The sequence below is a fragment of the Pangasianodon hypophthalmus genome, chromosome 10 (assembly GCF_027358585.1).
Source record: "Pangasianodon hypophthalmus isolate fPanHyp1 chromosome 10, fPanHyp1.pri, whole genome shotgun sequence".
Taxonomy (NCBI): Eukaryota; Metazoa; Chordata; class Actinopteri; order Siluriformes; family Pangasiidae; genus Pangasianodon; species Pangasianodon hypophthalmus.
In genome coordinates this window covers 20,527,283-20,599,371 of record NC_069719.1, presented here as the reverse complement: position 1 = coordinate 20,599,371, position 72,089 = coordinate 20,527,283, and the positions used below count along the sequence as shown (strand labels likewise).

The window sequence follows — 72,089 nt, the reverse complement described above, 5'->3', positions numbered from 1 at the left end:
ATCAAAGACCTAAAGTCCACCAATGCTTTTCACACCTAAACAAAAGTAGTTCTTATCATACCATCCCTCAACATGTGTATACTGCAGATTTTTCTTGTTAGTATAATGCCTCATAAGACCACATACAAAATGTGGTAGCAATTTGAATTAATCTAATTCAGATACTTGTGAACTGGCCCAAGCTGGAGGTAAATATTCAACACAATAATTGGTCATGTCATGAGCCAAGTGGTCATATACCATATGTAAACTTTACAGCATGATGTCTGGCTTTCATGGATGATTTCATATTTTCAATGCATAGAATTCTATGCCAGTAATCCAAAATCCTAATTGATTACATTCAACTACTGTACATATAACCGAATAATAAAACAGTAGTGTGTGTAGATCACAATGCTGCCAGCCTCTACTGATGTCTTACTACATTACTTGTATTCTATACTACTTTAACTTGTATTCACTGCTTGATTTGAGTTCTCTGGATTTAGACTTTTATCCAAAATAACTTTTGTGAGAATAAAATGAATAAAGAATAAAATGTTCTGTGGCACCAAGAAATAGCCAAAACATTTATACATATTTTAATAATGTGTCTAATATCTGAGTAGTGGAAATATGTTCTTAAAATAAATCTGTAATTAGGGGGTCTGTGGGTTTTTAATACCTTTTTAAACAAATTATTACAAACAAATGATTACATATTTCTAAATAATGTAATAATTCAGAAATGAAGCCTCATTTTTAGGCATATAGGGGGATGCATTTACATCCATTCATTCATTCATCTTCAGTGACAAGTTTATCCTGGTCAGAATAGAACTATAGACTGTCTAGAGAGAACTGGGCACAAGGAGGCAATACACCATGTTTTATTAAAACAGACTGTTCTAAACAAACCAAAAGGACTAGGCAATACTCAACACCAGTTACAAACAAACAGTCAGCAAACAGCTATTAGCTGGGTATGACTAAACAGAAAATCAACAGACGAGGCAAGGATTAAAGCCAGAAACAAACATGCAAATACACTGTGCTTATATCACAGCGCTGCCTAATTCGCAAATTTGATTGGTCAGAAGGTGTTGATTAATTTTCTATACTGTACATTTATATATTTATATACATTTATATTAATGCACTTATACTAATACATTATTGTTTATATAATAACAGCTCATTCACAGGAACTTGTATGGCAGATGCTCCACATAATAAAAAGCAGAATAAAAAATGCTGTTATTTAACAAAAAAGAAATGGATGAGCGCTGATATAGTGAAGTCTTCTGTAAGAAGACTTTTCCTGAACATTTATGAAAGCATGTCTAAGAGTCAGTAAGTCTTCCACCATGGGAGAGTCTGCAGGACAGAGGACTTTATGCTTTGCAGTTTTTCAGTATGAAAAGCTCTCTCTCTCTCTCTCTCTCTCTCTCTCTCTCTCTCTTTCTCTCTCGCTTTTAAATTAATTAATTAATTTCAAGAAAAAAAAGAGAGGCTGGTGAGGGGATGGATTTTTATAGCTGCTATAATGTAAGTGATAACACGAACTAACTTCCACAACACCAAATGTATCTATAAACTGATAAAAATGTAATCTTTGGCAAACTGTTGTGGTATAAGAGGAATTAAAGCGGGTTGGTTTGCTATTATTATAACAGTTTAGATTCATTCCATACTTAATGCACTAATAGTACTTACAGTACACACAGGCAACAACAAACAAAAAGCAACAAAAAACTGGGAGCTCACGCGACATCAGTTACAAGCAGAGATTTATTATTTTTTTCTGACTTTGTTACTACAATTTCACAGGCCGTGCCACTGTGAAGTGTTAAATCCCAAATGCCTTACTGTTCCCTACGTGAACTCACTACTTTTGTACATGGATTTGTAGACCGGATTGTGCACTGCACGCAGCGCACTTCATGTCCAATAGGAAACCGCTCGGGATTGAGCCTAGCGCTCTGATTGGTCCGGCGCGGTGGGTGTTGTTTCCGCATTCCGCCGTGATGGTAAACTGAGTGACAGCGCTGTCGCTAATTCTCCAGTGCAACAGGGAGAGAAATCCTCTGGGGAAACTCGTCCCACAGCTCTGCGTCGAAAACCAAACATGCCTTACATTCTGGTCAGCACACAGATCCGCCTGGTGTGTATATATATTATATACATTATATATATTATATGGGATAAGCTGTTATGTTTGAGTAAGATATGAGTGCTCGACAGGTGTCAGTTTGCAGACAGGTTATAGCATTAACTTGATTATAGCATTAGCTTGATTATAGCATTAGTGTCGCTGTGTATCGTCCTGCTTTGGTAACAGCTTATGTAAAAAAGAAATTACCTACAACAGACAACACTTTACATGACTGAGCAAGTAGACTTGTGTTTAGCACGTGTTGGCATTTTGTTCGCGAACCTGCGTTTCTTGTTGTGTTTTTGTAGAAAGTGAAACCGTGCTTGTGATTTCAGTGCAGCTGCTAGTAAATCAGCTGGACTGTCCACTGTTACTCAGACATGAACTTCCGGTTTGTCCTTTTATACACTGTACAGCTGTGCAGCTCTGTATACTTGTTTTTTGGGGTTTTTTTTTTTTGCTTGTTTGTTTGTTTTAAACATTTTTAACTCTATACACAGTTTGCACTATGAATTTTTTTATTTTTTTTTTTGCACACTACATAGTAATTTTATACACTGTACAGCTGTGCAGCTCTGTATACTTGCTTTTTGGGGTTTTTTTTGTTTGTTTGTTTGTTTGTTTTGTTTTAAACATTTTTAACTCTATACACAAACAGTTTGCACTATGAAATTATTATTTTTTTTTGTTGCACACTGCGTATTAACTCTATACACTGTACAGCTGTGCAGCTCTGTATACTTGCTTTTTGGGGGTTTTTTTTGTTTGTTTGTTTGTTTTGTTTTGTTTTAAACATTTTTAACTCTATACACAAACAGTTTGCACTATGAATTTTTTTTTTTTTGCACACTACGTATTAACTCTATACACTGTACAGCTGTGCAGCTCCGTATACTTGCTTTTTGGGTTTTTTTTGGTTTTTTTTGTTTGTTTTGTTTTGTTTACATTTTTAACTCTATACACAAACAGTTTGCACTGTGAAATTATTATTTTTTTTTTTTTTGCACACTACATAGTAATTTTATACACTGTACAGCTGTGCAGCTCTGTATACATGCTTTTTGGTTTTTTTTTGTTTGTTTGGTTTGGTTTGTTTTGTTTTGTTTACATTTTTAACTCTACACAAACAGTTTGCGCTATAATTTTTTTGCATTCTACATATTAACTCCATACACTATACAGCTGTGCACCTCTGTATATTTGCTTTTTTTAAAAACATTTTTTACTCTACAAAGTCTGCACAATGAATTTTTTTTTGCACACTACATAGTAACTCTATACACTGTACAGCTCTGTATATTTGCTTTTTTTTTTAAACATTATTCTATTTATGTATAGTCACATTACATTCCTCTATAGGCTGCTAATTTTTTTTATCATATAGTCTACTGGATCGTATTATATTCTGTTTTTATTATGTATGTGTATTTATTGTTCTGTTCATTGTTGCACTGTGGGATGTGGAACTAAGGAAAAACATTTCATTACGTTACATCACATGTATGTAATATGTATGTGACAAATAAAGAACCATGAACTTTGAACCTTTTAGGGGAGGAATAGCCTTTGCTCAAAGAAGTGGGTTACAGGATTATATTTTGCTGCATATTGTGTACTTTGTTGTTATGAGGAAATGTCAACAAATTGTAGACACGAGGCCCATAATAATACACCAGTAATATCTAAGCATGTTTTTCTGAACCTTCAGCATTGACTATGTGATCAGAGGGCAGAAATTATTTCACTGTGTGTGTGTGTGTGTGAGAGAGAGAGAGAGAGAGAGAGAGAGAGATAGCTTCTAGAAACAGTCAGATAAAATATAATTATACACATAAAGTCCCCTCTGAAAATACCTGGACTGTAAGGAGCATTACTCGAAAAGCTAATTAAAGGTACAACACATGCATTTCTCCAGGTATAAGATACAGACTAGAGGAACATGCACCCTTGATGGATACAGTCCTGTCCAAAAGTATTGGACCGGCAAGACCAATTCATTGTTTTTGCTATACACTGAAGACGTTTGGGTTTGAGATCAAAAAAAGGTCAGCTTTCATTTCCTGATATTTACATCTGGATGAAATATCTACTAAGAACATGGCACCTTTGGTGTCAGACCACCCAATTTTTAACAGAGCAAAAATATAGGAACAGAAAGTCTTAAAATACATTAAAGTAAATAACACTTTATATTTGGCTGCATATCCCTTGCTTGTAATAATTGCATCAAGCCAGAGACCCACTGACATCACCAAACTGTTGCATTCTTCTAATGTGATGCTTTTCCAGGCTTTTACTGCAGCTTCTTTCAGTTGTTGTTTGTTTTGGGGTGGTTTCTCCCTTCAGTCTCCTCTTCAGGGGGTGAAGTGCATGCTCAGTTGGATTAATTCTGGTGATTGACTTGGCCAGTCTAAAACCTTCCACTTATTTCCCCTGATGAAGTCCTTTGTTGTGTTGGCAGTGTGTTTTGGGTCATTATCTTGCTGCATGATGAAATTCCTCCCAATCACATTGGAGGCATTTCTGAAATTCTGATTTATTGTCTCATATTCATCTTTTGACCTCAAACCCAAATGTCTTCAGTGTATAGCAAAAACAATGAATTGGCCTTGCCGTTAAAAATACTATTGGATGGGACTGCACCCATTAAGGGTGCATGTTTTGTACCTTTAATTAGCTTTTCGCGTAGTGATCCTTACAGTCCAGGTATGTAAAATTATATTTAAAGCTTTGTACCTTTAGTATGTATATTTGGCAAGCAAATGAAAAGGAAGGGTGCAGTTTGTTACCTTTATTTCTGAGAGTAAGCTCTTTATTCTGGTCAGGGTCACTGGACACATTGCAAAGCACCATGCACACACACATTCACACCTAGGTGTATGTTTTGGGAGGTGGGGAACATATAGAAACTCCACACAGACAGTAAGACGAGCTGAGGATCGACCTGAGGACCCTGGAGCTGTGATGCAGCAACACTACCTATTGTACCACCATGCAGAGTTGCTTACCTGTTCAGTTATTCCTGATTCTTGTTTACAGCCTTAGCTGAATTCCGTCGGTGGTAAAAGCAGTAAAACAGATGACCCATAAGTATAGTTAAGTTAGTCTCACCCCTCACACATTCTTCCCAGGATAGGCTCCTGATTTACTGCAACCCTGATCAAGAATAAATCCATCTCATCCAGTTTCATTTTGACTTTGTTGTTGATGCACTTAATGTACTTCAACAGTTGAAATGGTGAACATAGTGATAGTGGACAAACTGTGTGTGCTTTCAGGAGACCGGGCCCACCATGGTAGGTGATGAGTATTCAGATCCTGCCATCATGACCTATCTGGGAGCAAGGAAAACTACCGTGCTGGGCAACAACTTGTAAGTGTTCGGCGTTACTACACCTAGCACAGGAGTGTCAGACTCAGGTCCTGGAGGAACACAGCCCATGAAGGTCTTTGTAATTATCCAATTAGTGTAATGTGCTAAATGAGGTAAAATGTGCAACGCTGTTGCCTCCCAGGACTGGAATCTGACAGGTAAAGAGTAGGTTACCTCTTCAGTTACTCCTTATTTACAACCTTCAGACTACAGCTGCCACTAGCCACAAATTAGGCTGCCATATCTCATTTCTCTTGATTGTAGTAAAGGCAAACCTTGTACACTGGGAAAAACATTCAGTAGCTTAATTGTTTAGACTTGCTTCTTGGTCTTGCTAGTTTCAAAACCACGTCAACTGTGCAACACTTGTAATGCAACAAACTGGACAGCTCAGACCACAGAATGACTTTATCGCTGCCAAATCTTGCATTATGATGTATACACAGGCATGTAGACATGGTGACCCAAACTATGTTGGTCAAAAGCTTATTATTTTCATATGGTGAGCAATCATAAAATGTCTTTCCCAACTTTACTGGTTACTGTTGCACCACAGTAGCCCTCAAATAGAGAAACAAAAGAATTGTTCCCATTTAACCTATCATAGGGATGTAGGTTTATATAAATAAAAACCATAAAAGTTGATGTAACAGTTATTAAATAATTTTCTGCTCTGCAGTTTCAAGCAACATAAAACTATGTAGCAGAGTTTCACTCAAAAAATAATGTACTCAGGAAAAAAAACGTTATAATTGTGTGTAGTAATTATCATTAACACACACACACAGCACAGCACAGCTATTTCATATGGGCACCAAAAATATTCATCCTCTACGAAACATAGTTCCATACTAGAATTTAGGTAGCCAATTTTTATGTTTAATTTAATTTCACAGGCCACCTCAGTACAGATAATCCAACTATTCATATATTATACGCATTATATAATGTGCACAATAATAATCTGGCTATTTATTGGAACCCTAGAGCTTTTTTTATTCCTGAAATTTCCACTGACAGAACACGTTTATTACTTATTTTTATGTAATAGAGGTTTGGATTAAAGCCATTCAGTTTTAAGGGACCAGTCAGTCAGGCTAATAACTATAAGGACTCAATAATAAATATAATAACTTTGAGCTTTGATAATAGTGGGTTGTAATTTCCACCAATGTAACAAAATTTTTATTAAAAAAATCATGGACCCCCCTGGCTATGTTTCACGGAGTCCTGGGGTTCCCAGACCACATTTTAAGAAACATAGACATACAGTAAATCACTTATAGTAATTTTTACATTTTGAAAATATTTCTGTTAAAAAAAACTATTTATTTGAAACTCATGAAAGAAAATATTACAAAGCCACCACTGTGTGTGAAAAAAATCAGTATTTGGAAACATGTGAAGCACAAGATTTTGAAAAACAGAGATTATGTCAGCACATGCTGATGAAACTAGTGATAGAGAAGAATGCCGATTCTATCTCCAAAGTGCTTTTAGAGCAATTAGATGTAGTTTGTTAAACTGATGAGAAAAACGGATAGGCAAAGAGTTTTAACACAAACATGTGATGAAACTAGTGTTACGTGAGGAGCAACAGCTGCCGTGAGAAGGAATCTTCAGGACATGCACATTTCATACATTGCTAGGTGCATCAGCTGAATCTGGTGAATGAACAGGCTGTCTCACTGATACCACCAGCGAGATGCTTTCTCCAATTCAAATGGCATTTTTCTGTAGATCTCCGAAGAGAACAGCTGTGTTGGAAAAGATGCTTGGAAAAGATATGCCTACAACACTCATCCAGTACACAATTTTTTCCAATACATGAATTTTTGCAGCTGTGCTCTCGACACAGTGTATGAAAACAAGGACATTGTGATGAACGCTTCAAGTACCTGTCCATGTATAGAGATCGACTCTACAGGTTTCTCTGCGTTGCTGGTGGACAGTGAAATCTAGATTTGTTTCACAGAATGCCTCTTGTAAATACACTCTTCGCACAGCTTCAGAAGCGGTTCATTGATGCTATAGAAGCACACACAGTCACAACAGGCATTGTGAGTTCCATTGCAAAAATTTGTGATGTTCCATCCATTTTCACTTCTCATAGTGGTGGTTATGGTGAGGCAAGAGTAAGGAGCTGTTCCAATTTGCAGCAAATTGCTTATAAAGTCTGTGACAATGTGATAGCCAACGCAAAGCTGTCCTTTGCAGCTGTTCTTTTTGACAGAGTTTTCTTGAATTCTCAAAAGACTTCCCAAAAGAAGCCATAACAAAGTCAGCCAAAGACATGACATTCCTGATTTTACCAAAGCTACAATCAATAAATTTGCAAATCTAAATTCATTTATAAGTAAAGCAGTTAAATACTACCTCTTTAGATATATCTTTTGAACCTATATGTTGTGTCCTAACCCTAACTGTATATAATATCTCAGTAATATCTGAGTGAACTGCTTCTGTATGTTATGTTTTAGTGTTTTAATGTTGCTATTGATGGCACTGATACATATGCTATATCTGTATTCTTATCTTCTTCTTCTTTTTTTTTTTTTTACTTTTCCTGTAGTCATTTATGTTGATGAATGAATAATGTAATTGTATGTGTTTGAAAAATCTAATAAACAAAGCTTAAAAAACAAAAAAGAAACAGAAATATAAGAGTGCATAGACCTCTATTCCTGGGTAGAATGTAATATCATAGTGAAGCCTCTGGGGGCAGCAGCCATGCTGAGATTACTGTTTTTTAAAGAGTTTTAAAAAACACACACACACACACACACAACACACACACAAAGAACAGATCAATGTATTTCAGTCACAACATACAGTTTCTTGCATAGATAACAGGAAGTTGAATGGAGGCATCAGACTGAATGTGAGAGTAGAAAGACTGACTAGAGAGAAAGATTTAAATCCTCTAATTTCAATTTTCTTATGGTATTATTTAAAATAAAATAATCAAATCTTTCATTTGTAAATTGGTTATTTTTATGATAACACAGAATAATCATCAGAGCTACTACTGAATAAGACACTTAGAAAATTAGCAAATTACGTGCAAAATCAACAACCCAGTGAAGCAGAATAAAAAAGCTGTGCTAATAACAAATGTAACGAACATTAAACTGAGCATTTGATATTGTGTGAAAATTCTTTATTCAAAAAACATACAAAGGATGATTATGATATGAGTAAAAATCTTGATGGTTCAATATTTTATAAGGTAGACAACAATATTGGAATGTTTTATTAAGTGTGCAGTCAGAGTCAAAAGGAAGTAAGCTAAGCTTTATTTGTGAACTAGTTTTGTTACTGCTTTTGTCATTTATTAGCATTCAAATAATTTAACTACAGTAGCTAATTTTACAACTATTTTTGCTGTACAATTCACAGGTTCACATGCATGCTGTATGCTATTGAGTCAAAGGTTGTGACATTAAATGTCAGGACTGCTAGAGAGCCACTCTAAAATGAATAAACATTAATATGTTTGTCTTGCAGTTCAGAATACCATGTGGATGAACCACCACGATTAGTCCTGGACAAGCTTGAGAAGCTCGGCTACAGAGTTGTGGCCATGACGGGAGTTGGTCAGACTCTGGTGTGGTGCCTTCACAAAGAGACTAGTGAGCTTGGTCAACATCCTATAACGTCGTGATATGAAGTATGTGTTTAAAAAAAAAAAAAAAAAAAAAGACCATTTTAATACAACATGAAACCACAAGGTTATATGTCATAAGCGGATTTGAGCAGTGTTGGCATGAGACTAGTGTTGAAAGTGCAATGGCTAGCTTTTCTCATTGTGAAAATATTTTGTAATTAAAACTATAAACAGAGAATTTCTCTCTGTCTAAAGCTAAACCAATCAAACTTGACATTATATAATCAAATCAGAAACAGTGCAAGGCAAGTCTGTCAGTTCAGTAGTGAGTGCTGTTTATTCCTGTTTAGACATGTTTAAATGTATGTACTTCAAATTAACCATATGAAAGGCAAGTAATTTGTAAACATATTTATGTTTCTGTCATTAATGTTGGATGCTTCATTAAATATAATTCTACACATTGGTGAAAAATATCCTTTTTATAGATATGTTTTGTGGTTTGGAGAATCTCAATTTCAATTAGCTAAAATTTTAAATGCATTCCAGAATATAATTTCTCATCTAGACATCATGTCATTGTTCAGTTTATTGCTTTATTTAACTTTGTAACGTATTCTGAGTTGTTTACATTTTTTACTGAACTGTGTAAATCAGTGGTGTCTTGCTTCACCACATCACTGCAGAGTTCAGTATTCCACCTCATTTAACACCTGATTTAACTCATCGGAAAACTATCAAGGCCTTCTGGGCTGAATTTGGTTTGTTAGAAGATGAGAAAACACAAATCTTTGTAAGGTAGTGACCTTCTAGGACCTGTTTGACAACAGTGATGTAAATGTAATATGATATGTGTGCTTCCACAAAGAGAACTAAATAAAAATAAAAGTTTAAAGAAAACTTAATTTGAGCATTTAGTTGGGGTACTAGCTTGATGTATGTATTTTCTTGAGATTGATTAATAGATCTCTTCCTATCCATCAGGGGCACTGAGAATAACCTGAATACGTCCTTGTGTATGTGACCAGATGTGCACTGCCCGAGCGCTGACTGAAGATGCACAGATGACTTATGATATTGCATTTATGATGACTTAGGCTATTGCATCACATTTGACACACACTTGTAATATGTTAGCAGTGGAGCAATCACTCCAATCTACAGAAATTGATACTTGTGTATGGGAGCTGGTTGACACTTCATTCACAGCAGTGGGACACCTAGGCCAGGATTTGGGGAAAGCTCTCTGTCAACCTGGTTTATGCACAGCGTCAAGCGTGGTTAGCACAGTCCACTCTACTAGACGTATACAAATCAACCCTGCAAAATCTTCTGAAAAGGCCTTGGATTGGAGAGCTCTGGGTTCAGAATGACTAAACCACCATGGGTACACGGACCATTTGTGCAGCACTTTTAGGTCAACACCCACAGCAGTCCTGGGCTAAGGCCCCTAGTAGGTATCTCTTTGCCTTGTAAGGCAGACCCTAAACACTACACCATCAGGACTAAATCGTCACATGGCGCATGCCCCTGAAGGATAGAGGCTACCAAACACAGCCTAAACGTTGCACATTGGGCAGGGAGTACATCAGATCAGTGACTGATGACAGTGTTGCAGGGATACAAATTTCAGTTTCACCAACCTTCTTGGGGTTTAGGGCTTCACTGATGTCAGACCCCAACAAAGGTGTTGCTCCAGCCCAAGAGGTTCATTCTCTCATGGACAATATGGGCCCATACTCTAACTTGCCTGAGATGCCATGCTTTTCTAATTAAAGGAGTCCTCTTGGAAACAGTGCCCATAAACAATGTAGTGATCGGCAGCTACATCAACTATCAGGGATGCGCAAAGTTGAACGGCACTCTCCACCTTGCACAGAATCTCCTCAGGTGGTCCCACAAGTTGCCAGTGCTGTAGATGCACTGTCATGATGGCAGATACAGCCAGGAAAATGCTGTCAGCACCTGGAAGTATTAGACAGGGATCTGGGATAGGTTTGGTGAGGCACAAGTGGACTTCTTGCCAGTGCTAAGTCAGCATATTACTGCTTGCCATCCTCCATAGAAAAGCCAGACAGCCTGCTGGGACAGGATGCACTAACCAGTGACTGGCCTCACCATCTACTATACGTTTTTCCGCTTCACTGATTCTTTCCATGTTGCACAGAATTCAGCAACTAGACCACAGAGTCTTGTTTGTGGCCAGAGATGGTTTCCACTATTGCATTAACTATAGTGGTTGGAACACTCTATCATTTTCCTTCTCAAAGAGAACTGCTTTCCCAAACGGACAGAGAGATTAGGAACCCTCAGCCAGTCTTCTATACCTTGGGGGCTTGGCCCTTTGGAATGAATCGCCAACTGAGGACTGTACTCGACAATATGCAACCCTATTTAGATGACGGCCATCTGGTCCTCAGAGACCATCTGTCACAGAGAAAAGACACAAAGATGCTGGCTGGTGGACATCATCATATATAAAGCAGTGGTCCATGAACCAGTTCATTTGGAACCGGTGCTCAGTGACTTGCTGTAGGCTATCGAGACAATGTGGTAACTCCAGATTTGTTGTATGTAACCTATAGTCTGCACCCTTGTACATATGTAACTAGGATATCTTGAGATTATTTTTTCAAATATTTCCATATTTTTCCACAATTATTTTATTAGTTAGTTACAACTGGGGCAGCATGGTGATTCAGCAGGTAACATCACAACGTCACAACTCTAGTTGCAGTATCTGTGTGGAGTTTTACACGTTCTTCCTGTGTTTCCTCATAAATAGCTAAGATAATAAGATTATCAGAGCATTGTCATGAATGTGTTCTGATATTGTGTATGTTATGTGCAATGTTGTGAATGTTTTTTTATTAGTTGCAAATGTCCAAGAGCTACTGTTCATTGTTGAACCTGAGTCATGGAAATGGTGGATAAAGAATTTCGAAAGACATGTCAACAGAAGTAAATCAACATATTTGCTAAAACAGAAATTCTGAATATTAGAATGGCCAAGTCAGAATGCTGACCTCGGTCTCACTGAAAGGCAACTTCAACCAAGACACCACAGAAATCTACTGGTAATCAATCTGTTCTGAAGAGATATTATTTCCAATAAATTACTAAACATAAATCAAGTCAACTGTATTTGTACTGGTAATTGTTCACTAAAGATATAGGAATGTTGTGTGTGTTTATTTAGTATCATGATTTAGATGAAGATTACATTGTAAGAGCCAGGAGCTTTTTGTGGCAATATAAAAAAAAAATGTTTTACAGATGTTTCTTCAATTTCACAACAAAATTGATCAAGTAGTGGATGCTAAGATATTATTGCTTGGCCGACTCCGATTAACTCCGATTGCTTGGCCAAATCTTTGCCTATTCTTATTGATGTATGTGTTATAACACTGCCTTCTTCAAATCAGATGTGAAGGCTGAGAGTTTAATCACACAACTTTTCAAAATATTGTTCTGTAGAATGTGCCTCGTGCTTTGGATTATTGTCTTGTTACAGAAAAAAAAAGCAATTTCATTTTTGACCTGGATTTTTATTTTATTTTATTTATTTTATTTTTTTTTTGGTAGAAAAATTAGAGGTACATTTAAATTTTTTCCACAAAAGCCATGTCAGACCTTTGTAATTAACTGTAACCTATTATGTTGTTTTATTCACTACTTTTCGCAACTGTAATTTTACTGACAATGGCCTCCTAAGTGGAAAGAAACCTGCAGCTAATTGCCTATGTAGAAGCAATCAACTTAGAGTATTCTAACACCACATGCCAAGAGAAAACTAAGGTGAGCATTTGTCTGCACTTGACTGTTTTATGTTGGAATTTTTTCAGTTATGTTCTTCCTTTTTCCAGTCCTGGATGGCTAAAGCTCTACACATTAGCAGGTTCTGCTCTACTAAGCATCAGCTAATCACCAAGCCCTTGTTAGCTCAGTCATATAAAGGAAAAGTGTGTTTTACTCCTCTTTATGCATATTACAAGCCTGAAGCACAATGTGTGGTTTAATTAGAAACTCATTCTCAGTTAACACTTTGCCAAATATTTATTCATAGCTCTCTTCAGTTGGCTCTAAATGTGTACCTCCACCGTGACTTGGCCTGCAATTTGTTCCTCTAACATCAAAATGGCTGGTAATCTTTCCCTGAGGAAGATGCTTGGAAGGTTCCTTGGACTTCCAGGCTTCTTACCCTCTGAGGAGCTGATGACTTGGCAGACAGATCTGAGAAGAGATAAAAAGTGCGAAAGGGGAGGCAGCCGGATGCTGAATTGAGGTGATTACTGTGGAGATGGACACGTGCAGATAGTAGCAGCAGACGCCTTGGGAGTCTTCAGAGTGCAGCACAAGCTGATCTGGCTCATCACTCCAGCAGGATGTGTGTGCGTGTGTGTGGATGGGCCGAGTGTAATTGGGTTTCCTGTGTTGTAATTTGAAAGCTACTTTCCAGGGTTGTGATAGAGCCAAGCAAGTAAACAGAACCATGTGACTGGAATGTTGCATTGAACGACAAAAATAGAATGAAAGCGGTGTGGCTCTGAGATGGGTATTGCATAACAAGAAGATGGATTTGCTGGGATTTTGAAAAAGGTGTGACTCAAAGATGAATGGCAGCAGTAAACAGGCCATGGAATCTTGGATAAAGGTATAATAATACTGCTTGGTTTTGTGATGTTGCTTGGAAAAATTGTAATGGTTGGAAAACAACCCAGTGTCAAAGATTCATGCATTCATTCATCTTCAGTAAACACTATCCTGGTCCAAGTTGTAGTGGACTGGGAGCCTATCCGAGCAACAATGGGCACAAGGCAGGGACATAACCTGAATGGGACCCCAGTCCATCACAAGGCACCATGCACACACATATTCACACCTGCTGGCAATAGCATAGCCAATTAACTTAATGGCATGTTTTTCAGAGGTGGGAGGAAACCAGCAAACCTGGAGGAACACACACACACACACACACACACACACACACACACACATGGAGAACAAATGAAACCAGGCACCATGGAGCCGTGAGATCACAGTGCTACCTGGTGCCCTATGTCAGAGGTTACTTTTTTTAATAAAAGGCACATGCAACATGCTTTACATTGTTTTGATAAGTAGGTACTTTACTAATAGGTATTTTCAAGCAAGTGAAAGTGTTATATAATGTATACAGTCACGCAAAGTAGTGCACAAGTAGTCTTGCAGGACAAAACATGATCTCTAAAGAGAATACAGTTCTGTTGACAGTTGTTCAAAATTTTGGTAGTGAATTGCAGTGAAATCAATGGGGGTGAAAAAAATCTAGAGAAACTGTATTTAAGTAAATGTATGAGTTCTGTCAAAATGTTACTCAATTTGAAGTAGGAATATAGAGGCAAATATCTGCTTGAGTGAAAGTCAGAGAGTATCTACATTTAAATATACTTAAGTATTCAACAGTAAAAAGTAAATATTTTTAACTGATGAAAAGGTCATGCTGGACCCTAGCTAGTTCACTAAGCAATCAGTTATAAGGAAAATATTCCACTAACTCAAACAAATCTAGAATTTGGCTTGCTGGTTATGTTTAATAATCCTTTTTGCATGAATTCTATGGCACATCAAAACCACATTCTTAATTAGCTAGCTAACTTGAACTAATTTACAGAACTTAGTGGTTTTAGTGACGGCTTAGTGACCGATCTTCCAGGTGGTTTGCTTCCTACCTGGAAGATCGGTCATATCAGGTGACATGGAGGGGATCCACATCTGCTCCTCGCAGACTCTCCACTGGTGTTCCACAAGGCTCAGTACTTGGTCCTCTCCTGTTCTCCCTCTATACCCGATCTCTTGGTGCGGTCATATCCTCACATGGGTTTTCATACCACTGCTATGCAGATGACACTCAACTCATCCTCTCCTTCCCTCCCTCAGACTCTCATGTTTCTGCTCGGATATCAGCTTGTCTGGCTGACATCTCATCATGGATGACAACTCACCAGCTGAAACTTAATCCCACCAAAACTGAACTGCTGTTCATCCCATGTGATTCATCCCCATCTCAGGATCTTGCAATTTCCCTAGACAAATCTCTGATCTCGCCTTCTCGCACGCAACCTTGGGGTAACCATGGACAATCAACTGTCCTTCTCCTCTCACATTGCTAATCTAACACGCTCATGTCGATTTCTCCTTTATAACATCAGAAGAATTCGTCCATTTCTTTCCTCACAGGCCACACAGGTGCTTGTTCAGTCCCTTGTCATTTCAAGACTGGACTACTGCAACTCACTCCTGGCAGGTCTGCCTCTGAGCGCCATTCGTCCTCTGGAACTGATCCAGAATGCAGCTGCACGACTGGTTTTCAACCTTCCTAAATTTTCCCACACAACCCCATTGCTGCGCTCCCTCCACTGGCTTCCTGTAGCTGCCCGCATCAGATTTAAAACACTGATGCTCGCCTACAAAGCCAAAAACGGACCAGCGCCCACTTATCTCAAAGCTCTTATCACACCTCGAGCGCCACCACGCTCCCTCCCATCCTCTAGCACTGCTCGACTGGTCCCTCCATCTCTCAGGGTACAAGGAAGGTATGCATCGAGACTCTTCTCTGTTCTGGCACCAAGGTGGTGGAATGAACTTCCCCTAGATGTCCGAACAGCTGAGTCACTGGCAGTCTTCAAACGACGGCTAAAGACTTACCTCTTCATAAAATACTTAAATTAGCACTTTCACATTAAAAAAAAAAAAAAAAAAAAAAAAAAAAAAAAAAAAAAAAAAAAAAAAAAAAAAAAAACCTCCCCAACAGAGTTTTGGACTGATGGTATTCCTAGTTTGTGACCTACCGAGCCAATATCAGAATGTATTTTGATAGACTTCAAAGCACTATTGTAAGTCGCTCTGGATAAGGGCATCTGCCAAATGCCATAAATGTAAATGTAAATGTAAACTTAACTAGCTAGCTTATTGAACAAAGAAATTGCAAAACTTTACTAGCTTATTTACTTTAGCTTAGGTTGAACATAACATTAGACCTCATGGCGAATTCTAAAGGTCGATATTTCATTTTTACTTCAGAGGTAAAGGAGACAAGTACCCCTCACTGCAGATTAAAAGTTCCATGGGAGTGAGACTCCTCCTACCTGGGCGGAGTCAATCCCAAAGTCCAGGGGGTGGAAATGTCTCATCCTGAGTCGGTAACTAAGAAAAATCCGATGGAATTTAAGATTTGTAACAAGTAATTTGAAGGTCAGGATGAAAATGTAAGGAGTGGAAAGTATATTTTGTCTCTTGGAAATTTACTTGAGTAAAAGTACAAGTACTTATTTTCAATAATACTTCAGTAAAGTACACATCTTCCACGGTACCAGTAAGAATACAATTACTGAAGTATTTTCCACCCCTGGAAATCAACCCTACATCTACATCTACAGGCTTTACCTCTAAAACCTTCCTGAATTTCCTGTAGTCTGTGCATTTTTAACACCCAGAGGCATAACAATGTTTCCAATCAGTCAAGTCTTCAAAATGAAGGTTCGAGAGAATTATTTTTGCCTTGCAAAATATGATTTGTTTTTACTGCGTGGTGTCTTATTTGGCAACTTTTCAGCCATCCTGGCTTACATTCATCATACTGTATGCTTGTTGTCTGTCATCACTCTCACTGTGGGCCCTGCCTTCACAAGACATTGGACTGGTTTAGAATTTGTAAGCTGCGTTTGTTGCCCAGTATATTCCCAACCCCCTAGTGTCTGCAGATATGTGTTCTTATTAGATGTCACATCAGGCCCTGTGAGACTAATGCATGAGGAGCTGTTGTTGGTGTTTTATAGTTTCAAAGTAATTCCCTGAATATTGCCTTGTGTCGAAGTTTTAAATGCGAAACATTTTCTTGGTTTATGGACCAGGCTTGTTACTCATTCACTTTCAACAGGCTGAAGATTCTCCACAAGGAGGAGCTCTTACTCAAGTAGCTTTTTTGCTCATCATTGTTGAATATGAGGAAAGTGGAAAGAACCCGCGTCAGCAGGATCCAATGAATGTACATATGTTTGCACTCAGACTTTGCATATAACTGAAGTAAATTTATTAAAAAAAAAAAAAATCCTTCATGAGTGCAGGCTGAATGTAATTCTGCTGTCCATGCTAGAAAAGAAAGAAATTATTCTTATGTGAGCATATAGATAATGTTTGAAGTATCCAACCATACACGTACAAGTAAAAATGTTGCTACCTTTAAATGCACTTAAGTATTAAAAAGTATATGTTCTTAAGTTAAGTCATGTTTTCATGTGAAAATAAATTTTTATTACTTCACTAAAACTGTGAGATGATTTTCATTTCAAAGCAACTATGCCATTTTGCCTGAAAACATCATTCAATCTCTGGAGGTTTGCTGGTCATATGCATGACTAACACTCCATAGTTTTCTTATGAATTAATCAGAAGTAAAATATCCTGTAAATAACCAATATTTACCATTAGCAAGAATTTGGCTTGGCTGCCTAGCTATTTTTTGTTAGCTACTGGAATCTTTGCTAGTCTGACCTGGCATTAGCAAAGAAAATAGTAGAACTTAAATATAGACAGCTAGTGTTAGCAACTTAACAAAACTTACCTCAGCATGCCTTCTAGGGAGGCAAAGGAGATGCCCTGTTTAATAAGTCTTTAGTTAAACCAGCATACTGAAACATTTTACTGAGGTAGGGCCAGGGGCGCTCATGCTCAAGTTCCACACTGCAGTCCTTTGGCTTATCCATCGTCAGACACACACAGCTAGCCATACCATTATTTACATTGTGTAGCATGACAAGGCTACTTCAGATGATGAAGTGGCATGATTATTGATAGGTTTTTCTACCTTATGAACTTGATTGGATGCTAAACTGAGTCCATTTGATTGATTGTACTGTGTACAGTCATTGGCTGGATGAGAGAAGAAGAGACCTTTGTGATTTGTAAGGAGTATTTTGAAGGTCTAAATAAATATGTAAGGAGTAATACAGTAAGTTATTAAATAATTATTGGTATGAGTATTAAATATGTTGAGTATTAAGGCACCAGACCACTGTACATTTTGTCAAGACTTATATTGACCTTTTGTGTACTGGTGCATATTCTATCGTCTGGTGGTACTTATTGAATAGAATTTTTATTTTGTAGCATTTTAATAAGTAGAAACTAAAAACTTCACTAGGATGGAGACAGGAGGAGGAAGAAACCTTTGAGAGGAATCGAGACTCAGCAGGGGGACTCTATCTTCCTATACTGCGAATCATGAATCATTCTTTTATCAGTCAGTGTAAGAATTTCTGAGTACTTCTGAGAGCATGTTCAACAGCAATTAATCAAAGAAGTGGTAATAGGGGCTTGTGGTCCCCAGGAGAAGAAAATAGAAGGTCTACAGATGGCAAAAAAGTATAACTGGGAAGAATAGGATCTATTTAGACAAATGGTGATGTCTTTAAGCCTTTAATGGACACCAGAGATTCTCCATCCAGTTCAGCAGGCCAGCAGTCGGTTCACATTTTCTCTTCATTCCAGTTCCTAGTAGACTTGAAATGGATAATCAACTCTTGATTACCTGCCTTAGGTATGATGGGAGTTGGGGCAGACTGTTGGAGTGACTGGACGGAGAATCTCTGGTGTTTGTTAAAAGCGAACATATTCAAAGACAATATGATGGAATACAGAAGGGCATAACAGACACTTATGATTAATGTAGTTTAAATTTTTTTAATGGATACCAACAATGCAGCAAGGAAATTTTCCTGCTGGAAGGTGTAAGAAAACAAGGCCAGTGCCCAAAAAAGCAACCTTTCATCAAGGACCTTGGCCTTGAGACTCCATGCGTGCCCTTAGTGATTTGGGCCACAGTCTCCAATACACAAAATCTGAAGCGTAATCATCATAACCACCACAGTTATTTCAGAGAGACCAGAACCTCCCGTCACCTTTCATCAACTCCAGCAGCACTGTTCCTACAAAAAAAATCCCTGTATTTACTTCCTCCCATAGTTCCACTGTGTTCAGCACTGGACAAGAACAAGTTCTGAATCCAGAAATTCACCCGAGAGACATGGTCCGCAGTTTCAGGCTGTGTGCCGACTGATTGAAGCCATTCGCGGACTGCGTGCTTCCTTAGAGAAAATCTTTTCCTGCTAAGGCACACCCTCGGCCAAGAAGCCGAGGAACACATTGAGTTACACAACCCTGATTGTCAGCATTTACCAAAAGAAAATACTTTATTGATTTGTGAGGATTCAAATTGCGAGGGAAAAACAAGCACAAAATGGTAACGAAGGTTTATTATATGTTAAAGTAAAGCTGCTGAGTGAGTGCCCTCAGGTCTTTGCTGCTTCTTCCTCCTCATCTTCTCGCTGCATTTGCTCGATGAGCTTCTGTCGCTCCGCCGCCTGCCTCATGCGCATTAACACCAGGCTCTCGTAATCCCGTTCACTGCTCAGAGAGGTCTGCAAAAAAAAACCACAAATACATCAGATAAATCTGCCTGTAATGACTAGCAAAAGTTGTTAGATACAGTATGTGAAATCTGAGGCTTTCAGCACGAAACTTTCTGGCCACTTTATATTTAACCGCTAAACCCTCAAAATGCAATGCTCTACTTCTGTTACTGAATCAAAAGTGTTATAAGCATACAGTGCAACTGCTGTTACAATTATTACACAAGCAGCTAATCACAATTATTTGAGGTGATGGGGACATTAACTGGTTTTTATACAAAAGCAGACTTTTATATATCATCATACGACAACTACCAACCAGTGAGAGTGAAATAGCATGTGCTTTCTCCGAGACATGAAGCCAGCCAACTGCATGGTTTCAAACTGCTGCACATGCTGCACCACACGGCAGCGTAACACACTCGGAGGAATCTAACGCTATCTATCTTCTTCTGCATACGCAAGCCCATAATTGGCTAGTGTCGCTGTGATTGACAGGGGACAGAGAGTATGCCATTCCTTCCCTCGGCTTGTAGCCATGGATGGCAACAGCATTCATTCAATCAATTAGTTGACTGCTATAACCAAATTACTATACCATAATATAATAATTATTATTATCATAATATTATACCATAATTATTAAAAATTATTAATAATCTATAAAAAGAATATGTGCAATAACAGTAAGAATTTGTGCTTATGCATTTGACTATGCTGCGCAGTTTTACTGAAACACAACATTTTTTCAAACATAAAATGTATACCTAAGTAGTATAATTGTTCAGCACAACACTGTTTTCAAAATTATTGGCACCCTTACACTTTGGTGACACCTCCCTTGGTGAGAAGAACAGCAATGATCCATTAATAATGGATCAATTCAGTCCATTATTAATGTTTAAATCCAAAGACTGATTTAAACCATTTCTGTGCTGATTCGAATTTATGTTTAGGATCATTGTCTTCATTATCATCTATGGACCAGTCTTCACCTCCTGGCAGACTGAACCAAGTTTTGGGCTGAAATATTGTAGTTGTTGTTCCTCTTTCGGCTGCTCCTGTTAGGGGTCGCCACAGAGGATCATTGGTCCGCGTACTCGATTTGGCACAGTTTTTACGCCAGATGCCCTTCCTGACGCAACCCTCCCCAATTTTATCTGGACTTGGAACCAGCACTGAGAGCGCACTGTTGCACGCAACCCCAGTGGCTGTGGTCGGTCCCCTGGCCCAGAATTGAACCCGGGCCGCAGCGGTGAGAACACTGTGGCCTAACCACTAGTCCTCCAGGGACCCGGGCTGAAATATTGTAGTATTTATCCAAATTTATGATGCCATCTGTCTTCACAAAAGCCCCTGAATCACCAGCTACAAAACTCAAAGCATCAAAGATCTACCACTATGTTTTACAGTGGTGTACAAACATACAGCTTTTGAATGCACTACTCAAATATGCTGATGTGCTCAGACAAAAGGTTGCAATGATGCTGGATGAAGCTAAATTATTATTATTGTGTATAAAGTTTATTTTTTAAATACACAATTCTGCCCTTTTTATTGAAAGCTACCAGTAATTCAGATGGGCACTGCATAGTATCATGAAAGGGAGACAAAAAAAAAGAGAAAGCACAGAAGTTTTTCAAAATGTGTTTTCAAGTTATTGATGAAGAAAGACCAAAGATGTGGGGTTGTAGTGCATGGGTTTATCTTTCTGTGTGTGTCTGTGCGTGTGTGTATGTTTGGAAAAGGGGAAAAGAGCATGAGAGTAAGTGATACATGTTGTAAGGTAAACCATCTGTAGGACGTGGTTGTGGCCACCAGTATTTACCCAAGTGATGTACAAATGGAGGGAGGAAATAAAGAGGGGGGGGAAAGAAATAATGCTGTGAGTGCAGACAGAAGAGAACTGCCATTAGCATTCCACTTGTGTGAGCTCAAGCCTCATGTCCACCTCCTAACCACCAAACATCACGCAAGCTCAATTAAGTACATAAACAAATGCTGCATCTTCAATTATACCAAACAAAAACAACCCTGCCAGACTGGATTTTTCATCTCCAGTTCTTCAAACCAAAGCTCCACTGCACCCTCTCATGGACAGAGACACGCCTGGACACAGCTGCAGCTTCCTAGTACAGTGTACGTACAGGTAGGTGTGTGTGTGTGTGTGTGTGTGTCTGTGAGTGAATGGGGTTACACCAAGGGCTTGAGATATCTTCATGTGTGTTGACTTGAACAGACCAAGATGAAGAACATGAGAATGCAAACTCCACCAGTTAGAGCATAAAGATGCAAGAGCAGGGACCCAATAACTGAAACACAAGACATTCACATACACTCATTGTACACTCTATCAGGAACACCTGTACACTTGCACATTTATGTTATCCAATCAGCTAATAATGTGGCAGCAGCGCAATGCATAAAATCATGCAGTTACAAGTCTCCGAGGCTAGAGTGGGCACAAGCTAACTGAAACTGGAAAGCTGAAAACTGGAAAAGGACCAGGTGATGTTTTTTCCAATCTTCAACTGTCCAGTTTCGGTGAGCCTGTGCCCACTGTGGACTCCAGTTCTTGGCTGACAGGAGTCGAACCCGATGTGGTATTCTGCTGTTACAAACCATCCGCCTTTGATGTGTTGTGCTTTGTAAGATGCGTTGTGCTTTGTAAGATGCTTTTCTTCTCACCATGGTTGTAAAGAGGGATTATTTGAGTTCCAGTAGCCTTCCTGTCAGCTTGACCTCTCTCTTCAACAAGGCTGTGCATCTACTGGATGTTTTTTTTTTTTTTTGCACCATATGTGTAAATTATAGACTGTAAATTAGAGACTATAAACTCCAGGAGATCAGCAGTTTCTGAAATACTTAACCCAGCCTTCTGGCACCCACAACCATCCCACGGTCACTGAGATCACATTTTTCCCCTGTTCTGATGTTTGATGTGAACATTAAAGGAAGCTCTTGACCTGTATCTGCATGACTTTATGCACTATGCTGCTGCCACATGATTGGTTGATTGGATAAGTGCATTACTGAGCAGGTGTACATGTGTTCCTAATAAAGTGACCGGTGTATATCAAGGTGCCATAAGAACTCTTCAGGAAGAATTTGAGTTAATAGTTGTGAATGGCATGGCTGACCTCATCGGTTCATGTGATCATGGGAGTTGTGAACAGCGGTGATGTCAGTAAACACCCCCTGGGCTTAGGCCTGTGGTACACCAGATGGTTGGCTGAATATGGGATGAGCTGGAAGACTGCTCTTACTCATAATATGAGACTGAGCGCCGTCACAGGTGTGAGGAGTGTGTTTGGCTCCAGGGTGTCTGTGCGTGTATACGTCCTAACAGTACAATGTGTGCATAAACTGAGCAGTCTTGAGTTGCTCCATATGTAGAAGGTTGTTTCATAGGTTTTGCGTCAGAGAAAACACCCACTAAGGGTGAAAACACTCTTCATTTAGTCTCCCGTCTCTGGCTGAGTCACAGGTTAGATTAATGACAAAGCAGGGCATGACGCCTTCTCACACAAAAACACACACAAGCACACACTATTATCTCTGATTCTTATTTCCAGACAGGAGCACAAGTCATACTTGGATTAGGTGTTGCCCTCTATTAGAGAATGGACTAGAACCGATCAATCCAGTCCTCTCCAGCCATAAATTTGTGTATAGTGTGGACATGTTTTATATCTGCTTTTTATTTTTATTTTTTATAAAAACTTGTAAAAGATATGTAAAAGAACCAAAAGGTTCCTTTTGGTTACTGAGGTTAAGGTTAAGGGTGGATTTAGGTGTAGGCATAGCGTTAATTTTAATGGAAGGCCAGTAAGAAAGTGTGTTTGTGTGTGTGTGTGTGTGAGTGAGTGAGTGTGTGTGCGAGAGAGAGAGAGAGAGAGAGGGAGAGAGAGAGAGAGATTATATGCTAAAAGCCCCAGAAACCATGATTTCCTGTGACAGGGCAATGACTCAAGAAAATAAGTCCCAGAACATTCTCAACCCTTTCAACATAGTTCATCATTTTTGCATCAAGGCAAAATGCTCCACAGCGAAGTGAAGGCTTATTTTTGCTCCTCTCAAGTAACTACATAGGAAGAGACATCTTCCCAGACATTGTACTCTTGAAATAATGTCACTTAACATCATGGACCTTTTGAAAGGTGAAATTATAGCCATACATACTGTATATATTGAACACAGCTTATATACAAAAATGGCTATGATGACCAAAACTACTTTTCATATCATAATGTGCTCCCAGACTGTATGTACACCAGTGGTGGCTGGTGGTTTTTACAATAGCGGAAGCACAGTATAGTACATACACAGCACAGTGCATGCACGTGGTCACAGTACTACCAGTCAGCCAATCAACTTTATTGTACACAGAGAGCTGTAAGGAGGTATTTTTCTCCCTGACGTCTGAATTAAACCAATCTTGTTTTAATTCTTTTCCTCATAAGGAAGACAACATTAGCATTGTCTGCCATGGCTCGCCAAAAAGTAGCAACGGTAGCTAAATTTCACTGCGGTAGAGAAACTAGCTAGTTGGACAATGCATTTCTGAAATGAACACAAACAATCAAACACAAATTACAATTCATTTACAACATTTAGAAATGACAAAAATAAAATAACAAGCTATATTAGTTGTATAAAACTGTTAGGTATTAGGCTACACTACAGCATCTCTGGGCACTCTGCAAGTCTGCAACTGACTGACTGGCACCAACACATTTAAGTTTGAGATGTCAGTCATGTTCATTACTGTGTTCAGCGATTGGCAATTGGTTGCAAGCTTGGAGCACAGGACCCAAAACCACACCCAATCAATCTTTGATCCCTTAAAACTAGGTGATACTTATAGGATCACACTGAATCTGTGTACCTATGGAGTTCTATCAGCAGTACGTCTACTAGCTTCTATGGACATTTTCATGCAGGCTGCACTGTCCGCTGAAAACAGTTTGCATTAAAAGAACAAACAGCGTAATACTGCAGTGAGATATTCGATAGAAACAGTGGTAAACACTTCATCGCTGCATTTTAATGGAATTTTAGAGGAGGCCGCACTTCCCATGCAGTGTTAAAGCAATTGCCTGTGATGTACACAAAGCATGAGAAGTGCATCAAAGAATTCCAATTAAAAATGATTGAACTCTTCTTACCTACAATCTCCTCTCCAAAAGACTGAAAAAAATTAAAAAAGAAAAGGTATGTACCATGGGATGCTGCTGTGTCTGAATTCCGGTTGTTGTTGTTCCTCTTTCGGCTGCTCCCGTTAGGGGTCGCCACAGCGGATCATTGGTCCGCGTATTTGATTTGGCACAGTTTTTATGCCGGATGCCCTTCCTGACGCAACCCTCCCCAATTTTATCCAGGCTTGGGACCAGCACTGAGAGCACACTGTTGCACGCAACCGCAGTGGCTCCCTGGCTGGGAATCGAACCTGGACCACAGCGGTGAGAGTGCTGTGGCCTAACCACTAGTCCACTAGCAAAAATATATACTTTTCAGTTTTTTTTACCAAAATTGGGTTTTTCAACATGGAAATGATATTTACTTTATAATCTTGGTTTACGCAACGATCGTGTTGGATAAGGAATCCATTTTATCAAACGCAGCAGTAAAAACTGTCAGTAAACACTCAGTTTTTTTTTTTTTAAGTTCTTCTCATTTTTTTTTTGTGTTGGTGGGGTGTGTCTGACTTGATTAAAGACAGCCAAAGAACTTGATCTTTAAGGGAGATTGATATGTATACAAGAAATGTGTGCCTGAGCCTCTTCAATAGGTCAAACAAACACCAGATCCAAGCTGCCATATGCCTGTGAAGACCACTGTCCCAGCAGAAATGAAGACTTTATAAAAGGAGAAAGGGCGATGGTACATATATACTGTACATATAATATATAGTGGTGCTCATAGTGGCACGAAATGCAACTTCCTAATTTTGTTTGTTTTCTTTGTGTTTGCAGAAGGACAACTTCCTCCACTTTGTTGTAGAACAAAGCCAGAGACCAAAGCAGAGAGGCAGGGATTAACCACCAGCATGTGAACCATCTGGTGATTCAAGAAAGGATCTTGAATGCTGTAACTACAGTGGCTGTAAAAAGTCTACACACCCCTACAGTGGCTGTAAAAAGTCTACACAGGGTTTTGTAAAGTAAAAAAAAGAAATCAAGATAAATCATGTCAGAACTTTTTCCACCCTCAATGTGAAATTACAACATATAAAAATTAAGTGAAAAACCAACCAGAAACATTTTAGGGAAAAATAGGGAAAATAAAAAACTTACAACAACCTGGTTGCATAAGCGTGCACATCCCCATAAATTAATACATTTATAAATGGGGATGTGGCTGTGTTCAGAATGAACCAATCACATTCAATCTCATTTTCAAAAAGTAATTATCATACAGCTGTCATCAATTAAATTATTCTTATTAGCCCCAAATAAAGACCAGCTGTTTCTGTAGGATTTTCTTCACATCATCTTGGTTTCATGTGACTTCTGAAGCCATGGTCTGCAAAGAGCTTTCAAAGCTTGTACAGGGTCTCACTGTCTAAAAGTATCGATCAGGAGAAAGGTACAAAAAAATTCCAAAACATTAGATGTACAATGGAACACCATGAAGGACATCATCAACAAATGGAGAAAATGGAGCGCCACAGTGACATCACCAAGAACAAGATGTCACTCCAAAATTTACAAAAGAACAAGACAAAAACTTACCAGGGAGGCTGCCAAGAGACCTACAGCAACATTAAAGGAGCTGCAGGAATATCTGACAAGTACTGATTACTGTGACAACAATCTCTCATATTCTTCACATGTCTGGGCTATGGGGTAGGGTGGCTAGGTAGATTTTCATTCCAACCTACCAAGCTGATTAAACATTGAGTTAGGTGTTTTGGTAAAAGTTAGACTTTTACAAATAAGATTGGACAGCCCTGGAGTAGAGACCCTCAAGAGATGTAAAGGAATACACATTTTCCACATCTTAAATGTAGTTAATAAATCCTTTATTTTTTTTCATTGGAGGTGCACTGATGACTGATAGTTCCACCTTGCTTAAGGTGGAACTATTTCTTGAGGTGCAGCTGTTGCTTACAGTTGAATACAATATGTTGGCCCAGGTAATATCCTAAATCTCTTCGCTGCATGGTTTGCAATGCTGGAGTTATCAACATTATCAAATAAAAGCTTACAGACTACAGAGTAAAAACCTACTCAGCATCCATGATAAATTAAGTCCTAGCACATTCATAACACACGTGGAAATCACAATGGGCATGCACAGGTTGATGGTGTGACATCAATGTTTTCAAAAATATATCTTTTTCCTGTCTACACAAAAACAGTGAAAACAGAGTTTGTTAAATTTCTCCACCTCGGAGGGCTTTTTGAAAGCCTTCCTTTTCAATGGCCCAGCATTTTGCCGTTTTTATGTGAAAAAAAAAAATGTTTGGGACGGATTTGACAAGAGGAGAAAAAAAATCCTTAAACCTCCAGAGAGCCAAAAAGTCAAACAGGGATGTAAGGAAGCACGGTCTACAATTATAACAGTTGAAGGAAAAGGTGATGGACTTAGATTATTTCTTGCTGAACAGCTAAGGAATTTTATTTGGTCTCTATTTATGTAGCTTTTGAGAGAATGACACATAGCTAACTTACTGTTGTGAAATTTGTAGCTATGATTACCCGGTTTGTCATTTTGCCATGCTAGCTACCTGGCTATTTGGTTAATATTGTGTGTGTCTCTGTATTTTTGTGCTTCAAACTTAAGTCATTTGCTCAACAGTGAGACAAACAAAGTACATCAGCTTTGGTGTGTGCATTTCATATATCTATTTTTTCACATGTCTTTAATCCTCTGCTCTGTGATTTACCTAGCAAGCTAACAAAAACCAACTAGCTCACTAACCAGGTGTATAAATTCAAATTATATATTTCTTCTTTCTCCTCCTTTATAACATGCTGCAGGTACAGTGCCTTCTCATATGGCTAACTACACTACCTGCTGTTGAGTTACTATTCTCTAAAATTTGCCTAACTTTTTCACATAGTACAAGATAACTAAGGTTCACACATGGTCTTGAATAGAAGAATGCTAATCTATTTCCAGCATTGTGTGCAACAATTCTATGGTGAGGCAATCCCAGACCAAACCTCAATCATGGGGCCATTATGGATAACCATTGTGTAATACAAAAGAATGTAGCTGAAAACTTCAATTTCTAGTGAAACAATGAATGTGGTGTTTGCCATCAAGGTAGGAGGCATGTGGTGCTCAGCACTATTGTCCAAATCTGTCACAAAAAGTGCACACAGCCACTTAGCTCATCAATGTGATTAACAAATCCTGCTTGGAATGCAGATTCCCAAGCAATGTTTACTTCTGTCTCCCAAATCTCCAAGCAAGCTCAAGATTAGAAACGTCATCTAATAATGAGAAACAATTCTTTGCCAAGAGCCACAAGTAGGTAAATACTTTCGCTCAGTCAGATTTTGTAGCATGAACTTGCACTCAAGAGTTTTAAGCATTCACAGATTTTTACTCATTTTATTTTAGACTGTCAAGTTAAAATCCAGATTGAGCTGTCTACTTTCAGGACTATATGGAAGTTTATATATTCTGCTTTATATCACACTGACATGCCTGGCAATGACGTGTATATAGAAACTGTGTTAAATACACTTCAATCTTTGTGGGGCCAGGTGTTATTTCTCAGTTTTACTTCCCAATTACAGAATGTGCAAAGGCTCATATATCCGACATTCAGATGGACAAATATGCCATTAGACTAGACAATAATCCATGATATTACAGATGGCAAAAGAAATCCAAGATCCCTTCAAGCAAAATCATGAACAAAACAAAGGGAATGCAGAGAAGGCAGACATACATAGACAAAGCAGTAATTGTTTTGCTTGTGTTTATGGACTAAACCATTAGAACCAAATCCTCAAGAAACACACAAATGAACATACACAAAAAAGCCAGTTTAAAACTCAAAGCCTGCCCAAAGTTGGATCTGGAAATACTTTTCCCAAGCAACTAGGATTACGCATCCCAGGGTTTGAGAAAAAGCTGTACCAAACACTAGAGAAACCAACGATGGCCTGAACTTGGCTAAAATCTCACTCAACAATTCATCCTCCTCATAAGTAAAGGCCAGAATAATCAAGCCTGACTCCAAGAGACATACCAAGCAGAAAAAGAAAGCAGTTCTAACTCTACTTATCATGAAACACCAAGCTTGGTGTGTTACCAAGACGTCAGATAGCACAAAACTTCATCAATGTCTTGATTATCCTTTTGCGTGAAACCCAAAGGGAAGGTAATGAAAGTGTGGACGGGTGCAGAAAGTGGAATGAGAGCTGTTAAAATGTGCAGTTGCGCTTGTGTTGTAGTGAGAGCCGATGTTGTTTTGGTTATATGAGTGACTGCATCTGTGAAGAAAGACTTGATTCTTTTGATGGAGACAAGGGAAGAGTAAATGTTTACTGCACAAGTATGAAAGCACTTGTAGAAAGAAAGACAATCACTAAGACATTTCAGCTTTCACACACCAGAAGGCGCCGGTCAAGAAAACTTGGAGCATGTCCTGGAACAGCATGTGTCCAACATAAGGACTACTTCCTGTCAAGTTCAAGTCTTGATATGAACCACTTTGGTCTTCTCAACAATGCAGTATCTGTCCCAGGCACAGGTCATCCCAGAGTCATTAAACTGAGGGGAAGCATAAGCAGTGTTTGTCAAGGGACTGATATGGCTGGCTCAATATTAATGATGGAACATGTTCTCCTAATAATAAGAACCATTGCTTATTTTCACTGGTTAAAGGAATTAAAAGAAAAACCTAAAACTAGAATAAAGTACTCTCCCTAGAGTGGAAAAAATAATGCAAATGGTTCCAGACCAATGTGCTACATGATACAAATAAGCAATTAACATTATATCATGCACGCATAATGCTGAGCAGAGATCTAAGTGAGTTTGAAAGCGGGTTCATTATTGGGGCACAGATGACAGGAGCTTCAATCAAAGTCTGCTGAACTAGCAGTGATGTTTGTGCATTTGTGCACAAACATGTAAGGGAAAACAGAAGTGCAGCTGTTCTTCAGGTGATTGTGAATGACGGGTTAGACAGAGACAGCTTTGATTCACCACCACCATCAAAACACCAACTGACGAGATATCTTCTGAAAGAAGGGTGTTCATCCCTCCAGTACAGTTCCAGAAACTGTGCCAAGACACACCTAGCTGTTCTGGCAGCTCTTGTTTAGGCCAACACCTTACTAAGATACTTTATGTTGGTTTGTCCTTGAATTTGTTACCTGACACTGTTTGTGACACACCACTATTTATAGTGCAACCTAGGCTCTGAAAGTAGAATATATACAGTATATATATACATTTTGAGATTTGGACTCAATCACTGAATCACACTAACCCCTGACGAGTTTCTGAATCATGACTGACTTGCATCAAACAGGGCAGATAGGCATCAATTTTAATCAGCGCTGTGAGATTAGAGCCCACATGTGCTGTACAGTGGCGGTCACTAATTTTTTTGTTGTGGGTACTACGGGCTGTTTAGTTGTTAAGTTTGAAACGAGGCCGCGGGCAGTGTTTGGTCTGCGAGCCTTGAGTTTGACAAGTGCTCTAACTGATAAACGCTAAATAATGTCCTAGAAATCTGTACATTCCTAAAACAACAAATTAAAAGCGAGGACCACAGTGTTAGTTTTCATTCCACTATTGCTGTAATATGAGTCATTTATCCACTGCAAGGTAACGTACAGACAGAAGATACAGTGATGTGAATATACAATACGTGGGCGTGGGAGCTTAAACAGGTTCTTCTTTGGAAAAGCTGCTTGTGCAACTGCAGCCAGCCTATACATGTCCCGGACTATGAATGCCTTTATTCCAAACTTGTGTGCATACCTTTTCGGTCATCCACAAACTACTGAAAGCAAACACAATAATGGTTTTAGGAAAGCACACACAATACTGGAAATCAGCAGAGATGCACAATGACAGAGATATTACTAATCAATTAACTCTTCTTGCCTCTTCACTCAGCTCAGCCAAATGGAGTGAGTGAAACAGCCCAAGGTTTACAAGTGTATGAACAGGAACAGGGTAAATTAGCAAAAAGGGAAGGGAAGAACGGAGCACTAAGTTAACTGCGAGAAGGGAACAACTTATAGCTTTAGATGTGTTGTACTTCAAGGTGATGTCAGCAGAGATGAAAAATATTCTAACATTGTGTGTCTGAAAAAATCACTCCACCTGTTCAGACGGGCACGCCTTCTATTCAGACCTCACCTGCGTAAGTGTAACACAATACTACCAACCGTCAGACCTGACATTGGACCTTAGCACTCACAAGCTAGAAAGGACTATGAACTGTGGAGAGTCTCTGCTGGCCTGAATTTCCAGCCAGAAATATAAACCTGCTTTAATGAAAAGATTTAGATCAAGGTAAGGAAATATGTTTTTACTCTTAATGCACTCAGGGGCTGCTATTTTACTTGCATCGGTGAGCTTGAACTAAGTGGTCTACATAAAAAACTGAGCTGTGTTAATGTATTTGATGGGTTAATGTGTTTATCTGTCTTATGATGCTGTCAAAACAGGAAACAATGACACCTGACCTGGATACAATGGGTAGAATAGGCATTTGTCAAAATCAGTTCATAGACAATAGACTATATAACAGAGAATTCATAACTCTCTTTAAAATACATTTTAAAAATCACTGATATAGGCTAGCCATAATAGTAACAGGATTTGTTCTCTGTTTCCCAGAACTTTAGAGCTGAAAAAGCCATCATTTAATCCAAAATGCCTCATGTATGTGCCTCATCCTGGTAAACTGACAATCACGTGTGAGTAGGTGTTGGGGAAAGAACCCAGCTCATGAAAACCTTTCAAAGTGAGGGTCAGTCTGAGTTATTTACTGTAAACATTGACTAGGGCTGACTGAGGCTCATGTGGCTAATTTAAAAAAAAAAAAAAAAAAAAAAACCCTGAAGCTCTCAACTTGCATAATATAAACCAGTATTTCGCAAAACTGAATAATGAGAGGCTACAGGAAAGAAGTGGAAGAGCGGGAACAGGAGGTGTATTTTCACAGGGGTTGTGAGGTGTCTTGGCAAAGTTTTGTTGGTTCAGGCCCACATTAATTTTGACTTGGCAGATGAAATCTCTAAAGCTTCCTTAAAATGGGCCACTCCTCTCCCTCCCTCATTCTTACATGGTTAAAAAGGAATGCTGTTATGTCCACGTTCCCTCATCTCCTGCTGCTACTAAAGTGATGATAAAACCTTTATTGGCCAAGAAAACTTGTTTTCTCTAGTACTATACACATTTATGCAGTGAGTGTTTTAAGTCACGAGAACGGATCTAAAGTGTGTGAATCTGCAGGAGGTCTTTAGCACATAAAATCTCAAGTCCACAGGACTGTCAACTGGCCAACGAGTGCAAAGTATTTGCCTGTGACTTAATTGAAAAGAGTCTTACTTCTCTTAGCTTCCTGAAGAAAAAAAGCTAGCTTTCAGAACATTTTAGCAGCAATTTCTGTATAAGAGAATTGATTCATATTGATCTGAAGGCCAGACAAGTAGCATCTGTTACAGATGAAGATGCATAATTGGTCTAAACATTCACACTCTCATTAAAATTCTTAGAATTGGTTAGAAAGAGTGATGATTACGAGTAAATGGTGCAGATTTTCACAAATAATGGATAATGCATGCATGTGCTTATCACTGACTGCTTTATATTTCCTTATTCTAGTACTGGATAAATGTGTGTTCACATGTTTAGAACAATGCCTACTGAAATATCAAATCTTAAGACCTTGTTAAAGGCAAAGCTCTATACCGGATCTTGAAGAACAGCAAATATATGTATATATGAGAATAATTGGCTATCATGCCAAAGTTCACTGACATGATTATGTTGAATTTGTCTTTGTTTTAAATATTTTTTTCTTTTAGAATAAAGTGTTCCATGATGTGCCATTCATAAAGAACCCTTACATCCATTTACATCGACTTTCAAAAAGGAACCCATATATTTTACGTTTGACCAAATTCAGTGGGATGCCCCTAAGGACAACATTACAAGGTAAGCCTCCTTCAGGGAGGTGGCCAAGGAGATCATCAAAGCGGAAAGATCTCTCCGTCAACATGATCAGTCTTCCACTGGCAGATTTCCGACACCTCACCCACGTTGACTCGGATGCAAACAGGGACAGCTTTGGAGACCTCTCTTTCCTGAAGCAGGGCCACAGGTTGTTGCTGCAAAGCTCTCAGAGTGAGCAGAACCTGCTCCAGGCCTGTCTGGCCCCTCCAAAGCCTCCTCGCCTCAACCTGAATGAAACAGAGTTGGGCCAGGACAGTGATGATTGGGAGCTCCAATACCAGCCTTCAGCTGAAAGACGCAAAAAATGTAACTCTCTACCACTTCTAGACACTGAGGATGTGGAGGAAGAAGTTTACGAACTGCATCAAGAAGAAGTCTCTATCAGTAAAAGCCCTGGCTGGGGGAGCCTCAGCTCAGGTAGGGATTCAACACAGACTGGTCCTGAGGAATTCCAGCCAGATGAAATTGACACAACTTTCACTTTTAATCTAGACCTGGGGCCCTCTATATTGGATGACGTACTGCAGGTTATGGACAAACTCCAACAGTAAAGGAAAAACTGTGCCATGTGATGCCTTCTATATTAATGGAAAACCAATGTATGGACTTCCTGACTTCACTGGAAGAATACGAGATACTGAGTGGTGAGGACATCTCTAATTTGGACAATAATAAACAAAGCTTGTGGTTGACTTTGACTTTGTGGTTTAAATAGAATTTGACCAGTGTCAGGATAATCAAGATTATTAACATATGTTAAATATATTAAACAGAGGACCGATAACATAATATTTAAGATTTAATATTAATATTTCAGTTCCTCTTGCACTGAAACTTATAAATTGTATTGTGTGTTGTGAAAATACACTGATATTTAATGGTTTTAAAACTTTCAAACTTTCAGGAGGCTGACACAATATTTCAAATACACATGTTCTAGAATACTGCGACTCATAAAGCAACTTATCACGTATATATTTTAATTATTATTATATATAATTATTATATTACAATTCAATTATAACAAAAAAATTACATTCAAACTATAATTTTAAGAATGCTGAATGTATTGTTTTTATTAATTAGGATGTTTATTGATGTGTTATGAAAAAAATTCTTTTGTTAAATCTTTTGTTATTTAATGTTTCAGTATTTTAGAGGAGTAGTCCCAGTAATCCCACCAAAGTCAATAGCACAGACTGCACATAAAATCTCTTGTCAATGGGAAAGAATTAAAGCTGTATCACCTAAACACAGCAGACATCTAAGTGTTGTTATTTTTTCCCAAACTAGGTATGTAGTTTTCTCCTTTTGTAGCTAACACATATAACAAGTGAGCCTGGCTAAAGTACAAAAGTACAGCTATTAAGCAATTACACCAAGCATTACCTATCAAGCTGTAAAAAAAAAAAAAAAAAAAAGTCTGATTAATCATGGAGGCAACAGTGGAACGAAACTGTTGATCCAATGTATTTTCCATTGCATCCATAAAATATATCAATAACTCTACCATAATGCTGTTGTGCTCACATTACCTGTACGGATTGAGATATGGGATTGAGATAAACCACGTTTAATTGTTGTAAGGATTTTTTTTTCTTATGAATGCACTGATCTTTCCATCATGATACCACTCACTAATATTTTATATTTATTAATGTAAAACTCTGTATTAATAAATGTCTCTGCTACTCTCCTGGGGTCTATAATCAGCAACTAAATTTCAACACATATTCTGTGCATTGGCAGTAAATGTAAATGTAAACAAATGAAAAGGAGTCACAGGGACATTTAATATACAGTTTTAAATTAAAAAATATAAAACTTCAGCAAGCGCTCTCAGGATCAGAGCGTTCTTAAGAAAAAAAAAAAGCCTTTACAGCAATTTTAAGTTGTTTGTCTCGATCCTATATCGCATCATGATTTCACTATTTGAGAGCAACATTCTGCTTGAACTCTATTTGTTCAACAAAAGACAAAAGATTTGTTCAACAAAAGAAAAAAAAAATTTTGTCTCCAGCTACCACTCTCAATGGCATTCTTTACTTACAATAGCTGATAAACCGCAATCAGGTACTAATATTTGTTATTAGTCCAAACCTTTAATAGCAGTATACCTCCATTCTCTCAAAAGCAGTGTGCTGGACTGTTGTGGTGGCTAACAGGGTTGTCCATTAGTGGCAATCCTCTTAACAAGGACCTACACTGATCAGCCATAACATTAAAAAAACCCTTCCTAATATTGTGTAGGTCCCCCTTGTGCCACCAAAACAGCTCTGACCCATCGAGGCATGGACTCCATAAGACCAGGCACCAAGATGGGGTCTTGCGAGATGGGGTCTCCATGGATCAGACTTATTTGTCCAGCACATCCCATAGATGCTGGATCGGATTGAGAATTTGGATGCCCAGTCCACACCTTAAACTCTTTGTCATGTTCCTCAAGTCATTCCTAAACAATTTTTGCAGTATGGCAGGCTGCATTATTCTGCTCATAGAGGCCACTGCCATTAGGGAATACCGTTGTCATGAAGGGGTGTACTTGCTCTGCTTCAACGTTTATGTAGGCAGTACATGCCAAAGTAACATCCACATGAATGCCAGGACCCAAGGTTTCCCAGCAGAACATTGCCCAGAGCATCACGCTGCCTTTGTCAGCTTGTCTTCTTCCTACAGTGCATCCTGGTGCCATCTCTTCCCCAGGTAAGAGATGCACACGCACTCGGCCGTCCACATGAAGTAAAAGAAAACGTGTTTCATCAGACCAGACCACCTTCTTCCATTGCTCCATGGTCCAGTTCTGACCGCTTTCGGCGGTAGACAGGGGTCAGCACCAATCTGCGGCTACGCAGCCCCATACGCAGCAAGCTGCAATGCACTGTGTGTTCTGATACTTTTCTATCATAGCTAGGATTAACTTTTTCAGGAATTTATGCTATAGTAGCTCTTCTGTGGGATTGGAATACCGGGAACAACCCACAAGACCTACCGTTTTGGTAGTCTAGTAGTTGCTCGTCTAGCCATTACAATTTTGCCCTTGTCAAAGTCGCTCAGATCCTTACACTTGCCCATTTTTCCTGCTTCCAATACATCAACTTTGAGAACTGACTGTTCACTTGTTGCCTAATATGCCCCACCCCTTGACAGGTTCCACTGTAAAGAGATAATCAATGTTATTCACTTCACCTGTCAGTGGTTTTAATGTTATGGCTGATCAGTTCATGTTTTCACTGAATCTCCATTGGTCTGTCCTGCATGCAGAGGAATTAGTGGTGAGGGGAAAAAAATTCTTGAAGCTCCTTACAAAGTAGTAAAGAAAAAAATCCATGCTAATTATATGATTTGAAGTCGATCAATTCAAGGTTTACATAAGTTAGTCTTCTTATGCTAAATTTACACACAGTAAGGAGCTTGAGTAGGATATAAACTTTTTTTTTTAATTTATGTGATTTTCGTGAATACCAAATTTGTAGAGTAAACACTCGTTTTAATGATTTACGCATAAATTTGTTCCTATCCAGCTTGATAAATGAGGCCCTTTCTTAGTATTTATCACACTGTAATAATAAAATGAAAGAAAGAGTGGCTGTGAGGAAAAAATAATGAACAAAAATGCATTTCATCAGTATTTTGAGTTAGTTGAATTAACTGTCTGATGATTCACTGACTAGTAACTTCTGGCAGAAAATTATTAAAAATCAATCACCCCGCTGAGTATTACACATATGACAGAAGTGATGCTGTTTCAGCAAAACCATTGTACAACTGAGAAGAAACTGTCTAGACTAACATTGTACTGCATGTTGTATGGTACACTAAAAAGCCAGCAGATAACTGTTGTAAAAGGTTTTCTTAGTGGCATGTAGGATAACAACCTGATTTGTGTTATTGTGTTATTATAATTCATTGTTACAACCACAAAATAGAGGAGAAAGCACTTCATGTAGAAGGAAGTGTTCCTCTCATTCCTATCTTTTCTAAAGAGTTTAAGGTAGATGTGCTATGCTTAGAATGATGTCTTGGCTCATAATAAAGGACGCAAAATCCATAAATGTGCATGAAGTGTAAGAGAACAGCTGAAATACAGGGACCTCATTATATATTTATGTACTGAATATCACAAAAGCTTAGAACCATAATATGAGAATGACCTCCAGAGAAATCAGATATCATCACACCCATAATATGTAACAGCATACCATGGACTATATAATTAAAAAAAAAAAAAACCTCATATGCTTGTGAACCTGCATGAAACCCAAGTGCCCAAATCTCACATGGCTGATGTAAGAAGAAAGGGACAATAATTAGAAGACAAATTACCTTGGGGCTGCAGAACAAGCCAGACGTCTGCAAGATACCCTGATAACATCTGGTACCACTTTCCTTTCCAAATTCCAGTCTGCTATCACCCTGAATACCAGAAACCTGCCATCTCACAGCATAATGAAAATATATACTTTTCTTTCCTTGAATTTGCACAAAACCTTGCCCAAAATATTGTTTTGATAACTGAGACATTCCTTTCCTTGCTGTAACTGCGGCTGGCAACCTCAAACAATGCCCCTGAAAGCATGCAACATCATTTCACTGTTTTTTTTTTTTCTGTGTAAATAATCCCTTCTGAACCTGCTACCATTTAGGGAGAGGTAAGCTATGACAAATTACAATTCTGATGTCCTATCTGCCTCACTGAAATCTGTTTGATCCTGATAATGAAGATAACACTCATTTCAATATTACGACTGAAATGATCACTACATCAGAGGAAAACTACAGCCATAAATTACATCATTAACTCATGCTAATATTAATGTCCACTACTACACAAGACGTTTCACAGAAACCTGATTCATTTTCGATGACAGTCTAGGAGAAGTGGGCCTAACTAGTGCTGCCCACACGAGACCCAAACCGGACAAATTTATCAACAGAATAATGTACTTCTTTCAGTCATGGCTTATAGATACAGCTGGAAAAAAAAAAAAAAAAAGTCAGCATAGTAGACACATCTGGTTAATGTTGTGTCTGGTGGGAACTATAATACATCTGACAGGAAAGGAACAAAAACAGCTCCAAAATGTTCCAAGCTAGAACTTATAGCAGTGACAGACACAACAGTGAGATGATTTAGCGGAATGAATTATTTCAATGGGAATTTTTTTCCTTTTTAATCAGCAGATTTTGGCTACAACTTAGTAAAGATATACAGTATTGCTCATCACACACTGTGGTTACTCATTCCAAAAGCATCACTGCAGATGTCTGGAGTGTGACACTAGGAGGCTACTAGAAATTAACGGCTCTCTGCTGAAGAGAGGAAAACAATGCATGCCAGACCAACTATAAAACTAATCCTTCATTAGTACTAGCAATTTTTCCTCTTAGAGCAAAAACATGCCACCATATCTACAGCCAACATGATTGAAAGCATAACTCATAAAAATAAACTGTTAGGCAAATATTTCATGGGCTGTCTAATATCAACACATTGCTTCTTATGAAGTGGCCGTGGCATATTCCAAAAAGCAGAAAAGTGAAAGAAATATCCTATACAACAGTGTTCACCAACGCTCTTCCTTGAGATCTACCTTCCTGAAGGTTTCATCTCCAACCAAAATCTAACACGCTTGATCAAGAACTTCTTAAGGCATTGATTAGATGGTCAGGTGGGCACGATTATGGTTGGAGCGAAGGTCTTCAGGAAGGTAGATCTCCAGAAACAGGGTTGGTGACCACTGCTATACATGGATTACGTGACTATGGAGAGCAGGCCACGTATTGAATCACCGCTTTTGCAACACTGATAACTCAATAAAATTAGTGTCTTCAGAAATGTAGATCATCAACTTTAGTGGAAATAAAAATCCTGGAGGAGGCTACCTCAAGTAGCTCTAGCATATCTGAGACATAGTAAATTAGTATTAAGTATACTGATTAGTACATATCCATATCATAGCTCAGTTTTGCCCTGCTGTCGAACTGGACTGCACTAGTATAAAACAGAGCTAAAACTTTTAATAAAGAAAAATAATAAAAAACATCTTATAGTCCACAAGAGTACAAAAATTGGGTACCAAAACCAGAAAATAGCAGCAAAACGGCTAAAAAAAAAAAAAATGCCAAGGTCTCCATGCACTTATGGGAAATTCATGAGGTTAAAAAAAAAACAAAAAAAAAACATACATCTCAAAACCTCTCCTCTACAATTACAGATGGCGTGAGGAGGCAAGGGAACACAGGCATTGTGGGATACGCAGCAGCTCCGGCAAACCTCCAAGACTGTCAAGAGTAACCTTGACCCAGATGCTTGACAGTATTAGTAATGTTCACCTCCACAACTGCAGACTAGCATGAAAATTGCTGCATTAAAATGATGTTTTCCTTTACTAGCATCTGGGAACCCTGCAATGATGAAGTAATTGGCTTTCAATATTGATATCGTAATAACAATAGGGTATATTATTCCAGCAAATCTCACGGAAAACAATTCCACAAATAAATTCATGAGAATTAATTAGAAGCTGTGAAACATTCCAAAAAGTTTAAAAAAGTGAGAATTGTCTGGATAATGTGTTGCAGGAAGTAATTTCGTCACTGCTTTAGCAACATACATAGATAAGTCAAGAGGGGAAGCTGATGTATAGTAGGAAGAATGGATAGTGGAAAATATAAATGATGGATAGAGGTACTTTAAAAGAAGGAACCAAAGAGGAATGGTTAGGGTTAACTCTCCCCTTGAGGGGGGTAAGAGTAAAGCAGCCTCTCGTGCCAGTCGTCCATTACATATACAGCTAGCTGTTCCTGTGCTTCTCACGTTCCGCCTGCTGGGTCAGGCCTTAATGAGGGACAGCCCAGGGGGCTGCCAAAGCTGCTAGACGTGCACACAGAGTGCCTTCCAAAGGAAACAAACCCAAACCCCCTTTCTCTAAACACATTGTCTGGGAGCCCCACGATGAGCACGCGAGTGTGGCAAACATATTTGCCCACTTATGTGAATATAGAATGTCAAGCGTTTACATATTTCTCTGCAAGAAACGGGAACAGCGTTATTTGGATTGGAGGCCGAACCTGCAGTATGTGCATTTTGAGTTTTTTAGGAATGGTAAGTTCTATGGAGCATATGGAAGCAGAGGCAATTATTCAGAAACAGCAGAGAAACCTGCAAGAAACTGCTTATAGTTACTATACCTGTGAAGGAGTATATGTTCCAGCTGCAGAGTTATTGAGTGCCGTTGGAGCAGTGGTCTCAGGCTGTCCCTCCAGCCATGCAATTTTTAAAGGGGTTCCTGTCAAACCACTCTCATTTTTGCATGCCAGTTCCTGAATGGGGGTACAGAAGAGTCTCATTAACAGCTTCATTATAAATGAGTTTTAAATGCTCAGATGTGGAAAGGAAAAAAATTAATAACTATGCAGGGCATGAGTGAGTCTCCAGGACTGGACATGAGTACCCCTACATTTTATAATGAACACACGTTCATCTTTAAAATACTGTCAAATGTTGTGTATATATTCTCTTTCCTTTTTTCCTAGCACCAATTGCAGTAATTCCTAGCACTAATTGCAGTAATCTCAGAGCAGTTAAAGGAAAAATGAACGCCTTGCATATTAACTTTTATAATTAACGTTATCTTCAATGGTGTCCAAGATTTATTTGTAATGAAATTCTGATTTGAATTTTTTTGGTTTAAATTTCTTTTATTGACATGTTGGTCTGTTTTCACTTTGGCCAACAGTTTCCTGCATTACTCGCAATACTCTTTGGTCCTTTAGTCTGTCCAGCTCTCTCACCTCCTCGTCTGTACAATCTGCTCAAACAGATAAAGTTTTAAAGCCTCAACAGTCACGCTAATACCACCGTCAAGGACATCGTGCATGTCATCTCGTAAATCACTAAGCAGCCAAGGCAAGACTCTGCCATAACTCATTGTAACTGTGTCATAAAGCACCAAAATCACTAAAGCACATCAGTAATATTTCAAAATAATCATATCATAATGTGTTTCCAGGTGGAGTTTTCCTTTAAACCTTAAACATATGTTAAAGAAAACACAAAAGGGTTACTTTCATCACGGTCAAAGTAAGCATAAGCTAAAGAAAAAAAAAACCTACTGCAATATGTATTGTCATCACTGTCAAGGTCGCAGCACAGTGATTTAATCTCTATGTGCACATTACAGAAAGTTTTTGTGTTGAACTTGAGCTAGCCCCAGGCCTCCAGTCTGCCCTGGGACCATTAAACGCCACACACAAAGAGTCTGTTCTTAAAGCATGGCGGCCATGTTCTCTGGGGAAGCAACCACACACGCAGGCAGAGCCCACAACAGTCCAAGTCCCAGCATGCAGCCAGACAGATCATGACAATAAGTAAAACTCTGGTCTCTATTAAACATGCTAGACTGCTCCTTTACAGCATCAGTCACACAATCTATACACATGAACTATAAATCCATAAAGCCATAAATGTCACCTTCAGGCACACGAATGTGCGTAGGAGACTTTGGTACAAGTTTAAAATAAACCCTGGGATTACGCAATTAATATTAATGATGATAGAAGTGGGTAGCTAACAATAAATCTCTCTAACAATGTTTTGCCGTTAAGCAACAATTTACTTGCTAGGCATTGTGAAGGAACACGTACTGGAACATGTTTTAAAAGATTTTAATTTTCTCTCTTGCTTATTTCATTTAGATGATGCCCAAGTGTGTCAGAAGTTTAAGTATGTGACGCACAGGTTGTTGCTATTTAGCCAACTGACAGTTAAATATGTACAAATGCAGTGCCAAAGTAAACGAAACTGACCTAATAGGTTGCACATTAACAGTAAGCAAATGGAAATTAATGTGTCATTAGTACTTCAATCCAATTCAATTTTATTTATATAGCACTTTTAACAACTGACACTGTCACAAAACAGCTTTACAGAAATCTAGATTTAGATTTATCCCTAATGAGCAAGCCAGAGGAGACAATGGCAAGGAAAAGCTCCCTGAGACGACATGAAGAAACCTTGAGAGGAACCAGACTCGACAAGGAACCCATCCTGACATCCTGACTCTTCTATAACTGTATACTTCATTAGTCAGACTGGACTTGGCCATACCAATATACTTCTAGAACTACGAGTCAGTCTGGAAGTACTCACCGCTGCTCTTATAGTCGCAAACTCTACCACAGCACTGCCTTTCTTCTTACTGGATACTATAACGTTCAAGATTTCACCATACTGCAAACAGAAAATGAGAAATTAAATTAAAATATGCCACATCAATCTAACTAACTGTAAATTGTTACAGATTGTAAGTGATAGGCTGGTTTTATGCTGACAGTAAAAAAAAATAAAATAATGGAGACAGGCTATGTTTCTTAACTTCACATCCTGGCTCAGTAATCCTTATTAGAGCTTACATATTTCAGCTGGACACCATTAATCACTATAGCATTATCTATTTGTGTTCTGTCCATGAGAAATGGTGAAATGGTAAAGGTCCATCTTCTGAGAAACAATTTATCTTTACCCCCTTTTGGAACCTTTCTGCTTTGCTAATGGTTCTGGGTTTTCTTTGGATGCGGGGGCTGAACATGGACATGGCTCAGCTCCCAAGGACTGCCAGTAAGATTTAGACTGGGGAGTAATGGGAGGTTTGGCTTGGTTCACTCAATAACCTCTGACCTTAGAGAGGAGTGAAGGATTGGTTTGGATGGAGTATTAGGTTTGTGTGAAGTCCATGTTCACTTACAGTCATTAAAGAGGCTCCACTAATCGTAACTGAAGGAAAGAACAAGCACTCAAATAGTGCTGCATCAACAGGTCACCTGTCATGGACAAGGGCTTATTGAGTTATTACCAGAGACTTTATGTTGAGCAAGGAGAAATGGTTTCTGAGAATCTAAGACTGCTGGGAATTGATGTTCATTCGCTGGGAAGAGGGAAGTCAGGAACGCAATTGGACACTAAGGACCAGAACCTTGCCAATAGTGACAAAGGAGAAGGCTCCCAAAGGATTCATATTTCATATATGTAACTTTTCCAAAGCTTTTTTTGGGGGGGAGGTAGAGCTGGTGTGATTGCAGCTAGAAGGTCCCGTTCCAAAACATACAGAGACCCTTGCCAAATGAAGACTAGAGACCATCACTTTTTTGCCAGTACTACCTGGCTGCCATCCTATCAAAACTCATTACTTAATTTGTTTTGCTTTCAGAGTTCTTATAATCCTTCAAGAGAGCCTTAAATTGTGACTTCTATAAAAGATATACGAAGAAAGTAATCATCCGTAATCTGGGATCTCTCTGACTTTTCGGTTAACGTTGCTCCATTGAAACAGGAGGATACATTTGGGGGCACTGAATTGAGGGGGTTCAGGTTAATGTGAAGTAATCAGTATGAACTCTAATCCTGACTCTAATCCGGAATGCTCACAAACCTGCATCTCTGCCAGAAGTCAGTTACGTGCTTCACCATGGTGGTACACATGCTGCTGAGTTGCATGAGAAGAGCACATTTCCCAGCAATTCCCCTGATAGCACTAAATATACCAGCGAAGACGGCTAGCGAGAGTGGTGTGCAGATCTTTAAGAGGGCACTTGCAGTGCCCTCGGCACTTTTCACTGCTACAAAAATTTAATGGCACTAGCATAAGGGGGAGAAGTAAAAGTATTTAAACAGTTGATGTCATGCAGGCCCGAAAACCTGGGGCGCTGGACACCAGGCCTCGCTCATTAGGAAGAGAAACAGCTTGTTCGTGTGTGAGGACTCTTTCTCACACTTGTTAAAATATGCTGCAGCAGTCAAACCAGACTGCAGTGTTTGTTTTAGCCAATTGGGTCAATACAGAGAAGTGAGGTGTATATAGATTTGAAGGCAAGGTCATTTTCCGACGCATGTGTGTTGGATTTGGAGATAAATCAGTGTGTCACCTTCTGAAGGAGGCCTTGAAGAACTTCCTGGGAATATCCACCATTGGTGTCATCATCTTTTTTACACTTCCACTTTAGCTGAGAGAGAGATGCAAAAACATGTAAAAAAAAAAAGTGCTTCAAATCTAATTTAACATATAATTACAGAGTGAGTAAAAAAACTACTCATTTCGAATGAATGTTCATAAAATCACAAACACAAAACAAAAACCCTGAAGAAGAGCAATTTATTTATAAGGTTAACATGGCTATGCATAAAAAAATCTGCTCGAGGGGGGATTAGGGGTATCATTCTGATGCCCCACAGAGATAAATGTGGAATGAGAACATGAAGGTCAAGGAGCAGTTTTTTTAAGAAATCAACAGGCCCTAGCATTCACAATAAACTCTTACTCTCATTTTGTAATGAAGAGAAAGGAAGGGATTGATTAAACTAATATGGAAGCCTGGAGTACTCACAGCAGTGACTCACCTGCTAACCACTAGATATTTTAATGAAGCGCTAACAGTCACCAGACTGATTTACAGATGTTAGTGGTGCCAGTGAGAATTTTTGAAACGAAGTGTGGACAGCAGCTGGAGAAATCCTTTGTAGAGTGTCATGCTAGTAACTGCGGTGAAGTATATGAATGTAGATGGGTCATTCAGAGTGTTTGTAGCAACTCTGTGTTTTATGTGCTAACATTAACTTCAGGCTCCATGTTTTCATGGTTCTAATTAATCAGCCATTAGAGATAACCTGAAATGTGTCCTACTATTGACATGTATACACTTGTAGTACAGAGCTTCCATGCTTCCACAAGCTGTAATTTCTCCTAATGAATAATTAGAGTATTCACAACTGCTTCCATTTCATTTCATTAAGAAACTGCTTCTGGGAATCACATGGTTATGTTGTTATGAACAAAGTTTTCTTCTAAGGGCTTTATAACCTATTCCTATTCAAAAAATGCAGCAAACCTTAAATAATGCTCCAATTTTGAAAGGAGGACATTTTCCAGGTTAAACAACACTCCAAGCATTTTTCAAAGTCACATGCTGGGATTCTCTGGCAACTTCTTCGGTACATTTCAGACAACCCAACCATATAGCTACAAATAAGAGCAATATTTTTTTTCCTTCCAGAACAAAAGCAAACGCCCTCACACGAAAAATAACACTACCTCACGCGAGATGGTTGGGATCTGGGTTTTTAGCTCATTTTTCTAAGTCTTAGTGAATGATGGTTTTCATCAGAATTGCCTGCAACACACCAGAAAGGCTCTAACCGGTGAAGCTCCCATGCAAACCAAGCAAAACCCATAAGGATTCCTGGCTCCATATAAAAGATATATTCAGTGAATATAAAAAGAAATCTACACAGCCCTGTTAAAATTTTTGTGATGTAAAAAATTAATCTTTTTAAATCTTTTTATGATCCTTTAATGTGACATAGCATCCAACAAAACTGAAGTAAAAAACAAATAGAACTTCTTTAGGGGAAAAAATAATCTCCTTTTGGGTAAGAATCTACTAATTAATCATATCTGAATTTGGCAATTTTATTTCTTCCTTGTAAAAATGCTCCAGATCTATCATATTGTGAGGGTTTCTCCTGTGCACAGCCCACATCAAGTCACTCCACAGGTTTTCGATAGGATTTAGATCTGGACTCTGACTGGGCCATTCCAAAACATTGATTGTCTTCTTCTGAAGCCATTCCTTGGCTTCAGACTTGGATTTGTGCTTTGGGTCGTTATTGTGCTGGAAGGTGAGATTTTTCTTTATCTACAGCTGCCTAAAAGCGGCCTGCAGGTTTTTTTCTATCAAAATAGATTGATATTTGGAGCTATCCCTGATTCCCTCTACACTAACTAGAGCCACAGTCCCAGCAGGATGATAACATGATGCTGCCACCACCATGCTTCACCGTGAGTATGGTGTTCTTTGGGTGATATCCTGTCTCGTTTTTGCACCAAACACATTGTAAGTATCGGGTTATAGATTCTCACGGTTTCCTCAGGAACAAAAAGACAAAAACGACCCTCACATAGGGTTGACAGATTATTCCGTTGTCAATGAATGAAAGATCAAACAAAGATTATTACACTTATAATATATAGCGGTGATATGACACATCTGCGCACCCGGCAAGGTGCACGAGAGAGAGAGAGAGCACACATGACGTCATCATTAGGCAATCATTACAATATCTTATTGAGGATTATGCCCAAAAAGTTCTACCTTGGTCTTATCAAACCATAACACATTTTGCCACATGGTTTGGGGGATTTTGGTAGTCTTGGATGTATTTTTCAAGAGAAAGGGCTTTCGTCTAGCCACCCTACCCAAGACATGTGAAGAATGCAAGAGATTGTTGTCATATGCAGAGAGTGACCAGTACTTCCCAGATATTCTTGCAGCTCATTTAATGTTGCCGTAAGTCTCTGGGCAGCCTCCCTGATAAGTTTTCTTCTTGTCCTTTTGGTTATTTTGGAGGGACATTCTGTTCTTGGTAAAGACACTGATATGCCCCATTTTCTTCACAAGGATGGCCTTCACAGTATTCTATGGTACATCTATCGTTTTGTAAATACTTTTGTAACCCTCTCCTGATCGATACCTTTCAACAGTGAGATCTTGTACATGCATTGTAAGCTCTTTGAGGACCATGGCTTCAGCAGTTGGATGAAACCGAAAGATACAGAAACAGATGAGCTTTATTTTGACTTAATCAGATTCACTTCATTGATGGCAGGTTTATGATAATTACTTTTTAACATGAGTTTGAATGTGACTGGTTCATTCTGAGCACAGTCACATGCCCCATTATGAAAGGGTGTGCACACTTATGCAGCCAGGTTATTGTGAGTTTTTTCTTTCTTATTTTTTGCCCTATAATTTAATTTTTTTAGTTGCTAAAATTAGATGGTAAAAGATCTGACATGATTTATCTTGATTTCTGCAACTTTAACAGGAGTGTATAGACTTTTTATAACCATGGTAAATGTTGAGACTTAAGGCATTTCCTTTAAATAAACTTTCAATGATGTGCTATGAAAGAACTTCTGAGTGATTCCTTAAAGGGAACCAAGTCTAACTTCTTATAGAAAAAAAGAATCATAGAGAAATACATCAATGGCCATAAGAGGTAAAGACTTCCCTTCACAGGCAGAGATTCTCATGAACTAGGAATTATATTTAGCACAAATTAAATGTAATTCAATAGCATATGAACCAAAATGTACCTCTGGTGTATATTTTCTAAATAAGCATATACATTTCACTTACTTAATTCAGTAGATGATAGAGTTGGGACCAGTCAGAAGTGTACTGATGTGATTAATTACACCAAGGCATTAGCTAATACTGAACTGTGTCCACTAATAAGACAAGCTGAAGCCTTTCCAAAGGCAACAGAATAGCGCTCACTTTACGTAGTTATAATTCTTCTGACGACCTGCCTGGAGTATTAGATACATTGGTAAGCTTCATTCGAAGGGAATTTGGGGTAAATAGAAAAGGGTTATAGGGTTATGTACAGACTGTCTAAGAAAGTTTGGTTTCCATAATAAACACGTGAACTATTTCAAACGTTCTGCCTTATTTGGTTTCATTGCAGGATTCCATGTTTAACATCATCCACTGCATCAACATTCATCCTGTGTAAAACGTACCGAAAAACATACTGAAAAACGTACTGAAAATAATTTAACGCACTTTGCCTGGCTCTAACATGCATTAAATGAATTTTAAAAAATAATAATAAAACATTTAATTAAGAAATGTGCATTTCAACTGCGTGCAAATAGACAGGTCAGATATCAAACAATGGCAAAAGTACCTTTAATTTAGGGGTGACCGTTCTGTTGACTTGCGGCACTGATGAAAAATCTGTCAAGGCAGTAGAGAGAGACAGTTAATCCAGTGTCATTGTTCATATTTAAGTTAAGAACAAAGTGGGATTCATGCATCACATCAGACACAGACTCACACTTTTTCTACCTAACCATCCTGTATTTTCATTCTATTTGCTGTGTTCAGGCCTTTGCATTGTCCTAATTCTATCATCCTGCTCGTGTTTATTTTTAATATCCTTAGTTGAATAGAACAATCTTTTTTTTTTTAAATCATCAAATAACACCTTCTACGATGCAACATATGTATAATAGGCTTTGTATCAAGATTACAAAAACGCAATAACAGTGCAATTTTAAAAAAAAAATGGTAAATTGGTTTAGTTTATCGATAGCATGTGTACGAAATGTTTTGCATGTGAGTTGGATATTGCATAAGCTCCAAGTAATAATAGCATGTAAGTACCTGCATGTGTGGACTGAGCATTGAGCCTCCACTCCCTCTCTTTCTGTATCTGCTCTCGAATCAGTCTCTGCTCTTCTTGCAGCTGTCTGGAGCCCTCTTCTCTCAAGCGGGCAATCTACACAGGCACACACACACACACACACACACACACACAAGACAGAACCCAGTCAACAGACATAATTTACTGCAAAGACATATGCCATGTTAGCATGCACCAGCACACAAATCATGCTTACATAACACATCAACGCATACTCAGTGCTATAGGAATTTCTTAAATCTGACCAAAACCACAGTGCACTATGTACTATGCAAAACCATATGAACTGCAGTAACCCAAAACTTAGTCTCCTAATATGGAACACTGCCACCTACTGTCTGTCAACAAATTAGGCTTCCACATATCTAAATTCAAACCATGCCTGAGCCACAGGAGAACCCGATCAAACTTTCACTCCACAGGCATGTGAAGAATTTCATTCATTATTCCCTTTATGAGTATAAGACAAATTATTCTGCAGTTTAACCACAGTCAGAGTTCATAAAAGATTAGTAAGTGAAGAGTGGATACCATGTGGCACCCATGGTTTTCATTCAGCCATCAGGAGAAATAAAAAAAAAAAAAAGATTTGAGCCAAGAGACAGAGACTGAATGAGAATAAAGGTAGAGAAAGAAACAAGGTAACTGAATTCTTTGTTTTGCAGATGGTGGGACAATTTAGAGGGAATTAGATACACTAATCTGCAGCAGTGACTTATTCCTTTTGCCTAAAACCAGCTTTGTTATTAGGAAAAACATGAGGCATTAGTCTCATTCCATTCTAATGATTTTAAACAGTATCAGAGCTAATGAAAGAAAGAACTCATTCATTATTTGAACAATGATACTACTATGTAGGAAGATTGGCAGGAGTTCTATTTGATCCATCAATTAAATGAATAAATTTATGTGACATTTGTGACAAATTTATGTGAAGTGCCATCATATCATATCACAATATAATTCAGTGATACACAATATGTATCATGATGTATAGGTTTGCTAAGCCAGCAAAACAGTAGTTTTAAAGCAGTAGTTTTTCTCATTAAAAAAACCTCAGTTTGATGATCTTATCATAATATAAGCATTATATAAGTATTATTACTCTACCTATGATTATTTAATACTAACACGGAAGAAAAAATAAACAGAAAATGCTGTAAACATTTTAACAAATATTACAATTGTAAAGATTCAGTACAAAGTTCTAACATTAAATCAGCTGCTGATTATTTAAAAACAATTTTTTAAGCTAAAAATAAAAATATAAAAAATATATATTTTAAGTAAATATAAAAATATATCATGATGACAGCAATATATCAGGAAAGTGTATTGTGACACCAATAGATAACACATAAACTCAGAAGGTACAGAAACCAGAATGCTTGAAATATACGTCTGTGTGTGTGTGTGTGTGTCTGTGTATGTATGTGTTTGTCTGTGTGCGTGCACGCATTTAAAGCTCCGATTTTTCAAAACTCCAAAGTAAGAACTTCCAAATCTCAGTTCTTACTTCTTCTTCTAATGTTCGGGTGATTTTGAATTCCTCTGTTTTCTGCGCTTCTGCCTCTGCTTGCCGTTCACGAGCCTCTAAGTCTGCAGGTCAATACCAAAAAAAAAAACAACAAAAAACAGACAATTAAACACAACCCGGAAGCATCCAAAGAGCAGAGCACAAAATGGTTGAACTGTGTAAGGCACTCTTGGCTAATTGTATTTTATAACAGAATCAGACAAGATCAGAGGGAGTGAAGAAGATTGAGAAGTTTGTCCATGCAGAAGAGACAAAAGATGTGTCACCTAATTTAATCTTTTTCCTCTTGTCATCTAGTTTCCTGTTTCGCTCCTCAGCTTGTTTCTTGGCAGCACGGACCTTATCATAGGCAGCCTGTATATAATACGTTAAAGTTGGGTTAAAGAAACTACATCAAAGTTGGGTTAAAATAAATCCTGAAAACTCTTTGCCTTATGTTCAGGTAATTTTCAGGCATTTTGAAGCAGTTCCTACATGTTTAAGAAAAAAGAGCATGGTATAATGCTGCCTTGTATAAGTGTCAGTGTGGGTGTTGGATGAGCAGTAGTTCATTTTATGTTGTTTAGACAATTTTCTTACCCTTGCCGCTGCATCAGTCAGCACCTCGAGGGCCTGGGAGAGCTGGTGGAAGAGCTCAGCTGTGTACGACAGACAACAATGAACAATCAAGTACAATTAAACACAGGCCCAGTTTACGGTTAAGTTTAAGGACAGTTGTGCCTGTGTGTCTTCTTCGCACGAAAGACAAAACCATAAAATCACCATTCAAAACATATGTTTGACTGACGGTTACCCTGCTGGAAAGCAAAAAAAAAAAAAAAAAAAAAAAAAAGAAAAAGGAAGAAAAAAAGAAAAGAGAGAGACTGAGAACAGAGAAATGCTGAAAAAGAAAAAGAACATAAATGGAAACATTCTGTGTGGTGAGAATATGGTAACTTGACCACGGTTCACACGTGCGTGTTCACAGTTAAATGAGGGATCTTAAATAGTTATAATGATCGGGTGGGCAATTTGCGAGTGGCTCGTGTTAACCCACATTTGCAGCATTAAAAGAGAGCACTCAGTCTCACGAAAGCCGTTTCCTCTAATGATGGCCTGCCGCTTTTCTCACGTAAACCTAGAGGCCCCCTACCGCAACTCCTATTAAGCCCTGTGGAGGGGCTGACAAGAAGGGGTTCCACACAAAGACCCCCCAGACCCCCCCAATCCCAGATCCCACTCTCCTGCAGCACTTTAATGACTCTCTTCTGCCATGACTACCTTTCTGTTACTCACTAATAAGAGATGGAGATGGAGCACACACATAAGCCAATGCACTCTCAAACATACATCTTAGGCCTGTAGGCCAACCGGAGCATTAAATTGACTGTTCATTTTAAACAATCATTAAATCCCCCAATCATACATATCTATCATTACAAAGAAAATAAGAATTAGATGTGCTACCTTCAATTGGGTTGAGGCAAAAGAAAATGGAAAAAAAAATAACTAAATAAATAAAAAGATCGTGACTTTCGTTAACTTCCTGAAGCAAGATCATGACAGAGCTGCATCTTGTTATTTGTACTTTGTGGGATAAATTGTGCTGTCCTCTGAGTCAATTATGCTGTTTAAACTCAGATTAGAACTGTTGCACAATGCTGCAGACACTTGTTTATGTATCATTTTCTTCCTTCTTCACTGGAAAATGTCTGTGAAACCAATCACTTACATTATAACAGCTATAAACAGTTGTTCCCTCACCAGCTTCTTTTAAATTCTCTCTCTCAACCTAAATATAACTTTTTTGTGTCAGAAAACTTAAAGGAATGTCCTTACCTCTAACTGTTACAAAGCACTGACACAAGAAAAGTCTTCTAAAGAAATATCTTCTCACTGAGAATATAACCATGTCAAAGTTTACTTTTTTAAATCTGTGTTTAAATTTATGTGGCTTGTCCTACTTACAAGTCCCTGTCTAAGTTGTTAGTACAAAAACGACAATGTAGTCAAATGAGCGCAATAATAGAAACCTGTGATTTGCCTTTCAGCCGGAAATACTTTCAGACCTGCTGTTATAGAAGATGAATCAACACCTTCTGAATGATCAGAAGTCAACAGCATAGTGGTATAAAAAAACAAAACCCTTAATATACTGTCTTGAAAAAAATGATGTGTTATGCAGGCATTATTATCCCCAGTGAAACTATTGCAACGTGACAAATGCATGATCTGAAATGTTAGGTTGATGATCTGACGGTCTTTTTTTGCATTTTAAAAAAAATTTCATGCATAAGACATAATGCATATCTAGCGCCTCTCATATATAGTACTGTGCAAAAGTCTTAGGCACATGCAAAGAAATGCTGTAAAGCAATGATGCCTTCATAAATAATCATAAATAATCATAAATAATCAAAATAAACAAAACATTTCTACATAAAATATACTACACAGAGCAGTAAACAGTAATAAACTACACAAAGTCAATATTTGGTGTGACAACCCTTTGCTCTTTCAAAATGCATCAGTTGTCTCAGGTACTTTTTAGGTAGTTTTATAAGGAAATTAGTTGGTAGGTATTGCTGAGCAGCTTGGAGAATCTGCCACATCTCTTCTGAAGACTCACACTGTCACACTTGCTTCTGTTTATGGAGGTAAAACCTGACAGCCTTCCTTAGCCTTGTGTTTGGTCTGAAAATAGTGTATTATGTAATGTGTTACTTTCTTTACTGACATACAGACATTTCTCTAACATTTAGTTTTCTGTTGAAAAGTAATGTTTGCAAATCTAAAATGTTTTTGTACTACTGCATTAATGCAAAAGTCATAAAATAAACATCTATAACAAAATTTGTAATTAAAAAATTATGGTATTATTAAGACTTTTAGTGTAATTCTGAAAACTTGTCTGAAATTGTTCTAAATCCTTTTATATTTTTATTTTGACATATTTGGCATCATTTCAATAATGCATTACTGACCAAAACTGCAAAGCACTTACATTTATAGGTCTTCCCTAATTCACTAAAAAAGCTGTCCGAAGTTGTTACGAAATATTAATCTAGTCAGTGATCCGTGGAAACATCTAGAAGATTTGTAAGTTTTCATTAAAATTTGGAAAACATTCACCCGTGTTAAACTTTACATGTTTCTCATCATTTGGTGTGACCACCCATCATGCGGCGTAACCAATAATTACAATAACACTTTTAAAATGAGAAATGAAACATCTAAGCTCTGTGGCTGAAATATTAATCACTGATACAGTATGCTGAAGTGGATACTTGTCTTGCTTTCTTTTCAGTTTTATGGGTTTCAAAGTGAAAACAAAGCCTGTGAAGTGCATGAACAGGGAGGCAGTGCAGTTAGTGGGCATAAATATAAGTTCATGACTTACAGAAATTCATAAATAATGCATGCATGTTTTTCTACATATCATACTGTACTTGTAATGCTTTGTCAAAATTCTAAGCATATTAAGGAAATACTTGAGGAGTGAAGCACTGTCACATTCATATAACTGCATGTTTTTATATAAATATACAGACCTGTGCAAACGTCTTAGACACCATTTTAGTACAGATTTGGTTATTGATGTTTATTTTATGACTGCATTAGAGTTAATACAAACACACTTATTTTTCCAAATATTACTTTTCCAAAAAAAAAAAAAATTTTAATGTTACCGAAAAATGTTTATATGTCAGTAAAAAAAGCAGCATAACAGCCCACTCAGATTAAAAAAATATATATATACACACACACACACACACATACATACATACACACACATATATATATATATATATATATATATATATATATATATATATACATATATATATATATATATATAATGTGTGTGTGTATGTATATATGTATATGTATATGTATATATATATATATATATATATATATATATATATATATATATATATACACACACACACAAACATATATATGATGAAGGCTTCTGCATTTTGCTGCAAAAATAAGAAGCAAGCATGAAAGTCAAAGTCTCCAGAAGAACTGTGGCACATTCTCCAAGATGCTCAGTACAACTTACCAACTAATTTCCTAATTTCCTTATAAAACCACACAGACTGACCCAAGACTGCTGATGTTTTTTTAAAAAGCAAAGAGTTGTCACACCAAATATTGACTTTGTTTAGTTTATTACTGTTTACTGCTCTGTATAGTACTTCCTTATGTAGAAACGTTTAACTTCATTATTTCTGAAGCATCTTGCATTCAGCATTTCCTTGCACACGCCTAAGACTTTTGCCAAATTGCCAAATATATGCTTGATTTTTATATTTTGAAATCCTTAGTTGTCAACGACCCATCTCTTACTTTAATCATGTCTGAATTTAGACAATTCAGACTGTGACATCGTCATGAACTAGGGGCAGGCTTATTTGTTTCCACAAGCTGTCAAAACGCATTATGGTTCTTGTCTACCTGACACTAATCCCCTCTTTAACACTAAGAGAACTAAAAACAGCATTCTACCTATCTGCATGATTCCTTTGTATATTTCATTAATTGGCTTTGAATGTGTACAATCTACCACATAGTTCACTGTGTTGTGTGTATGTAATAACTGACTATAGCCAATCTAGGAATGAGTAGAAAGGGACCAGCATAGGACCAGCATGGAGCAGATACTATTTTGGTGGTGAATTGTTCATAGCACAGCAATGACACTGACATAGGAATGCAATGGTAGGAATGGTGTGTGTGTGTTGTGTGTATATCAGTAGTATATCATCAATTAGTGTCCACTTTTCCACACACCTACATTATGGTTATACAGTTAGAGACTATATTTGAGACATTGGAGGACAAATAAAGGATTCTCTTATCTTACATTTGAACCAATTACACACCACCACCACCATGTTAGTGTCACTGTTGTGTTAAGAACAGTCCACCACCTTAATTTCTGTTCAGCAGTAGTAGTGGTCCTGTGGTGATGTCTTTCCCCTGATGGATGAGGTAGATGGAGCTGACAAATTGCATAAGAGATGTGCTACATTTGGCAAAAGTGCACCAATATGGTCTTCAAGATGTACCTAAGAGTCACTATTGGTAGGATCGTACTAGAATAATAGAATATAATATAAAAAATTATTAATTGAAATTATGTGAATCACAGCTATTCATGTTATATTACCTAGGTGAATTTTGAGAGTCAGTTCATGGGGGTGTCCACAAGAGAACCTTGTCTCCCCTCCTTTCTGCCCCCTTCGTGGCTTCCCCTTATCGTGTGAGAACGTAAATGACATGCATCTGAGGCCGCATTCTCAGCAGCCTTCTTGGTTTTCGTTTCTGGGAAAGCCAGCCCCATCCCGTTGGGCTCTGAACCCCCATTACCCCCTCGTTTGCTGACTTAATCAGGATTCAGCCGCGGCGTCCAGAGACCGCAGAAGCCTCAATCAAAACCATGCCGCGCAGCTTCCTTGTCCAAGGTGCAGATTCACGTCTTCGAATGCTGAATTACAATTCCAGGCCTGTTGAGTTATGTTTTCAGGACTGTCCCAAGGGACCCGTGGTGTGGAGATATGAGAGAAACTGCCTGGATTTGTCTGAACCACTAACCACATTAGCCACAGGCCTTTGTGAGAATGATGCCTGGGTTAAAGGCAGGATTAACTCAACCTAAATATGTTGGAATGGCTCCATATGCTTTAAAATAGTACAATGTTGAAAACACAAGGCTTTTTGAAGAGCCACACGTCCTCCATTATAAGTGATCAAATATAGTTTCTTGTTTGGGTTGCCAACTAGATTAACTGTTATCTAGCTTACAGGGCAGTGGTGGCTCAGCAGTTAGAGCTCTGAACTACTGGGTTATGAGTTTGAATCCAGTACTGCCAAGCTGTCAGTGTTGCTCGGCCCTTAACTCTTATCTGTTCAGTTTGACTGTAAGTCGCCTGAGATAAAAGCATCTCCCAAATGAACAAAAGTAAATGTAAAAGGATGCGCAATGTATTGCTCGCTCAGCATCTTGGAGGACCACCTGACAACCCTTAATCATTCCTCCATTTTATGTACATTTTATTATCATCCCATCCATATACACTTTTACAGTGGTGCTTATGGTGTGACAATGTCAGACAAGCATGAATGCAAGACAGTATAGGTAAGTACACAGTAAATAATATCTACACTGAGCGACATCAGAATAATAATAGCATCAGTTTACTGTCCTGAACACTGCCTTAGTAGTTTGACAGTTAGCTAAGCTCCCTCAGGCAGTATGAAAACCTTTGGGCCTTCCCTTTTATAGACCTTGATTTCTACCTTACAGACTTTGTTGTCTTTACTTGGGAAGATCATTCATTCCTTTTCCACTGTACGTCCTTCAGGAGGACAATGCTTCCTGGTTCAAGGTTAGGCTTAGTAGAGGGCCACTTTCTCCTTGGTTGTAAAAAGTTTAGGTACTGCTTTTTCCATTTATTCCAAGTTTGAACCTGCCGCCACTGCTGTTTATGACGTTTTCTAGCCCAATCACCAACTGGGGCTAGAATAATTGTCAGCTTTTGGGTTAGGAGTGTGTTGGGTGCAATTATGCATGAGTCATCTGGGTCAGTAGACACTGGGACAAGAGGTCTGGCATTGATGACAGCAGCAACCTCTACTATTAGAGTGGAAAGTGCCTCATGTGTCAGCTCTGAAGGTCTAAGCTGCTGAAACATTGCATCCAGAATCCTTCTAGTGAGTCCAATCATCCTCTCCCAGGAACCACCCATATGACACACATGAGGCAGGTTAGACTGCCAGATACAGCCCTGATCCAAGAGGAACTTCTCAACAGAGGTACTGTCAGTGTTGGAGGGAATGTTAAGCTCCTTACAAGCACTGACAAATTTTGTTCCCCTGTCTGAGCGGATGAGCTGCATGAGCCCTCGAATAGCAAGAAAACACCGCAGGGCGTCGATGAAGCTAGATGTATCAAGGAATTCGATGAGCTCTACATGCACTGCTCTCACACTCATGTAGGTGAATATTAGGGCCCACCTTTTGCTCTGAGCATGGCCACCTCTGGTACGTCTTGCCGCCACTGTTCACGGGCCAAAAACATCTAGACTCACATTCGTGAATGGAAGATTAGTGGATACACGATCTGCTGGGAGGTCGGCCATCTTTTGAGTCTGTGGTTCCCCTCTGAGTTTACAGCATGTGACACACTCATGAATGATATCGAAGACACTAAAAGTGTCACAATGTGGTGCTGTCCAGGGATGATAAGTGGCGTTCTTTCTTCAAGCTGGAGCTCTGCTTCTCTTAGGCAACCTCCTACTCTTAGCAGGCCGCCTACTTCTACAAAAGGGTCTAAGCCTTTAAGGGGGCTGTTTTTTAAGAGCTTGTCCTTTTTTTTCTAAACTTTTACAATCTTGAGCTTATGTCTCCTCTTGGACTGCCTTTTCGGCAAACAAAAGTTCTTTTACTGATGGAGCTGTGGAACAGTAGTGCCAGCCTTTGCAACCTGGTGTTTGTGTCATTGGACTTTTATGGAACTGATGAGATATATGGAGAAGACGTGCAATGGCATGAGTCGCTGACTTCCAACTGGAGAATTTAGAGAAGCACTGTGCACCAAGCTGCTTATTCATCATTGTGGCGTTTAATGTGGATACTTGAGGACGTACCTCTGCATCTGAAGAAGGATCCACAAGCTCATTTGTGCTCTCTTCAGGTAGAGTCTGGGGGCTATCTTTCAGAAACCTTGGCTAACAGATTCTCATCTGTGCACACCTACTTCCACTGATTTGGACATGAAGACCTGTGTATCCGAAGAACTAGATTGCTAACATATACATATAAGCTTTTGGTTTCATTATAGAGGTAGCCTAGGACTACCTTACTATCTGTAAAGTAAGTAGTGGTATCTATGGGTACATCACTACTCAAGACGGGGAATTGTCTGTTCAGCATGGACTGAGTTTTGCCTTTCACCTTGTGAAGCCAACGTGGTTGGTTCCTGTCACTCTAAGGTAGGTGACAGCAGCTATTGCTTTTGTTGATGCATCAGAGAAGACAAACAACCCTCTTCATTTAGCTCTAAAAGGTGATATGTTTGTGTAGTGTCTTGGAATGTGGAGCCTGCTTAAATCTTTAAGTGAACGTCGCCACGCATCACCACTTTTCTTCCATGTCTTTGGGAAGGAGGGAGTCTCAGTCACCATTCTGGTTAATAAGCTTTCTCAGGATTGCCTTGCCTTGGATTGTAACCTTGCCTTGGATTGTAACTGGGGCAACAAAGCTAAGGGGGTAAAAGATGCTATTGCCTGTGGATAAGGCACCTCGATGAGTAAAGAGTTTTGCTTCTTAAGACACCTCGAGGAGTAAAGAGTTTTGCTTCAGTGGCTATTTTGAAGGTAAAGGTGTCAGACTTCAGGTTCCAATTCAATCTCAGGCTGAGCTGTGTGGAGTCTTTGAGATCAGTGGCATGATCATGGGATGGGAAAGCCTTTAGAACTTCTTTGCTATTTGAAGCTATCTTGTGAGGCCTTAAGCTAGAACCAGCAAGAGTGCTCTGTGTGTTTTTGAGCAGGTCCACCACACCCTTTACTGTAGGAAGAAACTTCAAACCATCGTCAACGTAGAAGTCATGGTTCACAAAGTGCTTGACCTCAGGGTCACCATCTTTGACAGATTGCCGGAGACAACAGATGACCACAGCTGGAGAGGGACTGTTCCCAAACACGTGGACCCGCATGCGATATTCAATGATGTCTTCCAATGGGTCATTATTATGGAATCACAGGAACCTCAGGAAATTGCGGTCGTCCTCTCTCACTAGAAAACAGTACAACATCTGTTCAGTGTCAGGTGTTATGGCCACAGCTTCCTTAGGGAATCGCATAAGCATCCCAAGAAAGATGTCGTTTAAGTCTAGCCCAGACAAAAGAACATCATTAAGTGAGATGCCTTCATGACGGGCACTGGAATCAAAGACCACCCTGATGTTCCCAGATTTCTTAGGGCGAGGGGTAAATACCAGCACTCTTCACCTTCTTTCAGAGAGGGAGCTTCTTCAGCCTGATTGTTACTGAATACCTTTCCTATAAAGGTTAAGAAATGCTGTTCATCTCTAGGTTTCTATCCAGATTATGTCTCAAAGTAGAAAACCATTTCATGGCTTGAAATCTAATGTCAGGGAGTCTGCACCTTGGAGCTTTAAAATGTAATGGAGCCACCCATCTGTTACCTTCGTCTTTCTTAAGCCCTTGTTCCATTATGCAAAGAAATGACAAATCATTGATAGACGGGGCCACCTTGTCATTGTCACATGTCGTCTTGAACACTTCACTGCCTAGCTGAGCACGTTTGTAATTGTGAGACAAGTTGCTCTGTAGGACACATTCCATTGTTATTACACTGATAATTGCTGTGCTTCTCCATCACATGAAAAACATTAAGACAGGGAACAAAAAATGAATGAGCATCGTTCCTTCAAGTTGGTGAAGAATTTACTCACAGTGGTGGACATGTGAATGCCATTTAGACAGACATTGCCAACTATCACCCATCCTAGGTCAAGCTTTTATGCATATGGAGTATCATGAGAACCATTCACCTGTTTGTGGATCTCGTACTCTGATAATGTCACTACCCACAAGAATCATAATAGATGCATCTGGGTCTAACTCTGGAATGAATGGAGCTATTGGCCTACGATGAGAGTGATTGAGAGCAGCACTAGATGTGGGAATCTCTGTGCTGTTGTTGGGAATGTCATTACACTCCAGTAAACTTGGTAGAGGTAGGATCACCTTTCCGTCTATAAACTCAATTTGGCAGCCAGATGTTTTGCGACCAGTAGTCTCTGTCATTCCAGAACAAGTTCTTAGGCTATATGGAGACACTGGGCCATCTTCCTTAAAGGCATCAAAAAACTCAGAACAAGCTAATGGCTGGTTACTTTGCTCATCAAGGATCACATAGACCTTCAGTGCTTTGTCATGATGGCCATTGGGGTAGACTCTAGCCAAACTGATTTTAGAGCATGATCTATTACTAAGGTCACCTCCACAAACCTCAGTGCAATGAGCGGCCACTTCTGAAGGTGGCATGGGATCGTCCGCCCCGCCATCCTTTGGTGAGGAAGCTGATTCTTGAACTTTAGTTGCTAGTCCTGGGTGTAGTGCAGAAATATGTCTCTCACTTCCACACTCGGTCATTTGGTCATATATCTTCAAGTCTTAGCTGTGTGTGATGTGGCTAAGCAACATTTAAAACAGATCCCCCTTTTCTTTCAAATATGCAATGCGTTCTTCCAAGGGCTTCTCACAGAAGGCACGGCATTTCCGCAGCAAGTGAGGTTTTTTGTAAATGGGGCAAAGTCTTTCAGCATCCTCAGTTTTCCTTTCATGACTGTCTGTGTCGAAGGAAACAGAGGAAGACACATCTGTCTTGTAAACTGAGACCTCTCTTGGCCTGTTTGACTTTCAAATGGCCTTGTCTGTTTTAAGAAGCAACTCTGCTTGAGCTGAAAATTTGAAACCTGGATCATTTCTAATTCTAGCTTGTTGGCTGATGAAGTCAACTAAGACCTCAAAGGGGGGAAATGAAACACTGTGTCTCTCTTTATAACCAGATCCATATGATATCCACTTTTCTTGTAAATTAAATGGCAGCTTTTGAACTATGGGATTGATGCCCCTAACAGTGTCCAAGTTTGACTGGCCTGAAAGTTATCTGTCTACTTTGGCTGACTCTACTTCCATAAGGAGATCACTCAGTTCATGAAGCTTTGAGTAATCTTTGCTTGAAAATTCTCAACACATCTGAAAAGCGCTCTTTCAATAACCTCTAGAGCACCATAACATTCTTCCAGTATGCCCTATATCATCTCAAGACCCCTTTTTAATGTGTACTGACCTCATGCATTTAGCGTGTTCAGCTGATTCTTTCCCCAACCGTTTGACCAACAAGTCCATTTCTTCACTGGGTGTCAAGTTCAAACCTCTTACAGCGTTTTGAAAGCACCGTTGCCAGGCTCTGAAGCTTTCTGATTGGTCACTGAATCGTGTTAACCAGCTCACAGTGGGCAAAATATCTGACAAAGTCTGAAATGTTCATGTTATCTTGTTGGGGAGACTGGTGTACAACTTGACGTTGGGAAGGGTAGAGGGCTGCATTGGGAGAACTGTGTCTGCCATCTGCACTGGTTATTTACCACATTACTATAAGGATGATGCATATCTGGTGTGAATTGTGATGGCTTAGCTGAACCTCTTGTAGATAGTGTGTGATAAAATTCAGCATCATCTTTGTGATATCACATACATTGTTCTGCTCAACATATTCACTTGTCCACTGCATAACATTAACAGTTGTTCCGTGGCGCTCATGGTTACCATAGTCATTGGTGTCAACCTGCCTCTAGATCCTCAGCTTCGGCTACTGCTGCAGCGGTTTCTCTTGCTAACACCATTTTATCCTTTTTTTGCCTCCAATTTGGCTCTCTCCACCTTCATTCTTTCCTCCTCATCTGCATACATTAAGCGCACCCTGGCTGCTTCGGCTTTTGCTCTAGCAATAGCAGCTGCAGCATTTGTAAAGGAAGTGCTCGATCACGAACAAGATGAATACGATCTGGGTTTGGTGAGGGTGTAGTCTCCATTGCATACACAACTGGTCAGAGCACAGTCAGTCACAAGATGAATTCAGTTCTGTGACCTTACAGACACTTCAGATTTCTTAGTCACTTTGAACTGACTGGGAAAGAAGAATTAAAGTCTTCCTTCTCTCAATGACCTGTAGCCATGGTTAGCTGTCGAATTGATCATGGCAAAAAAATTACATTTACATTTTAGCAAGTGGAAATACCTTGAATATTGTCAAATGTAGCTAGCATTTCCCATTATAAGAGTACACTAAACCAAATTAAAGATGATTAAGCCTAGTTCTAGCCAATTTTCTTACTAATTTCAAGCTTGAAATAAGCTTGTTCTATTGGCAGATAATTTTGCACATTTTTAACATAGAAAGAAATAGAATTATCTGCCAATAGAATAAGACCATTTAAATCTTGAAATGAGTCAAAAATATCTTGAGGTTTAATAATCTTATATTTGGTTTATTGTAGTCATATAATAGGAAATACTAGATAAACCTGACTATATTCAAGATATTTTCACTTGCTAATGTCTTTTTTCGTACTGATTGATTCCCCCTCTGTGCCTTAATCAATAAAGCTACTCAGGAGCATGAGAGCTATTCAGTGAGGCTGCAATGTGAGAGAAACAAAGTACTTAGTTTATAGACAAACTGGTGGCATTACTTTGTTTCCACTATCGGATGCCAAAATATGATAACTTGTTCAGCCTTTCTAGCAATTTGACAGGTAGTTGCCACACTAAGATGACTCTTAAGACTATGCTCATGCATAATCTAAGAATAAGCCTTCACATGAAATATCTTATTAAAACCCCAAGCCCATCGTTTACGTTTTATTCAGGATTCCAGTAGACTTAAGGGAGATAAATAAGCTCTGCAATTTGTGCACTGACCTAGGAACATTTGGCCTAAACTTGCTCCTGCTACCTTGAGTCTAGAATTTATCCAAAACTTTTCTCCCATGAAGATGGCAAATGCATCATGGCAAATGATATCATGATAAGATTTTAAGTTGCTGTTAGTCATGCTGCTACTAGCAAGAAAAGTACAAAACTAAAATGGTACGGCCGAGTGTTTCTACAAACAGTACTATACAACAGAAACATAAACTTTCTGTTAAATCTAAACTTCCTGCTACAAAGGCATTTTTGTTTAAAATGTATATAAACTGTGGTTCTGATCCCATGAGATCCCATGAGTACCAGAGAGCCACTGCTGGGCCACAGAGCAAAGTCATTAACCCTTAAAGTGCACAGTACTTGTGCAATGATTGGATTCTTCCTCACTTGTAAATTGCTTTGTGTAAAAGAATCTGCCAAATGAGTAAAAGTTTTAAAAAATATATATACATTCACTGGCCACTTTAATAGGAACACCAGTATCCCTGGTCATTCATGCAATTATCCAATCAGCTAATCATGTGGCAGTGGCACAACGCATAAAATCATGCAGATACAGGTCAATGTCATCTTCAGTAAATCTTCACATCAAGCATCAAAACAGGGGAAAATGTGATCTCAGTGACTTTGACTGAGAGATGGATGATGGTGCCGGATTGTCTGTTTTGAATATTTCAGAAACTGCTGATCTCTTGGGATTTTTACGCACAACAATCCATAGAGTTTTTTTTTGTTGTTTTTTTTATCATATCATCTCTCATCTTATACAGACATGGACGTTAGTACACATTGTAATATTTCCTGTAGTTGGCACATTTTTCACCTACATTTCACAATATGGGGCATCTAATTGGTGGGAGACCTATCTCTAAAGCTCGTTGGAAAAACTGGGGCATTCATTACTTAAGGAACATTTATAATGATGAGGGGTCATGTTTGGTCAATAAAATAAAAATGTTAAAGAAAAAAACATGGCCTGCAGGATTCTTCCTTTTTCTTTTACTTGCAGCTTAGGTCACTGCTAAAAGCACATGGTATCCCATGGCAATGTCTTTTGCCCACTCACCCAATTAGTGATTTTTTAATGTTTATTTTGGCAGAAGCAATCTAAGGGTATCGTGTCCAGACTTTATTACGTTTTGGTGGAGTCAGCTTATTTTACATTATATTACACTTCGCCTGATCTATTTCCATCAGGCTCACTGATGCTGTGCCCAAGCTCTTATCTCTTAATCTCTTAATCTCTTAATCATGCATTTGCATGATTTTTGGCATTGCACTGCTGCCACATGATTGACATGTGGCAGAATTGACAATAAAGCAGACTTTGACTTTGACTGATCGGATAATTGCATGAATAAGCAGGTGTACAGCTGTTCCTATTAAAATGGCCAGCAAGTGTTTGTATAAATGCAAAACCAACTCACCAGCCTTAGGATTATCTGGGTTCTTGTCTGGATGACAGGATAAAGCTTTCTGTCTGTATGCTTTCTTGATCTAAATAAAGAAAAAGATGATTAAATAAAAGAATAATTTTGCAAGCCACAGCTGTGGTTACAAAAATACACTGTACTATGCGTGATTCAAACATAGCACGACCAAATACTCTCTTTCAAGAAACACAAATTTCACTCCACATCCTTCTACTTTGAATAGTATGTTCATGTCTTACTATGTTTCAGAAAACTAAGGGACTGCTTTTCTTGGGACTTGTCCAAGCCACTGTATGCTTCTTGGCAAACAAGATCATGATAAAATTTCAGACTCTATTGTTATTCATGCCGTTACTAGCAAGAACAGCACAGAACTAACATGTATAAGGGGGAGGAATCACGGAAAGGGGTGACAGTCACAGGAAAACACAATATGAAATATACTAGAAATTAGGGGGGGAAAAGATGGTAATAAAAGTTCACCACAGGTTTATAATGACTTGAGCCTGCTGAATATTACTACTGAGTGTTTTTATGCACTTCATGTTTAACCTCAAAGGATGCAAGTTAAAGTGGGTTTGACACAAAAAAAACATTATACTCACACACACATGTTTGTCTTACTGTCCTTGTGAGGACCTTCCACTGTCATAATTATTAATGCAGCTATTTAAAGCTATGCCTACACCCAACTCTAACCCCAGTAGCCAAAACTATGATAAATGAATGGTGCAGTTTTTGTAAATACTAAGCATAATTTTTTCCTCATGGGAACCAGCCAAATGTTCCCTCAAGATCAAAATTGTCATTTATTTCTATCCATGTGGGGACATTTGGTCCCCAAAACGATATAAAAACAGACACACAAACACACATATACACACACACACACAAATAAAAGCCATTCATAACTTAGGCCCTTTGCTAAGATTTTAAATAAACCAGACTGAGTATTGAGAATATCGTAATTTCCTCTTTTTATACACATTATGAAAGTGAAGCTGCAATCAAGCTTTTAAAGTCAACCTGGAGTGAACCTCCAGTAGTTTTAAACAATTTAGATTGCACATATTATCCAATTGTTTGTGACGTTAATGACAACATGCTTTCGATTAAGCTGCTTTTACTGCTAGGGAGAAAAGGCAAAGCCAACTAAGAACAAAATCAGTAGCGGAAAGTAGGATTCAGAGTGACACTAAAATTCAGAAATGTTCTTCAATTAGCTATGACTGAAAGGCACGATTGCCCGAACGATGCAGCACTACAAAATCAAACAAAATCCAAAAACACTATCTAACAAAACAAAACAAAAAAAACTGACAATGAACAGGCTTGTCACTTTCTCTACTCACTCTGAAAAACGTTTCCGTTGTCGTTTCCCTAAATGCTGTTGGATTTGGGTTTTTTCTTGTGATAATGTTGTTTGTTGGATTTGTATGTTTGGATGTGTGCTATTCTCTATATCTCTCAGCCTCTGTAGACAAGGGAGAGGTAATAGTAGTGTGTGATGTGATTCAAAGAGCGCAGTGTTATACTGATTTGAACAGTAAAGAATGAGCTAAATTAAAAAGTGTTTTCTATACATCCTTTTTTTTTTTTTTTTATTAGCGCACACATGCCTCCAGTACTGCAGGAGTACAGGTCGTGCTCTTTTGTCCTTTCCCATTCACATGAATGAATGTTTCCTTCGATTTTTGTATTTTTCCTTAGATAGATATATAAAGGGTTTCAAAACAGTGAACTGTATTTAAAATTTTTTACAGTTGTGAAAATAGAGATGCACCATCTGATACTGAGAATTGTTCTATCTGATATTTGCCTTAAGTGCTGAATCAGTATCATATTCAACATATTTTCATCCATTGACATGATTTGTAAACAGGGTTAGCTCTGTGACCATCATCCTAACCTAACAGTGGTATTTTGAACTGGTCATGTGTGCATATTATTGTATATCATATAACTGATTATCAGCATATACCTACAGCCCTTGTGTTGTCTATGTCCTTTCTGTGTAGCACTGAAACTTTCTGAAAGGAAACACAACTATGTTGGAGAGCTAAGGACCCCCCTCCCTGAGTCTGGCAAGAGCAAACACACATGTGCCTTTATCCTAATAATCCAACAAGTCATGGTTCAGTCGGTTGGCTTTCCGAAGCTAAACATCATTATCGTTTGCTGGCCTTGACCTGGGAATTTAGACAGCAGAGGCACGTCGAGACACACTTCCCTTTCTTCTATGCTCTTTACCTTGTCTCTAATCCACCACGCTGTTGCGCTCTTCTGGGGGAAAAAATTAGCCAAGGGAAAACAGCTTTTCCCATGAGGTATGATCCATATCTGAGTTTACTCTGAGCTCTTTCACTCTTGAGATAAGGTTCAAAAAGAGAACAGCCGATAAGTTTACCCTGGGTTCAAATTAAAACCCATAAGACGAGAGGGCTAATTTGATTTCCTGTCAGCTCGAGCCTCCGGAGCTGAGCTTTCAACATTGAGTTTCTGAGCACTTGCTGAGGGATCGACATACTGACCGAGTGCAAAGAAGGTGAAAAAAGTGCAAATGTCTTCCAGCATGTTGCCAAGATGGAAGATATGCACCAATTCTTCTTGTACAGAGATGAGAATCAAACTTCCAGGAAGCCTTTTGCCCAATTTGCAAATTGGTTAATTCAGTAACATTCTGTAACAAATCTGTAAGATGTGTTTGCACACAACGTAATAAAGGTCAGGGTTAGTTCTAGTACTGATGAACATAGCCAGCTGATGCTAACCAATGCTAGCTAGTAATATTACCTGAGAGGCACGCTCATCTTGCACCATGTTCCTCAGTACTATCTAAATCTAAATATTATGTAAACGTACTTTGAAATATTCATAAAGCGTACTGTTCAATATTCAATATGAACACAGTCATATTGAAATACAGGCTAAATGTACTTATACTATGGCAGTGTCCTTGATTCTGATTGATCAGATGGTTTTGACTAATTTTCTAGAACAGAACAGCTCTGAGAAGTGCTGGTTGTAATGCACTTGTTTTAATACATTGCATATTCTATAACATCTAAATCATATTCACCAAATACTCTGCATCATTTAAAATAGCCTAAAACCAAACAAACTGTTGTTGTGTATAATGCATAGGCTTAATTGTTCAAAAGTTGCTATGGTCAAGATTCCTGTAAGAAAAATGTTTGTTTAACATTTACTCAGTGTTTTGTGTCAGTCAAATGTAATGATTTTTTCCTTTCAGTTTTCCAGAGAGAAAATGAAAAAACGAGAGAGGAGAACTGAGAGGAATTTGCTATATTGTACAGACAGGTGAATGTAAAGGAAAAAACCTACATCAAAACAGTGTCTTAGCAAGATGTTGGGCTACCGCACACCACAAGAAGAGCTTCACTGCACCTTGGCATGGATGCCACAAGATACTGCCTGAATTATGGCATGACTGTGGTGGTCATAGCATAGGATTTACATCATTTTCACACACATCAAACCATTCAGCGAGCCCTCGTGTCCTGTGAATGGGGACACGGACAACCTGGAAGACACCACCCCAATCAGGATAGAAATCATCATGGCGTAAAGGTACAGAAGTCCACAAAGACCATGTATTATTTCCTTTTTTTTTTCTTGTGATCTTAAGATAACAAAAGTTGCTTTCTCGAGATCACAACTGATTTTACTCATATGTCAAAATGCATTACTAGGCATACATACTATACATCAGGGAGCTCCTTAACAGAAACTAGTTGATACAGTGGAATAGTTACGGCTTAGAGACCTAAGGTTGTGGGTTCGACCCCGAGCTCGGGGGACTGTGTGGCGTTTGACAATATTTTTTCCAAATTTCTCCTTCGGGATCAAAAAAGTACATCTAATAAATTCCATTCTAATGCCCAGTTTTTGTTTTGTTATACGCTGCTATGAGTCTGAATGGATCACACAAATACTATCATAATTAAGCATTAAATTAATGCACTTTTATAACAATGAATGTTTTAATCAATTAAAAATAGAAACTCAAGACACATATTCAAGCAATGCATGTATCGAAAATGCATCGTATGGAGACACCACTGTATCAAATATGAACTTTGTGTATCGTTACACCCCTAGTTTTTATCTATTGTACAGACCATTACATAACAAATGATCAGTCAGATTGGGCATTTCTGAAAGTACATTCTATATCATTACCATATCAAGCTATATGATGATATAGCACAGGTGATATTGGCATTGGATAGTCTACATCAGTGTTTCAAGCACCAAGGAGGTACTACAAAGGAGACTTAACAGAAGAGGAAAACTGTCACATCTAATGATATGATTAAAATGGATTTAACAAGTAATTAAGTATGAATTTCTAAGCACCAGAACCAGCTGTATTTTGTCATAGGGTTGAACCTAATAATTAAAAGGATGTGCCAAAGCAAAATGGACAAGTGGAATACAGGAGCACTTAAAATGTTACCAAAATGGAAATATATGAAATGGGATTTACATCAAACTGTCTCACTATCTGTTATTAAATAATACATTTCTTTATATTGTGATCTGCAACATATGGTTAACTGCTGCAAAGAATGCTCTGTTATAGCTTCAGATATATTTCTAGTAAAGCAAAGTGCTACTTGGATTAAAAGATCATTTTAAGGGGGTACTGTAGCCAAAAAAAAATGTTTGAGAACTACTGCACTACATCATTCTGATCACGCGCCAGGCACGCAAGAACTGCAAATGTGGACTTTTCACACTCTGAGTTACGCTGTACAAGAGTGCCACCTGTGGACGTAGCACTAAACATGCACTGATCTGACCGCCTGATGAATTTTATGCAGTGAACACGGCTGATCTTGACTGAAAACACAGTTCTTGAACATAAAACCCTTTTAAAGGCCATCTCCATCCCACCTCCGCTGTTGCATCTAACAAGCTCTCGGCTGTTTCATCTGGTACATCTCTATTTAAGATTTTAACAAGGCTCTAGGTTGAATATAAAGCTTACATACAGGTAATACAGCCATACAGATATTTCAGAACCATCTTCTTTATTAGGAAGCATGCCTTCTTCTTATAAACTAATAACCTGAGACATGCAGTGGTCTACCTGCTATTTATGTGTAGGCCCAATAACCTAAATACGTACATCATCTCTGAAAAAAAACAGCACGAACTTGATGAATAAGAACTGACTGATGTCCTAAAACTTTTTCTATGTAGTTACATGATTGTTATTGTTCTTGGCATGTGTGCGGCAGTCTGGGAAAACCAGTCGGATGTCACTGCTGATAGAGTCTTTCAAACAGAAAAAAGTCTAAAAATCAGGTTATGAACACAATTAAGTTAATAATGTATTTCGACACCTTTAATGGTGTGGAATGTGGAAAGGTTTTATTCCCTCCTGTCTACCTTTCTGCAAAGATCATGTTGGGTAAGGAGCCAATTTAACAAACGCAGAGGTAAAAACATTCAGTCTGCCTAAAGATGTTTAAAACCTCGCTAGCTACACATGATTTCCTCACACAGTGAAGGTCTCGCTTCGATGTAGTAGAAGTAGCTGAATAGTTGCATGCCACAGTGAATTAGACATAACCCTAATTAGTTCAGTTTGTGATCCGATACCAGCTGTCAAAACATCTGCGGAACAAGTTTTTAAATGTTTAAATGGCCTAATAACACAGCAGATCAGAACACACTGAACTAATCAGTGATAAGATCAAAAGATGAATATGCAATGATAGATCAGAGTTTCAGCTTTCATTTCCTAATATTCACATCAAGATGCGTTAAACAGCTTAGAACATGGCACCTTTCATTTGAACCCACCTATTTTGTAAGTGATCAGAAATATCGGAACATGCAACTGAGAGGTTTCTTGTTCTACAAAATGCATTAACAGTGTTGGGTTGTGTGGGATCCAATAAATATAAATAAAAATCTAAATGAAAGAAACAATTATATACAAATAATGTGCCTAATGTGTGAATAGCTGTATCACAGCCTGAGGGTCTGTTTGTTTGTATTGAAGAAGGATAAAGGAGTTCTTAGCTGCCAGATGTTTCAGAGCCACTGCACTCTCAGACACAAAGGTACCAAACAGTACTGTCTCTTGTCACTGCAGTGGGACATTTTTACCTAATTATTTTATAGCACAGCTTTAAGGGTACATCAGCGGTCCTTAAGATCCAACAACTAAACTGTAAATTATTTGTCGTGAAAGATAAATACTAAAGGTACAGAACATGTGGCTTGGATTATACTACAAAGGTAAATCTTCTGTAACTGTAATATCTAGATCAAGGAAATGTACAGTCTGGTACCTTTATTTCTCAGAGTGTGCTGTAATTGGCTATTTATTGGCACAATATAAAAGTAATACATACTCACTATTACAAAAAACAGAAATAAATCATAAGTCTTGCCTTCAGTTTAAAAAAAATAATAATAATTAGCCAGGATCTACTTAATTATTGCCATGTATGAAGATATAAACATGAGCCTAAATGCATGAAAGTTGAAGAGTGTGTCAGCAGAGAAACAGTAATAACTCAGAGCAGTGATCCAGTCTGGAACAGCCCTGAGCTCTCCTCCTAACACAGCATTTAGTGTTTAATTTTCTGCCAGCTGTTGATTTATTATTAAATCCCTGTAACAGTGTTTCAGTCATTTCCTACACCAGGACACTGCTGGCTAACTCACTACCACGAGTCTTAATAATCATTTCGGGCTTTTTTACTGCACCTCTTTGGCTGTCGCTGTTCCTTCAATTCCTAGTAAACCGTACAGGTCCATCTGTAATATTTCTTTCGTAGAAGCCATATTTTTTTTAAACACTAGCGCAAATGAAACGTTAATAAATGTGTGCCTATTTTGAAAATGTAGCACAGTATAAACGCTTCCGGTTTACGAACATACAAAATAAAAGTCTTTTAAAACGTACAGTAGGTTAGTGGATAAATACAGCATTCTGTATACATGCATATCTCGAGATCAGGTGACAAATTATATTTTAATTTAGAGCGCTGATATAAAATGTGGCCGCAGCTGTTTTTTGTGGGTTTTTTTTTTTTTCAAATAAATGCTCTACGGATGACGTAACGTGACGTAACGTGACGTAAACAGCCGAGCAGAGCCATGGTGCCCACTTTACACTTCACTACTGCGCCTTTTTTCCCCTTAATTTGCTTCAGATGCTTAATACACAATGATACACTATAAATTAGTAGTAGTAGCAGTAGCAGTATCACTGTGTCTGCATGGGTTTCCTCAGGGTTCTCCAGTTTCCTCCCACCTACTAAAAACATGCAGGTGGCTAAATTGCCCCAAAGTGTGAGATCTACAATTTAGAGATGCCAATCAGCCTACAACACATGTCTTTGGCCTGGAGTACCCAGAGGAAACCCCCGAAGCACTGGAAGAACATGTAAAGTCTGCACACACAGGGAATCAAACCCCCGACCCTGTAGGTGTGAGGCAAACATGCTAATCACTAAACCACCATGTCCACCAATCATCATCATCATCATCACCATCATCATCATCAAGCTCCAAGGTCCCCAGTTTGATCCTGAGCTCAGGCTACTGTAGGTTTCTGTGCAGTTTCTCCATGCCTCCATGGGTTTTCCTTCAGTTCTCTGGTTTCCTCCCATCTCCCAAAAACATGCCAGTAGGTGGACTGGCTGTGATAAATTAACACTAGGTGTGAATGAGTGTGTGAACGTGTGTGTGCACATGGTGCTTTATGCATAATGGAATGGCTCTGGATCCACCACCACCCTGACCAGGATAAACCGATTACTAGCGTCTAGTAGCTGTAGCAGTAGCAGGATTAGTAGTAGCAGCAGAAGCAGTAGTAGCTGTAGCAGCAGTAGTAGCAGGATTAGTAGTAGCAGCAGTAGTAGCAGTAGTAGCTGTAGCAGCAGTAGTAGTAGCAGTAGTAGCTGTAGCAGCAGTAGTAGCAGGATTAGTAGTAGCAGCAGTAGTAGCAGGATTAGTAGTAGTAGTAGTAGCAGTAGTAGCTGTAGCAGCAGTAGCAGCAGTAATTAGGCCCTTAACCCTCAATGCTCAGTTGTGTAAATTAGATAATTGTAAGTAATGTAAAAAAAAAAATAAAAAAAAAAGTAGTAGTTGCTGTTGTTGTATTAGTAGTAGTAAAACGAGCAGGTCATAGCTAGTGTAAATTGCAGTTACAGCACATGCCCAGCAGATGGCACCATATGCTTAAAATGACCTGATTCACGGTCAGCTAGGCCAGGTTCAGCCAGGGATATGTGTTTACATCAACAACAAAAAAAAACATGTAACCTTGTTGTATTTCTAAACAACTAGCTATCATTCTATGCCATGTTGTTAACCTGACTCAGTCATGTGAGTTTCTGCTTTAGGAGGATTCAGCAATTTACATTTAGATTTACAGCATTTGGCAGATGCCCTTATCCAGAGCAACTTACAATCCTCTCTTTTTTTTATAATACAGCTGAGCAGTTGAGGTTTAAGGGCCTTGCTCAAGGTCACAGCAGTGAAAACCCGTTCTTTGGCGCTTTATTCTGCATTTTCTTGCTCCTGTAGTTGTTTTATGTCCTGTCGATGTGATGTTTCTTCTGC

General features: G+C 38.6%; 3 protein-coding genes across 4 annotated transcripts; 2 read left to right on the top strand and 1 right to left on the bottom strand.

Moving 5' to 3' along the window:
* The first annotated feature begins 1,986 nt into the window (after positions 1-1,986).
* gchfr (GTP cyclohydrolase I feedback regulator) lies at positions 1,987-10,017 on the top strand. 2 transcript variants are annotated; one of them, XM_034308391.2, is made up of 3 exons: positions 1,987-2,146; positions 5,419-5,510; positions 9,018-10,017. In XM_034308391.2, exons 1-3 carry the CDS (start codon positions 2,111-2,113, stop codon positions 9,172-9,174), a joined length of 285 nt encoding a protein of 94 aa, XP_034164282.1. In that variant the 5' UTR covers positions 1,987-2,110; the 3' UTR covers positions 9,175-10,017. The 2 variants fall into 2 exon arrangements, with proteins under 2 accessions (XP_034164282.1, XP_026775821.2); XM_026920020.3 differs by having other exon boundaries at positions 5,416-5,510.
* A 9,310-nt stretch (positions 10,018-19,327) lies between these two features.
* Positions 19,328-70,411, bottom strand: dnajc17 (DnaJ (Hsp40) homolog, subfamily C, member 17). The gene is made up of 11 exons (XM_026918653.3): positions 70,227-70,411; positions 63,471-63,540; positions 50,111-50,169; positions 49,798-49,885; positions 49,511-49,593; positions 47,955-48,069; positions 47,476-47,525; positions 43,653-43,730; positions 41,881-41,961; positions 39,921-40,052; positions 19,328-19,574 (listed from the first exon to the last, which is right to left on the bottom strand). The coding sequence occupies exons 1-11, from the start codon at positions 70,302-70,304 to the stop codon at positions 19,446-19,448; spliced, it is 963 nt and encodes a 320-aa protein (XP_026774454.2). The 5' UTR covers positions 70,305-70,411; the 3' UTR covers positions 19,328-19,445.
* Positions 30,923-33,985, top strand: LOC113529462 (cdc42 effector protein 3). Its single transcript, XM_026918654.3, has 2 exons — positions 30,923-31,061; positions 32,582-33,985. Exon 2 carries the CDS (start codon positions 32,687-32,689, stop codon positions 33,278-33,280), a length of 594 nt encoding a protein of 197 aa, XP_026774455.1. The 5' UTR covers positions 30,923-31,061; positions 32,582-32,686; the 3' UTR covers positions 33,281-33,985.
* Positions 70,412-72,089: the final 1,678 nt, after the last annotated feature.

Coding starts and splice junctions, on each gene's coding strand:
- dnajc17 (XM_026918653.3), bottom strand. CDS start 70,304: ATGGCTTCTACGAAAGAAATATTACAGATGGACCTGTACGGTTTACTA. Junction 48,070..49,510: donor CCCGAACATTAGAAGAAGAA/GTAAGAACTGAG, acceptor GTGCCTGTGTAG/ATTGCCCGCTTGAGAGAAGA. Junction 41,962..43,652: donor TTCAAGGCCTCCTTCAGAAG/GTGACACACTGA, acceptor TTCTGTTTGCAG/TATGGTGAAATCTTGAACGT.
- gchfr (XM_026920020.3), top strand. CDS start 2,111: ATGCCTTACATTCTGGTCAGCACACAGATCCGCCTG. Junction 2,147..5,415: donor TCAGCACACAGATCCGCCTG/GTGTGTATATAT, acceptor GTGTGCTTTCAG/GAGACCGGGCCCACCATGGT. Junction 5,511..9,017: donor ACCGTGCTGGGCAACAACTT/GTAAGTGTTCGG, acceptor TTTGTCTTGCAG/TTCAGAATACCATGTGGATG.
- LOC113529462 (XM_026918654.3), top strand. CDS start 32,687: ATGCCCCTAAGGACAACATTACAAGGTAAGCCTCCTTCAGGGAGGTGG.